Here is a 70,438-nt window from a genome sequence, read left to right on the forward strand (position 1 = left end):
CCTACTCAAACTCTTTATATATATATATATATATATATATATATATATATATATATATATATATATATTTTAATTAGATGTGAATTTTAAAAATCTAACAGTTGGATTGCATGTTATTATTATATCCTTCATGCTTACAAAATTTCAAGAAAATCAAAGATTAATAGTGTAGGGCCCTTGGGCCCAGAAGTTCATTATTTATCCATATACTGGACCTGTAGCCCAAGCCGAGAATAAGGATCTGCCCGAGGAGGAGAAGTCTCCAACAGAGGAGATTGCGCTGATAAATAAAATGTGGGTTTTGGTCATAATAGCTCCGGAAAGTGTGTCGAGGATGAAAACCTCCTCGGCCAGACTTGGCCAAGGTCCTAGAAGATGGTTTGACAGCAAGGATGACAACCCCGAAAATTCAGTTGGGGCGGACAAGTATTGCAGAGATATAAAATAAGGAAGAGCCCCAAAATATCTGGGGAGAAAACTGCTACCTCCGCATTAAATGCACTGCAGCTAACTCCCTGACCGCATTAATGTAAAAGTGATACCTGAACAGTGTATTTCAACCTTACAACTACTACATGAAGGCTGATGGGAAGTATTAGCCTTAATCATCTAGCATACAGGTGGAAGGTGGAGATGAAAAGGAGGGAGGGGAGGAAACAAGATTAGGAGATCAAAAAAGGACGGGAAGAAAAAGAGAGAAACAATATAGCATTCCAGAATAAAACTTGTAATCAGACTTGTAAGGACACGATTCATGGCGGACCGTAACAGTGTCGGGTTCGCACGTAAAAAGGGCCCAAACAATATCATTTGTAGAGTGTGGGTTTGAAAGGCTAGGCCTTAGTCACCAGGCGGTGGGTTTTTCGGGGTGTTCGTATATAGTTATGTTTCCTTCACCCCTAGAGTCTTTCTCCTGGAGGTGGGCTGGGAGGCTCTGGATTTTGGCCATTTTTCCCAACCCCTTGGTTGGTGCACCTTCCTTTTTATTATATAGTCCATCTTGGTTGATCCTGACCCTCCACTTGTAGGTCAGGCAGGAGCTTATTTCTATATCCATCCCATCAACCGTCCCGTCTAACTTTCTATTAGTTGCATGGATCGAAGTTTACACCGTCCAAACGTCTTTTCTCATTAATCAGTTCTGGGTATTGGCAGGTGCATTTACTGAAGAGGGGACGCATTTTCCTTGGTCCAATTTCACACCCTGCTTCCCTATGGGCCCCATTCCGTTCACATCCCCTTGAGGGGGCTGTTTGGGGATTGCCTTCACCATGATGTTGGTCTTCCCATTGAAACTCTGGAATGCCGAGGACAGGGTAAGTTCTCAGCCGTTCCCCTTACTACCCCGGCCATTAATCATTCGTCCTCGGCAAGATACCTCCTCGACACGGGCCTTGGGCCCAGATAGAGTTTGGGCCGGATTGCAGACCTCTCGGACCCACAATAGCCCCTCAAAATCCTGCTATCCGTCTCCTCAGACGGATAGGAAGGTTTTGATGACATCAGAGATCTGCCAATGCCTATCAATCCTTGTCATCTATCGATTCCCGAGGTTTTTCACCTGCCCAAGGCACGTTCCTAGTGCCCCTGGAAGGCGAAACGTGGCCTTATTAAATACGGGCGGCTCTGTGCTTCCCACGTTCAACGGTGTGATGGAAATCGAACGGTGGTTATCTCCTGGCCTCTTTGGGCGGGAAAAGGGCGTGCAGTTACCCTAGAAAGTATAAAAGATTTTTTGGAGATGGATCCGTCTCTTCAGTTTTGCACTTAAGAGTTTTAGTGCATGTATCCTGGGTTCATCTGAACTTCCGCCCTAATTCAAGTCTCTCTCAAGCACATAAAGCCTATCCGAAGCGTAATTATTCTTTTATGTAAGTTTCCTACCTCCATTAACTCGTGCTTTTTCTTTTCTGAGTTTATTTCTCTTTGGTTCCCTTTCTTTCCCGTCGCGGGTTTAGGTTTGTTTTAGTAAATGACAAAGACGACTAAATTGAGATTGAGGAAGTTGGTCGATACTGAAGAGGCGATGAATAAGTTCATTATTGATTATAGGATTCCCCCCAACGTAAGCTTGGAGCACTGTAAGATGGGGGAATGACACTATAAGAGGGGAACAGGCGCGGTGGTAATTCCCGTCCTTGCCTTTGTTGAGGGAGGCATGAGAATCCCTATGGGGCCAGTGACGAGGAGTTATCTCAGACATTTCCGTTTAGCCCCCACCCAATGTGCCGGCAACATTTTTAGGATTCTGGGGTGCGTGGACGCTTTAAATGAGAAGATGGGGTTAAGACTGACCCATCATGACGTGAACTAGTGCTATAACCTTCAAAAATTGAAAGGGAAAACCTACTACATGAGGTCGAGGGACGACAGGGTTCGGTTGATCCAGTGCCTCCCTGACTCCAATAAGGGACTGAACAAGGACTTCCTTATCGTCTCTGGGAAATGGCACGATGGCGATCCATGCCCCGTAGTAAAAGGAGAACCAGGTGGGGTACCGGGAATGGAAGGGGGATAACCCTTTACGCCATTCTAATCTAATGTTGTTCGATAACTAACCATGCATATGTGTTTGCTTTTGTTTTGTTTGTTTTTTTTGCAGATGAACACGCCTACACACGGCATTTTCACTTAGTCAATAGGGCAGATTTGGAGATCGTTTTACAAGCGGCGGTTTTTGTGAATGACAGTGATGGCCAAGTCCGAGCAGCTCACAAAATACTAGGGTACCCTTCTGTTCAAAAGTCATTTGGGGACGCAAAGCACGTGATCAGTGCCCGCCGTCCTTGGCTTCCCAAAATTACCGTAGTTGAGAAGGGATTTATAATCTCTCAGGAGCCAGCTGTCCCCGAGAACGTTCCCCAAGTGGGCCCCTCCTCGTCTCATCAAGCAGCAGAGGACGAAGGTGAGCCAGATCAACCAGAGGAAGGGTTCGGGGTATTTGACTTAGTCTACCAATCCGAGGACCCTCCTGGTGACATAGGTGACCCAGCCTTGTCCGAGGCGGAATTGTCGTTAATAGGCGCCTCTTCTCAAGTCGAGATGGGAGTCAAGCGAATACCTTTGACCCCCCTTCTCCAACTCCTCGAGGACTAACCAGGGAAGGATACCCAAGAGACACCACAACCCAATGCTCCTCCTCCACCACCTCGGCCCCTTACAATCCAAACCAGGTCATCCTCCACCAAGTCCCAGCCACAATCCACCCGCCCCGAACCTCCCACTTCCTCCCAACCAGTTCGGCCTCCTCGACCTGAAGGTGCTGATTCCAAGAGAAAGAGGAGCCCCAAGGGCAAGGACATTGTGGATGAGGGAAAATCCCAACCTCCTAAGGAGAAGGATGAGACTCCGCGCACAAAACAACTGAAGATCGGACCCCAAGGCAAGGGCAAAGGAACCGAAGTTCAAACTTCTCAAGGCAAGGGAAAAGGAATTGATTCCCAGTCCCTATCGAGCGCCTGGCTTCCTGCCTCAATGCTTCACGGGGGTCCATTACTGGAGACGGCCTCTCTGAGGGACCTTGGAGACGGCGAGGGTGGCTACGTGGCGGATGCATTAGGGAGAACCATGTTACTCCCTAATGACATGGATGAGCTGAGGAGAATGAGATGCAGGAGGTTTTTCTCAGTACTAAGAGATACTTGGGCATGGTAAGATTTCTTGAAACCTAACACTTTATTAACTCTTGTCACCGGTTTGTCACTCACTACACGCTCATCTTTCTTGACAGGCTCTCCAGGCAACCTATAGGATGGAGGAAGAAGTGCATGACAAGAGTAAGGCAGCCGAGAACGAACGCAAGAAGCGCATAACGGCCTCAATGACTCTCGAAACTTCTGAAAAGGAACTTGCCAAAGTCAAGGATGACTTAACAATAACTACCCGCGAGAGGGATAACGTCTCGGCGGGCCTTGCTAGTGCCCAAAAACAAGCCAAGGACCAAACAAAGCGTGCACTTGAAGCCGAGGACCAGTTACGAATAGCCAAAGACCTGATCGAGGATTTAAACAAGCAGCTGGCCGCGGTTGTGCATGAAAAGGGAGTGGCAAAATATGCCCGAGATGAAGCCCAAAGGGCAAAGCAGGAGGCCGAGTTTGCCAGGAATGAGGCAGAGGCTGCCAAGAAAACGGCCGAAGATGACGGTTACAACATGGGAGTCGCCGAGACCCAAGCCACCCTTAAGGCGCAGATTCCTGGAGTGTGTAGGTTTTATTGCTCCCAGGTTTGGGAAGAAGCATTGAAGCAAGCTGGAGTGGATGCTTCATCTGATTTGTGGAAGGTGGAGAGCATATTCTACCCGGCGGCCATCCGTGAGGCCACTTCTACCAACTCCGCGGCTACGTGTGATCAATCCGAGGAAGAGATCACCCCATCGGATGACTTACAGGCCAGCGGTTCCTCTAGCAAGGCGCCCAAAGAAGGAGAACTTCAGGGTGCGATAATGATATCTCAGCATACGGGTCCTGAGGCACCTAAAGAGGATACTAAGCCCGTGGTTGGCGTTCAGGTGTCTAGTATAGAGGAGCCAGCCACACTTGCACAGCCGCCACAAGCCATTCCCATTGCTGTGGTCCCTCAGAGTACCAACGCTGGTCCTGTTCAGCCTTCCCCAGAAGGGACCGTCATTCCGGGCATCAAAGTTGATCATGTTCCTATCTCCCAAGATGTGACTGACAAAAAAGCAGAAAAGTAAAAGTCTAGGCTAGGCTTTTGTATTCGTGTCTATTTTAACGATTAACTTGTTTCCTTTTATTTCGAAAACTTCCTAATTTAGTGATGATGTGCAAACATTTGAGCATGTATATATGAAATCTTACTTTTCTTTTTTCCTTCTAGTTACATCGTTAGCTACCCTCGTTGATACGCACTTTTGTTTACAAATTCTGTGCTGATTCATTTTTAACACGTGCGAATATCTATGTATGCAATACATTTATCATCATGTTTCCCACACCTTAGTTTATTTGCATCCGTAGAGGCTTTAGAATCATTTTTAACCATCGTTTAACGGAGATATAGGAACCATTTTCGACGTCGCGTATGGTAGCTAGGTCTTGTTTAGTGCCCAATTTTCTCATCCAAGTAGTTGGTTTCCCCATAGGCTTGAGTCCGAGGACTATGCAATGCCTTGGTTCTGTCCAAAACCTAGTTTTGCACATCCAGGTAGTTGGTTTCCCCATAGGCTTGAGTCCGAGGACTATGCAATGCCTTGGTTCTGTCCAAAACCTAGTTTTCCACATCCAGGTAGTTGGTTTCCCCATAGGCTTGAGTCCGAGGACTATGCAATGCCTTGGTTCTGTCCAAAACCTAGTTTTCCACATCCAGGTAGTTGGTTTCCCCATAGGCTTGAGTCCGAGGACTATGCAATGCCTTGTTCTGTCCAAAACCTAGTTTTCCACATCCAGGTAGTTGGTTTCCCCATAGGCTTGAGTCCGAGACTATGCAATGCCTTGGTTCTGTCCAAAACCTAGTTTTCATCCAGGTAGTTGGTTTCCCCATAGGCTTGAGTCCGAAGACTATGCAATGCCTTGGTTCTGTCCAAAACCTAGTTTTCCACATCCAGGTAGGTCCATAAGCTTGAGTCCGAGGACTATGCAATGCCTTGGTTCTGTCCAAAACCTAGATCCAGGTAGTTGGTTTCCCCATAGGCTTGAGTCCGAGGACCATGCAATGCCTTGGTTCTGTCCAAAACCTAGTTTTCCTCATCCAGGTAGTTGGTTTCCCCATAGGCTTGAGTCCGAGGACTATGCAATGCCTTGGTTCTGTCCAAAACCTAGTTTTCCTCATCCAGGTAGTTGGTTTCCCCATAGGCTTGAGTCCGAGGACTATGCAATGCCTTGGTTCTGTCCAAAACCTAGTTTTCCTCATCCAGGTAGTTGGTTTCCCCATAGGCTTGAGTCCGAGGACTATGCAATGCCTTGGTTCTGTCCAAAACCTAGTTTTCCACATCCAGGTAGTTGGTTTCCCCATAGGCTTGAGTCCGAGGACTATGCAATGCCTTGGTTCTGTCCAAAACCTAGTTTTCCTCATCCAGGTAGTTGGTTTCCCCATAGGCTTGAGTCCGAGGACTATGCAATGCCTTGGTTCTGTCCAAAACCTAGTTTTCCTCATCCAGGTAGTTGGTTTCCCCATAGGCTTGAGTCCGAGGACTATGCAATGCCTTGGTTCTGTCCAAAACCTAGTTTTCTCTTTGTGTGGGATCTTAGCTTTAGGGGAGTTAGCTCCTCAGCCAAGCCCCTAGTCAAGAAACGTAGCCCCTAGCAGAACTTTATACTAGAACTCTATAACCAACGGTTAGAAATAACAAAGAAACTCTATCGACCCACCTCCTATACCAACACACAAGCCTTTCCCACAGACGGCACCAATTGTAAGGACACGATTCGTGGCGGACCGTAACAGTGTCGAGTTCGCACGTAAAAAGGGCCCAAACAATATCATTTGTAGAGCGTGGGTTTGAAAGGCTAGGCCTTAGTCACCAAGCGGTGGGTTTTTCGGGGTATTCGTATATAGTTATGTTTCCTTCACCCCTGGAGTCTTTCTCCTGGAGGTGGGCTGGGAGGCTATGGATTTTGGCCATTTTTCCCAGCCCCTTGGTTGGTGCACCTTCCTTTTTATTATATAGTCCATCTTGGTTGATCCTGACCCTCCACTTGTAGGTCAGGCAAGAGCTTATTTCTGTATCCATCCCATCAACCGTCCCGTCTAACTTTCTATTAGTTGCATGGATCGAAATTTACATCGTCCAAACGTCTTTTCTCATTAATCAGTTCTGGGTATTGGCAGGTGCATTTACTGAAGAGGGGACGCATTTTCCTTGGTCCAATTTCACACCCTGCTTCCCTATGGGCCCCATTCCGTTCACATCCCCTTGAGGGGGCTGTTTGGGGATTGCCTCCACCATGATGTTGGTCTTCCCATTGAAACTCTGGAATGCCGAGGACAGGGTAAGTTCTCAGCCGTTCCCCTTGCTACCCCGGCCATTAATCATTCGTCCTCGGCAAGATACCTCCTCGGCACGGGCCCTGGGCCCAGATAGAGTTTGGGCCGGATTGCAGACCTCTCGGACCCACAAGACTTATGAGTAATATAAAATAACAGACCTCCTCGGACTTTGCCAAGGACGATATTTTCAACACAACCTTTTTTTCTTTTCATTCTTTTATCATCTAAATCCTTTCCAGTGTTCATTTGATTAACTAAAACCCAATTTTTCAACCCACACTCTACAAATTCATTATTGTTGGGCTTCTTGGGCGAAAGTCTATCTACATAGTGGGCTAGGAACCCACTGGTCCTTACAGATAGTTATGTTTTTAATCAAATGTTCAAATTTCATGTTTTGTGGTCTAAAATTATGCATAAAAAATAAGTTCATTGATCTAATTGTAAATACATTCGATTTGAATGAAATTTGACATGCGTGTTAAAACATGCAATTCAACAATTATATTTTCAAAATTCACATCTTATAAAAGCTAGAAATTCACATCTTGTTCTCGTTGTTTCTAAAAGCTAGAAAGCTTTACATCCACGTTTTTCATCTCTGATTATTCTGAGTATTGAATTAATTAATTGACAATCATTTTAACTCTTTACTGATTATAGAATGATTATACTAATGTATATCCTGAAGACATATATTAGTAAACTATTTGAAAAAAAAAAATTATGAAAAAGTGAAAAAAAATTTAACAATTTTTTCAAATTCCCATAAAATATTTTTTAAAATAAATAATTAATATATTTCCTTAGATTATACATTAACCGAAACCATTACAAAAATAAAACATCAGCGTTTAACCAACACAACCACAAGAAATTCTCCCAGTCAACCAATCAACGCCTTCTTATTCTTATAAGGTACATAGATTCCCACTCACCCATTTGACCCACCCGCGCTTTCTTATCGGTCTCTAGTCTCTACTATTCAACATTTATATTTCAAACTATTCTACACTCTTAAGGTACTTCCAGTTGGTTCCAAGGCAAAAATGTCTAAGTGCTTCAGCTTCACCGAATCAAAGAACTGGTGCTATCGATCCTCTTTCATCAAATCGGGGCTCCGATCCACCATCACCGACCTCAAAGACGGCACCGTAATGCACTGCTGGGTCCCAAAGACCCACAAAGAGTCCGAGCCCAACCTGCTGCTCATCCACGGCCTAGGAGCCAACGCATTGTGGCAATGGGCTGACGTCATCCGACACGTCACCCCTTACTTCAACGTGTACGTCCCCGACCTCGTGTTCTTCGGCGACTCGTTCACGACTCGGCCTGAGCGGAGCGAGTCGTTCCAGGCCCAGTGCGTGATGCGAGTCATGGAGGCCAACTCGGTGAGGAAGCTGAGCCTGGTGGGCCTCAGTTACGGCGGGTTTGTCGGGTACAGCATGGCGGCGCAGTTTAAGGAGGCGGTGGAGAGGGTGGTGCTATGCTGCGCCGGGGTGTGCATGGAAGAGAAGGACCTGAGGAATGGTGTTTTCAGGGTCTCGGATTTGGAAGAGGCGGTTAGGATATTGGTGCCTCAGACGCCTGAGAAGCTCAAGGAGTTGATGGGCTACACTCTGTTCAGGCCTCATCCTTTTGGATTCATGCCCTCTTGCTTGCTCACTGATTTCATTGATGTAAGTAATTAGCTCCCTCAGACTCAGACTAGCACTCTTATCTTGTCCACCCATTCACACTCACATACAGACATACAATTGCAGACACTTGTATATTTGTAACACTACTCACTAGCAACCAATAATTAGATAGCACATGCTCTATCTTCCATTCAAAATAAAAACAAAAAATTTGATAGCACATGGTTATAGTGATTTAATTTGATTAACAAAATGAATTGAGGACCCATCTATTATATATATATATATATATATATATATATTAATGCTGAGATGGCGAAAGCTGGAAAAGGTTGGTGTTTTACCCACACAAAAAAAAAAAAAAAAAATTACGTAGGTTTTTTTTTTTAATAATAAATGTACATATTCGTTGGCTGTATGGGCAGGCAATGTGCGCCGAATATGTAGAGGAGAAGAGGGACTTGGTCCGAGCTATTCCCAAAGACCGGAAACTTGTAAACCTTCCTAAAATATCTCAGGTTCAGAACTGTTTTTCTTTTTCTTGTTTTTCTCTTATTTCTCCCACACAGCTAATGAGTTGAATGCAAAAGTGGAAAGATAATTCAATTTTCTCACATCTTCTCATGCAGCCTACGCTGATAATATGGGGAGACCATGATCAAATATTCCCATTGGAACTGGGTCACAGATTAAAAACGTATAAACCCTGACTTTTTACCCTTCACTATTTAGTACTAATATTGATTAGTTTGAGTGCTTGATGCAGTGTATTATTAACTTTTTTTATGTACTGGGGACTTGTTGAAATACAGGCATCTGGGGGATAATGCTCAACTAGTAGTCATCAAGAATGTAGGGCACGCCTTCAGTGTAGAGAAGCCCAAAGAGTTCTACAAGCACTTGAAATCCTTTCTGGTTGATTTGCAATTCCCACTAAGTCCAACGAGTCCACCTCCCAAGGATCAAAATAAAAAATGGAGTTCAGATGGGTGCTAGAACAAGAATACATTTTAAACCTTTTATTCCACTTTACAATTCTTAACAAGCTTTTTTCTTTTCTTTATTTCTTTTTTTTCATTTTTTCACTTTAACATGTCTTTTACCAGGGAAATAATGTAACTTTTTCACCGACTTATACCCCATTTTCAGCAGTATAAGAATTTATAGTTCCACAAATATTAGTCATTACTTAGTTTCACCAATATGCTTCTTTCTTTTTTTCTTCTTTTTTTTTGTTGCTAAATAAAGCTCTTAAATACTTATTCCTGTACATCTGCGTGCTTGCACTTAAAAAAAAATATATATATATATATATATATATATACATATATCAGTTTTATAAGATATGACAATTAGATATCAGAGGGCCTCGTTGTAATGCGACTGCATCAAGTTTATACAGCCTACGTCAGCTCCATTTGTTTTGAATCATCTGTGACTAAACGACAAGGGTTTTGTATACTTTTCACCGGTATACAAAACATCTGTAACAGCTTACATGTAAAGCAATACCACGAGGGATTCAAGTGTTACATTCAAAACTTCATGAGGGTTCTGTGTTTTATTGATATTCCACAATGAGGTTGTATATTTTTTTTCCAGAAAATAATATTATTCATCTCTCTTTACCAAGTATAAGTTCAGGACAGATGTTTCATATTAGGTTGCAACTGATAGATGATAAGGCTAAGTGATCAACCTAACAGCCTGCAAATAAAGTTAAAAAAAGGCAACTTAAACAAGGTAGATCACATTGACATAAATGTCCATCACAATCATAAATGTAGCAGATAAGGTAAAGTTTAAAGTAGCAGATAACAGTACAAGCCAATAGTCACAAATCCTTGTTCCACTACTAGTAAGCAAATAAGCCCTGCGCACACCCTACCATTCCTCCCTCAACGAACGAAGGTTCAAAGAATAACTCTTTCCTATCCCAACTAACTCTGCAAAATCGAACACTAGTGAGTAATTTATCCAAAAGGAATGGGAATGTGAAGGGGAAAAAATTGTAAAGTAAACAAAATTACAAAATCAATCTGAAAGAGGAACTAACAAGAGTCGATGTTTTAGACCAGTCAAAATTCACATTCAACCCAAAGGTAAACATTTGCGTTTTCTATTTCACTGCATAAATAATAAATAAATAAAACCTTACCTCTGCTGGAGCTTCATCAACTTTAGATTGCTCACCTGCGAGTTTCAATAAATCAAAATAAACGACTCATCAACTGTCGAATGTAAAATTCCTACTTCAGCATAAGTCTACAGCATAAGTCCAAGAAATTGTATTTCCCAGGTGGCCACACAAATTCTTATAGCACAAAAACATAGTAAAAAACATAAGACTGAGAAATTGTATTTCCCAAGGGACCACAAACAGTACATAAAATAAGCAAAAAGCTAGCTTATAATCAAATGCCAAACACATATGTATACTAATAGCTGATTATCTAAGATTTGTCCTAGGTACCATGGTTGGCAGAATAACAATTATAGATTTCAAACTTTATGACGAGTCATCTGTGCCTTATCTGAAACACTCGAAGCTGACCAATCACTGGGTTTGATAAAGTCAAGGTGCAGTAAATGAAGTCACTGAAATGTCCTTTTCAAACGTTTAAATATTTAAATAAAGCTTCAAACGAGTTACACAAAAACAAATTCTAGTAAAAATTTAGTTGCAAACAACTGGCATCTGAACATGTTGTAAGGTCATCAAACCAATTTTCCACCACAATTAAAAAAATAATGAAACTACATTGACATTTTAGATGTATCTAACTGTCAATTATTTGATACCAGTCCCCTCTCCTTTGTTAGGAACTTCCGGATAAGAAGTAGATGCCACCCAAGTTTATCTCATACAAAAAGCATATATCATGAAATCCAGTCTTATGGGCTGCAGACCAAGGTGCAAAGTTGGAAATGGTTTCAAGGCTGATATCAAATATATGCCTCACACCCCATATAGCTATGACAAAAACAGTACAAATTTGATCATATAGGAATTGTCATATATTATGCAATGAAAACCAACCCTATAATTCATGTGTGTTCATTGCAAAGATTAACCTCAATGAAATACATTAAGATCCCACGTAGACTATATTTTATTTCTCAAAACAAGTTAATATGAATTCAAAAGCATCACATCCACCCAAATCAGCATGCATCCAGTCTCCTTGACACCATATTCTCTAATACCATCCAAGTTCAATTAAAAGCAGAAATTTATTCTAAGTTTAGTTTCTCCTTTACCAGATTTAATCATAAACGATAAGGCCATATACATCAAAACTATTCACTAGGGCTTGAAATTTGAACTTAATATAAAAAGAGAAAATGTTGCATTACAAACTTGGGAAATCTCTCTATCCTGTGAGCCTAGAATTTACAGACCAACTTTAACCGGTTGCAGCAATGATAGAAACACTATATTACACAAGTCAAAGGACAAGGGCATTGAGATCTACATATCTGCTTCACCTCTCACCCCACCCCTGAGAAAAAGTCCAATAGCTAAACCTAGCTGAAAATCTATTCCAAAGAACTCTCATCCAACAGTTATAACCTGATTATTACAAGTAAAAGCTTGCTCAAACAATTTGAAATCAAATCAGGACAGTCTGATGTCTTTAGTCACAACTTCAAAAAGATCTTTTGCACCAAATGTAAATTTATCCCCGATTCTTTTTTTTTCTATTTTAGATAAGCAACAAAATTTATTAATAAAATAGATTACTTCATGCTCACAATGGCAAGCACTTCATAACCTAAAAGAATCATTTTCACTTTAAACCATTGGTTTTCAGAATGTAATTGCAACCTCATTAGCATTAGCCCCAAAATAAACAAGATTTCATGTTAATCAACCTATCAGAAAAACAATGTATAACTCATTGCAAGGGGATCCAAAGAATATTACCACCAAATGTAAGTAAATTAGAAAATGGCCTATATTTAATTTAACAACAAATGCTAGAAACCTTTTTTTTCTCTGAAACTTATATGCACCAAACCTTAAACTCCTCAGCAACAGAAACTACAACTAGAAGAATCGATATAATTTGAAAACATAAATAAGTCAACAGAAGTCTCAAAATCCCCAGAGTGAGCCAGAGATAGAGATTAGTGACAATTATTACCTCCCTCTTCTGGCAGATCTGAGGTCCATAATGTGAGATTATCCCTAAGTAGCTGCATGATAAGGGTACTGTCCTTGTAAGATTCTTCATTAAGACTATCAAGTTCAGCAATAGCTTCATCAAAAGCTTGCTTGGCAAGGTGGCAGGCCCTGCACAATGCAGACATGGTTAAACAAACCACTACTACTTCTAGTTAAAGAGTACAGACTTATAGAGAGAGAGATGCATATCAACCTCTCAGGGGAGTTCAAGATCTCATAGTAAAAAACAGAGAAGTTCAGAGCAAGGCCAAGTCTGATTGGATGAGTTGGGGCCAAATCAGAAGCAGCGGTACTAGTAGCAGCCTGCAGCATAAGAGCAAATCCAGATAGCAATTTAGTTCAGTGTATAATAATATGAGGAAAACATAAAAGGGGGCAGGGGAATTTAGTAACAGAGGCAAAAGGAGATTCAGCAAGAGAAACCAAGTAAAACATACCTCATAGGCCTTAAGAGACTGATCAGCAGCTTCTTTACGGTCTTCAGCGGATTTGAACTCAGCTAAATATCGATAGTAATCTCCTTTCCTGTGACACAGAAATATGGATCACAGTCCAAATATAATCAACACAAACACATAAAAGTACCATAAGAAAACCGACACTACATACTCAAATAATCTGTGAAAGAAAGGAATATACACAACCAAAGAAAGCACCCCCCAAACAAATATAGAGAAATATCACTAAGAAATAAGACACTTGGTAGCTGATCGTAGCACACAAAACAAGGGACCGAGAAGACTGGTAGTTAAAATCCCCTCCAATATAGATTACTAACCAACAAAATTGCAAGTAAAGTTCACTCATCATTGGCCTAGAATCAAACCAGTTTTTTTTTTTTAATAAATTTGGCTACATGAATTAATGTTAAATGGTTCAACCCAACCCAATTAAACCCACAGCCAAAACTGCAATTATTTCATACACAAGTTCATAATTTCAAAGTAAGTTGAGTTAAGTCTGGTAGAAGAAAAACAGTAAAAGAAGTCTCACATCTTATAGTAAAAAACAGTTGATTCCCCAGATGAGGAAGATGGAAGGAGATGATTATCAATGACTGACAAAATGTCATTGCAGATCTTAGCGAGCTCGTCTTCAACCCTCTGCCTGTACTCCTTAATCCGTTTGACATTTTGTTCATTCCCTTTGGCCTCCTCCTTCTGTTCAATGGAAGACAAGATCCGCCACGATGCCCTTCTTGCCCCAATAACATTCTTATACCCAACAGATACCAGATTCCTCTCCTCCACTGTCAACTCCACGTCCAGTTTAGCAACTTTCTTCATTGCTTCAACCATCTCTGGAACAAGAAAATGTGACAAAATAATGACTTAAAAAGTCAAATAATTACTAAAAGTCCACTATTGCTCTGCAAGGATAATGAAAGGCAAACTACACCTTTGGATCTGAATTCATTTCCGTAGATGTAATCGCAGGAAAAATAAATAAATAATCAGCGCGGAAAATTCGCTAAATTTGCACATCATTATGCCTAATTTTCATAAAATCACTCTAAACAAATTTTGGTAGAAGTGTAGAACGAACTCTAAACAAATTGTGAACACCCACATGAACTCTTTACCGATGTCAAATGATAAGTAAACCCCAAATCATGATCATTAAGGCTTTTTTTGGTTCTGGAAAAGCATAAGACAAGGAAAACACTCACTGATGAACAATATCTCAATTAGGCATTTTTTCAACATTAATTAATTAATTAATTAAAACCTAGATGATATCGTTAAGCTCACTTTACCAAAGAGTTTTTTCTTTTCTCTAATCTCTAACTCATTGTTTTACAATAACATTTGCTTAAAAATTTTATCAGATTTCACCAAATAACTTTGTTTTAAATTTAGTATATGCTCCATTTTGTAGTAAAAAAAAAAATCCAAAAGGCGAAACAACTCAGCACTATTTACATGAGTAAAAACAAGTAAACAACACAAATCAAACAAACCGTAACGATCAAAATGAATAGAATATCATACACCTACAAATCAATACAGCAACAAAAAAAAAAAAAAACACGAATAATATAAATATATATATATATATAATCAAAATTTTGCTGAAATAGAAAGGAAAAAAAAAAAAAAGATCCATAGAAATAAAAAAGATACCATCGTATCGCTCAGCTTGCTCAGCAAGTCTAGCCAAGTAAACCAGATGTTCTCTCTCTTTCTCCATAGCTTCGTTTCTCTGCTCCCTGTGTGTGTGTGTGTGTCTCTCTCTCTCTCTCTCTTTTGGAAGCCTTATGTTATGATTTCACCAACTGCTTTCTGTGATATGCGGTACGAGGCGATCGGGCCGTTGGATGTGATATATTGTACTACTGTATAGTCAATATTGTATAGGAAAGGAATCGCGGTTGGAAATGGGGGCTTTGCTTTGGATTTTGCGAAACCCTTTTGGATCCTCGAGAGGTGAGATCTCAGCCGTTCGATGATATGGTTTGTAGGAGATATGGGCCGTTGGATGAGAATTAGGTGTTTGTGATAGTCACATGGTGTGTGATGTTGACTGGGACGAGCACTGACGGCTGTGTGATAGTCGTAAAAAAAAAGAAAGATTGATAAAATCAGTGTGCTTGTGTGCGTATGTGGTGATGATTATGCGGTGGGCTCCACTTTTTTGTCTAATTTGTCAACTTTATTGTATTTTTGAAAAGTATTCTCATTCATTATTATATAGACGGAAAGATCCTTCTCAAAAAAAAATATATAGACGGAAAGATAGCGATGTACGGTTATGTATTTATCGCTCCAACCGTCCCAACCCCAATTTCCAAAGGGAGGAATTCCTAGCGAACTTCGCGGCAACTGCCTTAGCCCACATTTCCTTTTTTACAATGCGTAGGTTCCGATTTCAAAGTTCAAACAAAAATACATATTTTAGTTTTACCCAGAAGAACATTGTATTCAAAATATTCCTTTTTTTAACTTCTTTATTTTTTTTAGTTTTACCCAGAAGAACCTGGTATTCAAAATATTCCTATTTTTAACTTCTTTATTTTTTCTTAAGGAAGGTAGTGGTTTTTTACTTTTTTTATAAGTAAGGAAAGGCAGTGCTTTTTATTGAAATAATTAAATTTGGAGTAGCTCATCATTTTTTTTTGGTAAATTACATATTTAGTTCATATTCTTTACACTATATTTTAATTTGGCTTAAAGTCTGTACTGTGTATACAAGAGTTAGATCAATTTAAATATACAGCACTATGCGTACCCAAAATATATGGCTATTGGACTTAACCTCTACTTGGGTTCACAATCTATTTGTTTTGTAGGCTTTTGGGTTTCCTACTATAAGTGGTCCTATGCTCAGCAGACCCAAATATACTTCTATTTCCTTACGCCTTTTTCTCTTCCTAACAGAATCACTCATTTGGTCTCTCTAAGCGTTTACTTTCTTTTCCTAGTATTCTTCCCATAATTGCCAACCCCTTTTCCTTACTCTCTCCTCCTATTTATAGGCTAGGATGAGTGGAGGAGTTATGATTGCTTCTCCCTCTTAATGCAAATGGAGGTCCAATTTCATCATCTCAAAGTGGATGTTTAATCGGAATTGTGGGAGTGGCATTGGAACTGATTCCCACTTCCTACGTTTGATCAGTAGTGACGTTGTTAAATGCATGGCCGGGCAGCTAGGCATGGTGCGCCTCCGGGTAAGAACTCTCCCGTCCAGGTCATAAATGATTGGGGGGGTTTGCTTGAGGTGTTCACTGTGGTCTTATTTCGGGTACCCGACTCAAATTGTGCTCAAAGGAATCTGGGCCAAGGCTTAAGGTCCAAGTACGAGGACGATTGTATGACGTGTTCTGGGGCTTGGGCCCAAGGAACACGAGTTCAAGGGTTTAAGCCCTGTATCGAGGGCCCAATTTCCGTACAACCACTATAAGTTTCTTTAAGACATTATTCCCTCTTTCCATGTGTGTGCGTTAAAAATATTTAGAATTCTCAAAAAAAAAAAAAAAAAAGTTTTTAATTTGACTCCTAACATTTTAGTGTCGTATTAGTTTAGTTTCTACTGTTATCTTTTTTGTGAAAATTGCTGACGTAACAAATTATTAAAATAAAAAGTTTGTTTATTGCCACATCAACAAAAACTTTTTTTTAAAAAAAATTTTGGTCATTTGCCATATTAGCAATTTTCATCCAAGAAATAATGGCAGAAACTAAATTAACACAGTATTGAAATGTTAAGAACCAAATTAACACAATTTAAAAATCTTAAACCAAATTGAAATATAATTGTGCGCATCAGAAGTGAGACTGTTAGGCCTAACCTCACTTGGGCTCACAACTTACTTGTAATGTGGGCTGAGGATTTCCTACTTTAGGTCGTTCTCGGCACAAAAACTTAACGTAGTTGTTCCCTTCTCTCTCTCTCTTTTTCTATACTCTTTATTTTCTTGAGAACCCTTCAACAAACATTTCCCTTTCCATCTTCTCATATTTATAGCTCTGGATTAGTGGAGAGACCATGATTACTATAATAATTAGTGCAATTGGGGGTCCAATATCATTAGTTGTAAGTGGGTGGTTAGGTGGGAGTGGAATGTGGCGAATGTGGCCTTGGAACTTAGTTCCAACTAGTATGAATGCTAGGTAGTGATGTTTCCTGGGAACTGCCGGGCATGCTATGGTGTGTTCGGACGTTAGTCTTTCTTTATTATTCGGGAACAATTTGTTGAGCAAGGGTCAGGTGATGAAACTTAGGCTTGTAGTTTGTGCAGGTTAGGTAGAAAGAGATTGGGGATGTGGGCCACGCTGCTGGGTCTGAATCCAATGCCCAAATGGATATGGGTACCACGGTGCCGTACAATAATATAAAATTATCTTAATGTTTTGCCTAATGTCATATGCAGTGGGGTAAACATTGGGTCTTATTATAACAGGATAAATGTTTGGCCCATTTCAAGCATTGACCTAAACACAAAAAACAAATCCAACATAGATTGGCCCATTCTAATAACAAGTACAGAACCTTGGACTATTGATCAAGCCTAGTCTTCTTCCTAGCCTAGTTCTGAGGTAGTGTATGAACTACCGAGGTAAGTCCCAGAGAAGATCAACTTCACCGAGGAAGCTGTATGAGATTTCCAGCTGATTCCACAACAACCCCCACATTAATGAAGGTCACCTGCCTAGCATCACCGCATTTAATGTAGATGGAAAAGCCTGAACACTAAAAAAGACCCCAGAAGTCTTTATTCATAATGAATAACCAAAAAATGAAAGCCCGATAAGATCGTAAGTTATCCAGGTGGATTCCTAAACAGTAAGAAGAAGCTCTAGAAAGCATCATTCATGATGAAAAACCAAGAAAGAAGAGTCCGATAAGATCAAAAGTTATCCAAGTGGACAAAGACAAAACATGAAAAAGAAGGAGATAACTCATATAAAAATGAAGAAAGAAGAAAGAGAAAGGGGAAACACAAAATACAAAGAGAGAAACACATAGAGTGATAATTGTAACAAATAAATATCGTACGAATACAAGCTTTTTTACATACTTTTACAAGATTGAAACAGTCTTTGGTTTCTTATTCAAATTTCCCATTGCAAATTGATTTTAGCTCCTAATCTAAATCAATTGTGTTCTTAAACAAGTAATTAAACAATAGTTTATTTATTGCATCCACATCATACACTATCCAGCCTTAACACTATTTGTTCTTATTTTCCCCCAAATCAAATTCAATTTAACCATAGTGCATATCTACAATGATAATTGTAAGGACACAGTTCTCTGGAGGCCCAATAAGGATGTTAGGCTCGCGCATAAAAGATCCCTCACAATATGATTTGTAGAGAGTGGGCTTGAAAAGCTAGCCGCTGGTCACGGGGCGGTGCCCGGTCCTGGTTTTAGAGGAAATCGTGTAGAAAAAAGGAGTTGGGTTTGAACATTTAAACCCTAAGGCGTCGCACCCTATGGGATGGGACTCCTCGGAGTTGATCCAAGGACCATTGAGGCCTTATCCCGGTTATCCAACGACGGACTTTCTTCAGTGAAGTCCGTCGTTGGATAACCGGGATAAGGCCTCAATGGTCCTGAAGTCCGTCGTTGGATAACCGGGATAAGGCCTCAATGGTCCTCGGATCAACTCCGAGGAGTCCCATCCCATAGGGTGCGACGCCTTAGGGCTTAAATGTTCAAGCCCAACTCCTTTTTTCTACACGAATTCCTCTAAAACCAGGACCGGGCACCGCCCCGTGACCAGCGGCTAGCTTTTCAAGCCCACTCTCTACAAATCATATTGTGAGGGATCTTTCATGCGCGAGCCCAACATCCTTATTGGGCCGCCAGAGAACTGTGTCCTTACAATTGGCGCCGTCTGTGGGAAAGTTTGCGCGTTGGCGCAGGTGGCGGTGGAATCAACTCATTGGCAAGCATAAATTTCTAGGATCTCCTTCGTCTCCGGCGACATATAGTTGTCGCTCCGACGAAAACTTCTGCTAGGGGCTACGCCTCGCAGTACTAAGGGCGCGGGCATCTCTAGGGGCTTCCAGCCTCGAGCCAACTTTCCCCGCCCTGGTGTAGGGGCTTATGGTCGAAAAAATAAATCAAGTAAAAAAAAAAAAAATCTCATAAGTTTTGGACAGAACTAAGGCCTTGCATGGTCCTCGGACTCAAGCCTATGGGGAAACCAAGTACAAAAAAGAAAATCTCATAAGTTTTGGACAGAACCAAGGCCTTGCATGGTCCTCGGACTCAAGCCTATGGGGAAACCAAGTACAAAAAAGAAAATCTCATAAGTTTTGGACAGAACCAAGGCCTTGCATGGTCCTCGGACTCAAGCCTATGGGGAAACCAAGTACAAAAAAGAAAATCTCATAAGTTTTGGACAGAACCAAGGCCTTGCATGGTCCTCGGACTCAAGCCTATGGGGAAACCAAGTACAAAAAAGAAAATCTCATAAGTTTTGGACAGAACCAAGGCCTTGCATGGTCCTCGGACTCAAGCCTATGGGGAAACCAAGTACAAAAAAGAAAATCTTATAAGTTTTGGACAGAACCAAGGCCTTGCATGGTCCTCGGACTCAAGCCTATGGGGAAACCAAGTACAAAAAAGAAAATCTCATAAGTTTTGGACAGAACCAAGGCCTTGCATGGTCCTCGGACTCAAGCCTATGGGGAAACCAAGTACAAAAAAGAAAATCTTATAAGTTTTGGACGAAACCAAGGCCTTGCATGGTCCTCGGACTCAAGCCTACGGGGAAACCAAGTACAAAAAAGAAAATCTCATAAGTTTTGGACAGAACCAAGGCCTTGCATGGTCCTCGGACTCAAGCCTATGGGGAAAACAAGTGCAAAAAATAAAATCTCATAAGTTTTGGACAGAACCAAGACCTTGCATGGTCCTCGGACTCAAGCCTATGGGGAAACCAAGTACAAAAAAGAAAATCTCATAAGTTTTGGACAGAACCAAGGCCTTGCATGGTCCTCGGACTCAAGCCTATGGGGAAACCAAGTACTAGGGCACGTAAACCTCAAGATCCATCCGAAGAGAACTTCTCGTTAACGGTTGGGTCAATCCCTTAATTGCACGGGTTCCCCGGTCTACCCTCGGATCCCCCGTACCAAAGGGAATGATGCGCTACGGTACAGCATATTACCCGAAAGCACAAAGTCCTTCGCTACTCGACTATCATCTCAGACGAATTGTTTAGAGTTTATCATTCTCGGGAATTGGTCTAGCGTGCATCGCGCAGCGCTCAACAGCTATCTCGGTTAGTTCCATGAATTTAATCTATTGAAGATTACCATTGTTATACTTGATAATATTTGCGAGTTTAAACTAATAAGGGTTTGTGCTAAAGTGTTCTTCTGCCCAGAATACTGTTAAGGGCAGGCTTAGACTTAATATTCAGACCCAAAGTGGTCGTTGCAAAAAAAAAAAAGTATGTATAAAGAAATGAACGCATCTTTTATTAAGACAAAAGAACAGTACAGTGTACAATAAAAGCTGAAACAAGCTTACATTAGAGTCAACTGCGTAAGCAAAAGAAAAGTACAAAAGAGTGAAGATGATGCCGAGGAGATAGGTCAGAGGAGAGATTGACTACTGTTCCAAGATGTTGTCTAAGGAAACTATTCCTCGACGCTTCTACATGCCCATAACTCAGGCAGCCAAAGAACCTGACCTCAGGCTAACACCATCTACAGAAAAGGTGCAGGGAGCCGGAAGTGGGGAAGCCCCCACAAAAATTTGCCTGCTACAAGGCAGACGGCGCTGATGGCGGAAATTCTTTCTTCGGACATACCAAACATCTGGCATGACCAGAGCCTGCTTCGGATTTTGACTAAAAGAGGGAGGAACCCCATTTTTCTCCTGTCAAAACGGAGGACTGGCCCAAATCTGTGCCATCCTTGTCCATACCGTATCCCCTTGAGGATTCGGTGCCTCTGAAGCACGCAGAGACCTTTCACCCCCATCCACGCCTCAAACATCTTGCTTTAAGGCAGTGGCACTAGAAAGAGAGATCGCGGATATGGAAGAAATATGGTTCTGAGGGGAGCAGGAGAGTTCATGTGCAAGTGAAGTGATCTCCTATCCTATTTATACCCAGAGTTAACCGGTGGCATTTGATTCGTGCAAGTTTCCAAGGAACGCTACGGACGAAGCAGACTTGGCTTAATTTCCAACTTCATCCTCAGCCGTAGGATTTGAAGATCCTCGAGAAGGCGCACCTCGAACACTGGGACGCCAAAAAGTACCGCGTGACCAAAGACTACGAAAATGCCTCTAAATCTGTGGGCCTGGTAAATTCGCGGCCCAGGCCCATTCTGCATGGAAGCTCACGGACTATGGCCCACACCAAGGAATAACCGTTGCCGAGGACAACTTCCTGCTCGGCAGCTTATGAGACACCTGAGGAAAGACAAGTGAAAAAAAAAAGGGGAGAGCATAAAGTTTTGGACAGAACCAAGGCCTTGTATGGTCCTCGGACTCAAGCCTATGGGGAAACCAAGTACAAAAAATTATTATTATTACAAGTTTTGGACAGAACTAAGGCCTTGTATGGTCCTCGGACTCAAGCCTATGGGGAAACCAAGTACAAAAAATTATTATTATTACAAGTTTTGGACAGAACCAAGGCCTTGTATGGTCCTCGGACTCAAGCCTATGGGGAAACCAAGTACAAAAAATTATTATTATTACAAGTTTTGGACAGAACCAAGACCTTGTATGGTCCTCGGACTCAAGCTTATGGGGAAACCAAGTACAAAAATTATTATTATTACAAGTTTTGGACAGAACCAAGGCCTCAATGGTCCTCGGATCAACTCCGAGGAGTCCCATCCCATAGGGTGCGACGCCTTAGGGCTTAAATGTTCAAGCCCAACTCCTTTTTTCTACACGAATTCCTCTAAAACCAGGACCGGGCACCGCCCCGTGACCAGCGGCTAGCTTTTCAAGCCCACTCTCTACAAATCATATTGTGAGGGATCTTTCATGCGCGAGCCCAACATCCTTATTGGACCGCCAGAGAACTGTGTCCTTACAATAATATTATGGGAATTAATGCATAGTGAAGTGTCCTGGTAGTAAATAGTAGATACAACAACCAGAAATATAGAATGCAACTGAAACTAAGCTCGTAAATGTTGTTGAAATATTCTTTAGAGGATTGCAAACATTTTTTTTTTTTTGAGATAGAGTTTCACCGTATGACTTCCGCTCTTGATGATAACTCTTTATCATCAGACAAAAACACCAATCAGTTTTTAGTATAGGCGATGATTAAACCCTAGATCTCTTATTTAACCATCAGAAACTTTACCAGTTGAGCTAATCGGAACCCACGAATTGCGAACATTTTTAAATACGTTGGGTGTTTGATATTAACCAAAATCTCAATTGTAGTTTTTATATTTTACTCTTTTTTTAAGTACCTTAGGTGCATTAAATTAAAAATATAGTTGCATTGAAATTAGCTATCCTCAAGAGAGAAAATAAGGTTTGGGGTTCATTGGTTAATTTAACTGCCTCTTGGGATTTAGTAGGGACCTAATGGACCTTACCATAGGTATGTATTTGTAAATTGCACACAAGCTTTGTGTTATTATTATTTATTTATTTTTGATTTTTTTGGACTAAAAATTAACATTAAAGAAGAACAAGAGAACAACAAATAAACTACAATTAACTTTGTGGACCATCTCCATCTCGTTTTGCCTTTTCTTTTTAAGACATAAGACCATCGCCATCTAAACTTCAAATACCCAAGACAAAAGTTTAGGACAGTGGCGTTTTTCTTTTCTTTTTCTTTTTAAGACATAAGACCATCTCGATCTAAACTTCAAATGCCCATGACAAAAGTTCAGAACAGAGGATATGGGGATAAATCCCACAACGTTACACAAATCCTGCATAATGGTGACGTGGCAGCATATTAGAATGACACCTGTCAAGACTTTCCTAATCAAAATTTCCGTTCCGTTAACCTAAGGTTACTGTTTCTCTCTCCTGTCTCTTTCTCTCACACGCAGCAGGGGCAGAAGAACCAAATCAAAAAGAAAAATCACCACCACCACCTTTTAGCCGCCAAGAACCACCGCTCCAACCCCTTCTTTTGATAGAAATCTCTGTGGCGAAGATGAAGACTACAACTCAGAATTTTTCTAGGTTTGTTACCTAACAGACCTCCAAATCCGTCTATTATTTTTGAGGGTTTTAGGGTTTGCTGTGGGTAAATTATACAATTTCTTCTATTTTGGGAGATTCGGTTAATTAAAACTTTTGCTTACACTGACAACTAATCGTAAATTGATATAATTCATTGTAACTTTTGTGTGGGTAACTAACACATTTCCTTACATTTGTTTTTAGAATTTTGATTTTGTTATTTTTATTTTTAAAGCTTGGATAATTGAGTTTGGCCTGATCTTGGTTGAGTTATGTAGCGTAGAGTGCAGCTGGAATTGTGTTTAATAGCCGACGGTTTTTGGTGGTTCTGGTTGGGTAGTGATTACTGGTGGTAGGTGTTGATTTGTTGTACTAGTTTGGTTGTTTAGTAGTTGATTTGTTGTAGAGGTTAGTAGCTGATTTGTTGTATCCGTATTTAGTTTACAGCTTATGGGTCTGATCAATTTTATATCAAAATTTGTCTAACTTTTGTTGTTTCAAAGTATGAAATCTACGTGAAGTATCATAGGAAAACACATAACTGATTTGAATGCCTAATGTAAGTTTGGTAGACATCAGGATCATGGTTGCAACTTGAAATAAGCTTTCATGCATGATTGCTTGTTAATTTATTGCTTGATCGCTAGAGAGTCATGGTCTTTTTGTGATAAAGTGATTGAGGTGAAAGGTCTCGTTAGAACTTGGAAGTGATTAAAATAGTCATGACAGGTGTCATTATAATACGCTGCCACATCACCATTGTGTAGGATTTGCTGCAACCAAGTTTGCTTTACTAATTAAGATTATTCCACATCACCATTAAGATTGTTGAACAAAAGCTTTACTAATTTTTGTAGAATGGTCCTGATGAAGCAGCAGGTAATGCCACAGTTGCTTGGGAAAGCATTTGTGTTTCTAAGGAGGGTGAGTTAGGCTTGAAGGGGATTGAGGAGTGGAATAAGCTGGCTTGTTTGAAACACATCTGGAACCTCTTTGCTCAAACAAGTTCAATTTGGGTGGCATGGGTTCATATAAAACGTATTGAAGGGGAAGACTTTTGGTGTGTCAAGGCACCCAAGACAGTACATGGGGTTGGAGAAAATTACTGAAGTTAAGAGGATTGGCAGAAATATCTAAAATTTTCTATTGGAGATGATCCCAAATTTCCTTTGGCATTATTCGTGGCACCCAGATGGAATTTTATATGAATTTTTTTTTTTTTTTTTTTTTACCTAGGGTCATTTATGATGCTGCTAGTAGTATGGATACAAAGCTGGCTAGCATGTCAAGGAATGGGGATTGGAGATGAAAACCTGAGAGATCATATGAGTTTTGTAGCCATTCAAAGAAAATTTTGCTTGGTTGTGAATGGAGATAAAGACTAGCCTATGTGGCTAACCCCAAAGAAAGGTTAATTCAATTGTGCCATGACTTGGTGTGCAGTTAGAGTGAAAAGGCAACAATTCCATGGTGGAAATTAATTTGGTTTCTCAGAGCTATATTGAAGCATGCTTTCATGGATGGCTTGTGTTTAAAAGTAGACTTCACACTTATATGATAGGTTCCTTCAATGGGGCAATAGTGGGTTTTTTTTAGAAGGGTCATGGAGAGTAGAGATCATTTATTCTTTGATTACATGATCATTTTCTAAAAGCATATGGAATGAAGTGATGGTATTCTGCCTTGTGGAAATCCTGCATATTGTTGGGATGCTGTGGTCAATTGGGGATTGCATAATTTAAGGGGCAATAATCTTAAGGAAGTGTTATGCATGCTGAGCTGGGAGGTAGTCATGTATCATTTTTGGATCCGGCGTAATGCCAGAATCCATGCTGGGAATCTAAAGAGTGAAGAGTCCATTATCTAGGACATAAAATGGGAAGTTAAAGATTAATGTCCAATCTGAATGAGGCTTCAAAAACACTATCTGCAACAAATTCCTATGCTGTAAATGGGAAATATCTTCCTCAGTTCTTAAATGTAGTTTAGGATTCTGTTAGCTGTGCTCCTGAATTGTAAGTCTTAATGAGATTATTTCATTCCTGTTCTCAGTGTTTTTCTTGAATGAAATTCAGCTAATTTATTGGGAAAAAGAATAATAATAAACCAACCTAACAAGAGTAGAACCCAAAAACAGGTACAAGAAACCCATATATAGGTCATGTTCAAGTTACACCTAGTGTAACTCTTTGTGATGCTAAACAAGTAATTTGACAAATCAATCGGTGGATTATACAGTTGTACTATACTTGCAAAATATCAAGATTATTGGAGACCAATAAAGAAATGTATTTATATAAAGAAATAAGAAAATTCAGAGATAAATTGCCTAGAAATAAGAAAACTAGGAGTACAAATTGAAGTTGTGTTTGTTGTTTTCTCAGATCTTTGGGAGGACTCACCTGAGCGGGCAAGGGAGAGAGGCTCCAACTGAGAGATTTAGCTAGAGAGAGAAACAATGGGGGAGGGTTAGACAGTTTAGTGTAAAAGGAAAAGGTTATACATGTACATACATAGGAAAATTCGAGAAAGGAACAGAAAATCGATTTGACTTACAAATCTGGTTCGAATTGAAGAAGTGCAACAAAGAAGACCGAGTTGCTGAGGTAAAAGTTGCTAGAGTATTCTTTTCTTGTTGACTATGAGGTTCGATAGGTAGTTGCCGGAGTATTCTTTTCTTTCCGTCGTTGGAGCTATTGTTATTGTTATTGTAATGTGAGCTATTGATAAAGCCTCCCAGATTGTATAATCTTATGCCTTAGATGTAATTTAAAAGACTTGTAGTTTCTTGTTTGTATTTACCTTATGTGATTCAGTTACTACTTGGTTGAATTTTATTATTCCTTTGTTTTGTTTATTTTTAGTTCCCAAAGGAAAGGCACAAGCTTTACTACCTCTTTTTTAATAATTCTCAATTTATTGAATGATGTGTGATATTGCTTTGTTAACTGCATGTTTTGAAGTAGGGCGTTAAAATGTTTGATGTATGTAAGTTGCATTTTGGGGAACCTCCTTTAGTTGGGTTAGGATTTTCTTGAGTTGCATGAGTGTTTTAGGTTAAGAGTTATATGTTAATTTTCCTTAAATTAATGAACTAAGAATATTGAGCTTTAATCTTTGGATTAGGTGTTCCTAGTACCCTGGATTGTGCTCCTTCAAGTTTAGGCCTGTGTTTCTTCTGCTCTGAGGTAAGGGAAATTGTGTTTTTAAATATTTGGAAGGTCATGACATGATTTGAGAAGCTGATATGAAAATGATAAGTTTGAGAAGCAAGGATTGTTTTATGGTCAAGTTATATGGTATGTTCTGAACTTCTCCGGTAGGGATAACGATACGGGCTTTCCATGAAATATGACCTAGGCCAAATTGTGAGATGAATGAAGTAGCCTACCTTTATTTGGTCAAGACCAACTTGGGTGGATGCTGATCATCTCTATGATTGATGAAGGATCATCATGAGTGGCCAAGGCCATTTGTGATTGATGATATGAGCATGTATGTACTTGGGAATACCCGACATGGTGGGAACTATTGAATGCCTTGCCCAAGAGGGTTGGATGCTTCATGCTTTACATGCTTACTTGACAGATTTACCAAAGTTGCATTATAAGTAATTATGTTTTATGTTATGGTAAAGGAAATTATTAATTATTTACTTGTCAACAATTATGTTTTAAAGTGATCAGGAAACATCTTATATGATGTTAAATCATGAACTATGATTGTGACGTTAATAAGTTTTGTTTCTTTTGAAGTAAGAGTTTTCCTCATCAGGTCTTAAAAAGTTTTCTCATGAGAAATTACTTATCAAAAAAAAAAAAAAAATCTTCTAAGGAAAAATGGTTGCTTTATATAATAAGATATAATTTTCTAAGAAAAGTATTTTCTTCATGTGAAGAGATTTATTTTTTAAAGAAAGTATGCAAGTTATTTTTCAAAGTTATGTAAAAGATTTTTTAATAAATTTTATGAAAAATTATTTGTGCATGTTCAAAGAATTTTATCTTGAAGCATATCCACATATTAAGAAAAGCCTTTGATATACATGCACTCATGTTTTCTTTCTAAATTTTCATGCTCCCTAACCCCCCTTACTAAGTCTTTTAGCGCTCAGCCCAAGCATGTTCTATGCAATGGAGGAGCAGCGAGAGCCTTAGTTGTGTTTTGCCTGTGTCCGTTTTAGGTTTATGTAGTACTTGCTTTCTATTTTAGGTATTTTTATGCTTATTTCTGTAGAGATTTTGTACCTTAAATCAAAATCAATTGTTTAGAGTTGGAACCTTTGATGTGATTGGAGATTTTATGTTGTGAACATGTGATATTTTAAATAATTAATGGCTTTGTTATCCATTGGAGAAAAAAGGTTAAGGTTAGATGCTCTGACTAGCAAGTAGTAAGAAGTAAAAAAAAAAATGCATACAAGTTTAGTGTATCAAGTTTAGGCTTGATATTAACATGCCACTAATGGTTTCAAATCCGGAATTCGGGTTTGGGTCATGACATGAGCTTTAATGGAATGTTTCTATAACATGCCACTCATGGTTTACTTTATATAAATGTAAAAGTTAATTTTCATTAATGGAATATTTCTATTTTTTAAAAAGATTCCTATTAATTTATACATCCCTAAGGGGCAGTATCAGTTATCCACAAACTTCAAGGGAGGGGAGTGTCATTTTGTGCATTGTCTGGGTAAGAATCTGTTTTAAAAATGGAATATCCTGTTAATAAAAATAACAGTTTGTGAGGTTATGAACTTAACTGTTGCAATTATACAAACCTTAAAGGAGGGGGGAGTTTCATTTCATGAAACGTTCCCCGGTAGTGTATTCGTAAAACCTCAAGGGAGGGTGCTGTAATTTTCCCTTTAATAAATGATGGTATTTTAAAATAATTATTAAATCACTAATTGAGTCAACTTTGTTCTCTTAAAATTCTTTTGCTTCCCAGGTACAAGCTCCTAGCTGTATTTGCTGGAACTTTGTTTGATTGGTCATGTTGCATGGCGATTTACTTCTAGGGAATCCATTCTGTTGTACATATTTTCTTTGCCTACTTCATTTCTTCAATGGACTAATTTCCTCTAAATATAATTTTTCTTACCTATGGAAAAAAAAAAAAAAAAATTTGCTTCCTAAATAATGGAAAATTGGATGAGAGGACTGGATAAAAATCCATTTGAGACAGCTTCTTTTTTTTTTTTTTTTGCGTATATATTCAGGCATGTTCATTATTTTTTGATATCTACAGAAAGATATCGTTTAACAATTAATTGTCTACTTTTAATTTCTTTATATTCATGTTGTACATTCTTTATTTCTTTGCAACAGATATATTTCAAAAGTCTTAGTGAGGTTTTTGAAGTAAAATACAACAATGGATTCATCACAGAGTGCTGTAACAGCAGGGACTGGTGGTGGTGGCAATGGGATGATGATCTCTCAAACCAATGATATGGCAGCTACACCTGCTGTGGACGATCCAAAGCAGAACCTGAACCATGTCATCAACTCTATTCAGAAAACTCTGGGCCTTCTTCACCAGCTCTACCTTACTGTCTCTTCCTTCAATGCTGCCTCTCAGCTTCCTCTTCTCCATCGCCTGTATGTTTCTTTTGTCTTATCTATTGCAATTAGTTCTTTTTATTTTGTAATTCCTTTTCTAAGACATAAACCACTGTGGGTTTGGTTTTGCAGCAATTCTCTTGTCACGGAGCTTGACAACATGGTTAAATTGGCTGAGAAGTGCAACATTCAAATTCCTATGGAAGTGCTAAAGTGAGTCTTTTCCCATGATTAGCCGTTTTTGTTTCAACTACAAATGGTCTTTTAGAACCTAATTCAGGTTTTCTTTACTTGTGATTGCTGATATTTTATTTTCTCTTTTAGTTTGATTGATGATGGAAAGAATCCAGACGAATTCACAAGGGATGTCATAAACAGCTGTATTGCCAAGAATCAGATCACCAAAGGCAAAACTGATGCCTTTAAGGTTGCATTTGCTCCTGATATGACATATTTATATAATTATTTATTTTCACTTCTATTTCTTCATATAAATTTGAGATTTAATATTGGATTTTGTGTTTATTTGTGGTTTTATTTTGACCTTACATATTTTTTCAGGGTTTACGCAAGCATCTTATGGAAGAACTTGAACAAACATTTCCTGATGAAGTTGAATCTTATAGAGAGATACGTGCAGCCTCTGCTGCTGTAAGTTATGTTTGCATTGATGCACTAATTTCATAGAATGGTTCTCTGTATACGTCACTCCATAAATTTTCTTAAATTCAACATTTATTATTATTTTTTCCATTATTACATGAAGAACCTCCTTCCAACCTGCTCTCCCCCAATTCCCTTTAATGCCATGTATAAGATCAAAACCACTCCATTTGTAAAAGGTTACCTCTTGCCCATGAGCTATAGTTCAACTGACACTTCCTCCTACAATAATATTGAGATGGAGGGTGAGGTCATGGGTTCAAAAACCACCGAGTGCTTGTGTAACTTATTAATCAAGAAAAAAAAATTGTCAAGGGTACCTCTTTATTTGTTAGTTCTGTATTATTATTTCTGCTGTTGCATAAAATGTGAAGAATTTGTCTTAGAAGATTCTGGATGTGCATCTCATTCCTCAAGCGATTGTGTTACTTGAGTTATGTTACTCAATGAAGAATGAAATGCTAAAAAAAGTTATGTGCATAATCTTGAATGGAGACTGGTAACTGAATGTATGGCATGAGAATTTCAAACACCAACGTTGAAGTCAATTCTTGATTCAAGTAATTAATCAGCTTTTCCTTTAAAAGTAAACCAAGCTGGAGCCTATCTGAGAGAAAAGTCTTGTGTATCTTCTTTTTTGTGTTTTGTGTTTACCATATTAAGCTTTTTTGCCTTTTATATCTAATGCAGGAATCAAAGCGGCTTGCACAAGCACAAAGCATGTTACCAAATGGAGATATGAAGGTCAAATCCGAGCTTTAGGTGTTTATGTAAGTATTGCTTTGGTTGTTAATATCCATCTCTCAGCATATCTGTAATTTTGTGATTGTTGTTAAAATTCTAGATGGATACATTGATTTATTATAGCAAAGTTATTTTTCTTTACTTCCTTTTCAATACATGCTGATAAAAAAGTTGGACATGTGCGTACTTTTAATTTTTTCTAATGATCTTTGTAGACCATTCGTTGTATTTGTATACCTTGAAACTTTTCCTTTCACTTCAATGTATTTTACAAAGGTATACATCTCATCCAATTGTGTCTGCTTGGCCTTTATTTTATTTTAATGGTTTGTTTCAGATACATTACACTAAGGAACTATGGGACCAAGTATGTTGTTATGGGACATACTAATATTTGGTCCTCAACTTTCGACTGTTATTTCAAAATCGTCCTTATACTTTAAAATGTTTCACTTTAGTCCCTATACTTTCATAATTGTGTGAAAAATGTTCTAATTGTCATTTGTTGGATGAAAAATGTTGATGTGGCCAACAGAATTCATGCAACGTCATTAAAGTGACCTCAGTTTTATAAATTTCGTTTGTTGAACTTTCCATCTTTTAGATGATGGTAAGGGCCTTTTTGAAATATTCTAAAATATAAGGACAATTTTGAAACAAAGGTCAAAGGTTGAGGACCAAATATGCAATTTAGCCTTTAAAGAAATACTGATTGCAATTTAGTGTGGCCATCATAAAAATTTTGTTCTTCAAGGCTCTTAACTTCCTCATTATCAGTCAAATTCAGTTGTTCTTCATGGGACCTGAATTTTATTGCATATATTTCTGAGATTATTTGATAATTTGAACTTTCCACCAGATTCTAATGAATTTGTGTTTGTTTCAGCTTCAGTACTATTAAAGACTAATGCATATTCAGGAAATAAATAAATCAAAACATGTGCATGGAAGCGCACATCTGCTGATATTCCTTTGTTTTTTTGGGGCTGAATGTCTGCTGAAATTCCTGTTTCTTCCTACTGCTATCTTTGCGTAACAATTTGATTTTATATATACATATGGGTGTATTTGTGTGCACTTGCATGAATAGAAGCTAGCTGGCTGAAGTAATTCTATTTGCTGAGTAAGAAATTCTCTTTACAATAAGTCTTGGGACGCAAATTGTGCAAAGTTGTCGATATGGCATGTTGTATAATAAAGTATTGTCAATAGTGGGTTGATATGAAAGTGATGTCACTCCAATTTCTAATCATAATTTACCATCCAAATAAGTTGTGAGAAAAAAGAAGTGAAAATAGCTGTGTTCCTAACATTTCCCTTCTCTTTAACCTGTAGTACACTGAGATATGCTACATGTGCATAAGGTGGAGAATCTAAACTTATAGAACTGACGACTATAGAGGTCCTGGAATTAGTTATTCTTTAGATGGTCATTTTTAAATTGTGGATTCACTTTGTGGAATCTGGAGTCAGTTAAATACTTAAATCCTTATTATTTATTTGAGAAGGTCTTTGGAATTCTTATATTTGAGTAGACTACTTCTTCCATTTTTGTTAACCAACTCGAAAGTGAGTGAAGTGACCAATGGGTATTGGGCATGCTTGTACAAAAGTGAACAGTGTGTTAATGCAATGCTGATCATATTACCTTACTCTCTAGGAAAATTATTTTCATACATATTCTTGCTACTGTAATTGTAGGGGTTGTGCAATTGCTCAAAACTATTACTCCCACCATTGTGAATTACCACTTGACTGGTCAAGAAAACTGCACCAATCTTCTGATGATGTTGAGGAATCATCTATTGGTTCTGCTATGTTCAGCATGCCAGTTTCTTTCTCAGTACACTCAGCATCTTCACAATTAGCATCACCTATAAACATGTTGATGTTATGGTTGACACTTTCTGATAGAATGCTGGGCTTCTCTTTTGATTCAGAAGTAGAATCTCCTTTCACTGAGTTGCTGTCACTACTCATTCCATTTTTTCCATGTTGCTTATCCAGCGTATCTTTCAGTTTCTGCAACTGTTTGTGTACCACAGAATACTTATCAGAACTGCTTGTAGTTAACTGTTCTTAACATGTTAAAAACCTCGTAACTCAATGAAAACATCAAATTCACTCTATAGGGAGAACCTGGATTCAAATTCCCCACACCCACTTATTCTAATAAAAAACTGTTCTTAATAATTGTTAGCAACTAAAATAATGGTACCTGAAGGAGTAATAACTGATTCTCTCTTTTTAGTGACTCGAACTTGGAATCTGGAGTGTCATAACTAGCTTTTAATGAGCTGTACTCTCGTTCAGTCTGCTTAATCTTCAATCTGGCCCTTCTATTTTGGAACCAAGTAGCAACCTGGCGAGGGTGTAGTCCAACCTCATTAGCTAGCTTCTGTTTTATCCGAGACTCTGGCCTTGACTCTTCCTCGAACATAATTTCCAGCAACTTGATTTGTTCATCATTGAATCTTTGCATGTTCTTGTTCTTCCTCTTACTTGCCATGGTGTGTGAACTTTCTATTGCTATCAATGCACACCTTTTTTTTTTTTTTTGTTGATAATAACGCACACTTTTTCTTTAGCCAACATTTACTAGTTATAAAAGTATAGTAATAGATTTGAGACTTCGCTTGTAGGAGTGTGAACTGAAAGAAATGTAGTGAGGGTAGTGGTGTAAAGAATATCTAAACCGTGGGCCTGAGGCTGGTCTTGATAGGAGCATTTTTTTAATATACTAGATAAAAGAAACATCCCACTAGCTGTTCCATCCGGACGCTTGTCAAGTAAAGGGGTTGGGATGTCCCTTTCTGCTTCCATGTTCTCTGTATCTAATAAAGTTCACGGAATTTCTTACGTAGACGCAGCAAGTACACTTCATTTACAAGCATAGTACAGGATACAAAATTTTCATTTAAAAAAATATATATTTTGCCGCAATTATTGACGTGAGAAGTTTTATTGCCGCAATTAGAGCAATGTTACTTTTATATGCTATCAACAACATTTTTATTTAAATTAATTATAATATGCCACTTCAATAGTTGTCATTTAGTGGTTTGTGAAATTTTTTTGTTAATAAATATTTCTTTTTTAAAGAAAAAAAAAAGTTTACCCCCAGATCGGTTTAATAAAACTATTCACGTATGGTTCATCAAAAAAAAAAAAAAACTATTCACGTATGTATATATATTTTTTCGCATAACTTATTTAATGATCAAACCTATTCGCGTATGTATATATATTTTTCACATAACTTATTTAATTTGTTGCTTTTGCAAGAAAGCTTTTGAAGTATAGACTTTTAAAATTTTTATTTTTTAGGTACATGTTTTTCAAATTACTTAATTATTTTTTAAAAGTTGAGGAATAAGAAATTTGAAATAGGAAAATTCTTTATCATCATGCAATGCTTGGTTGCCACGTTTTTGAAATGTCGCTATGCATATAAGAGCACCAGATGATTGTGTTAGGACAAAGCCAAAGTGTGATGGTACCTAGCAGCCAATGACAATCCACCACCCCAATTTATGGTCTTACCTTTGGGTCTGCCCTTGTGGTTTTATTTCGATGTTTTATATGATGTCTCCGTCATAACGTGGCAACAACCTTGTGGTTTACCACTCTAGGTTACGAATTGTTTGGACACGTGAATTAAACAAAATACATTGGCTTTTGCGTTGGGACAGAGAAAAGGTTTAGGTAGGCCTTTGAAAACCAAAGTCCCATTTTGGACACAAATGACAAATCAAAACATGGGAGAATAAAAAATGATTCTTGAAGATTCGATGTTTACCAAAGGTAATTGCAGCAAATCATACATAATGGTGACATGACAGCGTATTAGAATGACACATATACTCTCCACAGTGCACAACCAAATCATGCCGATTAATTTGGGCAAAAAATTATATTTATTTAAGTATAACAAATCCATTTTTTTTTAATATTTTACATCATCATTTTTTTAACAATAATCACATTAGAATATTTATTCTATAATATATTTTATTTAAATAGTCAATTTTCATTTTTTTATTATCTTCATATATATATATATATATAGGCAAAATTTGTCAAATAGTATAATATTGGGAAAATTTTAGGTGAATAGCATGCATTCAAAGTTTATTAATTAGTTGGACTGTTTTTTGAAAATCGAGTACGGCAAAATCGACTTCCAGCCAAAATCGAGTTTACTATACTCAACTTACTTTTTTATCCATCTCAGAGCAAATTCTCGATAGCAAGTCAAGTATATTAAACTCGATTTTGGCGATTTTGGCTAGAAGTCGATTTTGCTATATTCGATTTCCAAAAAACAGTCTAACTAACTAATAAATTTTGAATACATGCCATCTGCCTAAATTTTTTTCAAATTCATACTATTTGGAAAATTTTGCCTATATATATATATATATAAAGAGAGAGAGAGAGAGAGAGAGAGAGAGAGAGTCTAATGAGACATGAGAGCAAAAGGAGGGAGAAAATAAAATAAAATGTGAACAATGCTCATATATATATATATATCCATAATTATTGTAACAATTATGTATTTTTACATAAATTGACATGATATGAAATGGGTGAATTTTGAGTTTAATTAACTAAAATGTGATCCTTATTTTATTATATAAGCATTGATGTGAGTGTTTTTTTTTATTTTTTTATTTTGAGCTTATAAAAACTCATTTTTGGACCATATGATATACCCTTCTCAATGATAAAATTGAAATCTAAAATCAGATTCCTTAAAAAGTGTTATTTATAGACCATTCAGTTAATGAGTTTAAAATTTAGTGTAGTTATGTCGATGATATTTTATATAGATCATTGGGAAAAGCTAGAGCTTTTTGAGAGGGGGTGGCAACATTCACCGTGTGTTTGATACTGGATTATAAGTTATTTTTTTCCTTTTTTTTAAATGTAAAAATATACTTATATAGATTTAATATTGGATTGTATAAGTTTCTAAATAAATTCATAATATATCAAATTAATATTTATAATTTACTAATAATATATAGTCTATTGTATACAAATTTCAACAAAATTAAGTTGGTGAATCTAATTTTTATAAGCACATGAACAAAAAATCATTTATTCTAATCTATATATACTATAAAATCAAAGCCTCTGATCAATATTTGACTTTTTTTTTTAAAGCTCCCACATTTTTACAAATCAGCATTATTAAAATAATAAATAAATAAATAAAACTCAAAACTCAAAACGCAAAAACTATTTTGTCCCTGACATTTCTCTTCTCTACCCCTCTCCTTCCCCAAAACGTAAAATCAAAACCCAGCTCTAAAAATCAATGCCAAATCATAAGAAAATTTTGTAAAGGACTACTGTAAGTCTACATGTTTGTGAGATAGATGAAGATCAAAAGTAAAAGAGGTGGCATAAATCTTTATTCTACATAGCCATTAATGCTTAATGGTTCATTGTGTACATTTTTAGACCCTTAAAATACAAGTTGCTTAACCTAGTTATTTAGCCAAGTAATTATTTAAGTAAATTATTTAAATTTAGGTTAACACAAGTAAATCATATCAAATAAACAATGCGGAAAATAAAGAATACAACAATATGATAACCTAGGAAAACCAAACTGGTAAAAAATCTGAGGAGGATTTAACCTAGCTATCCTCAAGGTAAAACAAATCCACTATGAAATAATTGAAATTTTACAATAGCGACTTAGATCACTAATATCCTATTGCTACCTCGAGTAGAAAACTTATTACCACGACCATATTATAGTTCTAAGGCCACGAACTACTTTTTTGGATTTACAGCAACCACAAGTGCTCCCACTTGTGTTTTACTTTAAGCTCTTTATGCAGCAACTGAAGCGATCACTAAGCTCTCGACATCAATCTTGATTTTGATAACCCTAAATGTATATAAAGGCAAATACCTCTAGATTTCATAAGAGATTCACACACACAGCATAATCAATAACATTAAAACGTGGCTAAGGTTTTTCTTTTTATACTTAAGGCAAAACATAAAACCCCACACATCATATGGGCTTGAGCTGAGTTGGAAAATTCTGCAGAAAAACATTCTGCAGGAATTTCGATTAATTGAGTCTAATTTTCGATTGATCAAGCCTTACAGAAAGTGAACAGTAATTTTCTGCACTTACTTGATTTCAACTTCACAATAAACATACTTTGAGCAATCTAAATCTAAACTCTAAGTTTTGATCATGGTTTATCAACATTACATATTGAAATTCTAATACATTTAGATCCTAACAAACTCTCCCTTTGATAATCCGTGACAAAACACATAACAAAACAAAATACTTAAATTTACAAAAACAACCCATTACAATAAAATTGTCCAACCAAAAACAATTCAACCTAACTTCTATTTATCAGTTGCAAGTGTAGACAACAGCACGACTAAATTAACCTGTATATTTTTGAAACACTTCAACAAACACATAAACGTATGTGTTGGAAATTCAAGTAAAACAAAATAAATTCTTGATTTCACAAAATATAATATAAAAGACATATATCATGAATAACCTCATAATATAAACCTATAGCCAATGTGGCACAATGTGAAACAAGAAACAGAAATAAAAAAAATATAATGTCTCCCCTTAACATGTACATCACATAAAAATAAATATATCAAGATAAATACATCATGAGCCAAAAAAATAAATACATCATGAAGCACCTAGATACAATCTAAAGATCCAAAGCTCCAAAAACTCAAAATCTCCCTTTATCTCCATCCATATGTACTCCCCCTTTTTATGATGAATTGCCAAAAGGCAATCAAAACTCATCATCAAAAGAAGGTGGTGGAGGTGTCCCCCTAATGCTCGCCAAATCCGCACGCAGGGCTTGAAGCTCTGTGAGTACATCCACCAAAAGCTAACCATGAGCAGCCTGAACGATTATGACAGTGTCCAACATACTCCAAATGCTAGAATCACTCGAAGTAGAAGGTGGAGGATCAACAGCAACCGTTGGATCAACATACTCCTCAACTGTGGGATCACCTGAAGAAGGAGGAGGAGGAGTTTCAACACCCGAAGAAGAATCTACACAAGGGCGTTTAGACCTAGCTCTCATCTGAGTAGCTCTTTACCAAAGAAAAGTGGCACCTATGGGAGCTATAATGTGTACGGGCTCAGGTGCATGAAACTCATCTAATCCTAGATGTAACAAAATCTGATGAATAAAAACAGGGAAGAAAAGACCATGTGCAGTAGAACAACTCCTATGAACCTCAACCAAGGATTGAATGAAAAGAGTAGGAAAACTCATTGGAGCATCTGTCACAAGGGCATACAAAAATGCACATCTCTCAATAGGAATGGTGTTCAAGTGAGAGATGAGAAAGATGGAACAACAAGAAATCCTAAAAAACAAGTAATGAATCTCAATCAACTCATGAAAGGTAATTCGAGGATCGATACCCCACTGAATGAAAGTACTGGTGAGATATGACATAATGTCATATAGAGAAAGGGTCTCATCATAAGGGTACACAGGCTGCTATACCTTAGGCACCCCAAGAGCAAAGGCCACTACCAAAGGAGTAATGACTTACTCTTCACCTCGTATCCAACTCTTCACAAACTGAGTGTTAGAATCATTGGAGTGGATGGAGAGGTTTGAGTAGAACTCTCTAATCAAGATAGCCATAGAAGAATGATTTATATCCAACAAAGGTAACCAGCCCCTATGCTCAAAGTTCCTCCTAATGTTCAGATTTAGCTCATCTAACACTACATTCCTCTCAATCCAAACAGATCTAAAGATGTTCAGCTTTTCATAGGTTTCTTGGTTTTTCTTAGTTTGAAACCTATCACTGTCAAAGGTTGGAGAAGAAGAGGAGGTGGTTTTCTTATGGGCTCTAGTCTTTCTAACCATGATGCTAAGGGTTGGAAATGATAAACAGAAAAGAAACTAAAGAAAGAAAACTAAGGGCAGACTGCATCAAACAAGGTTGGAGAGAAAACAACAATTGAAAATATCACTCTGTATGATGCATGAACAGAATAAACACATGATGCATGCTCTAATGCATTGAGAACAGTCCAATTATACTTTAGAAACCAAGAATTGACTTGAACATAGAGTTATAACAAAAACCGCAAATTTTGAAAACCCACTTAAAAAAATTTAACTAAATTGAGTAATTAATCATTACACTAGATAGAAATCATCATATAATGACACAATCAATTAATTTCACAAGTCAATTCTACCAAATTAAGCCCAATTGAACAAAATCTCCAAATTCGAGTAGTTACAAGCCCTAGAATTTCAAATTGTTCTCAAATCACATAATTGATAAAATTAAAGCATGGTAAACATGTTTACATCATCTTAGAACAAAAACCCATTGATCAATTTGGACAGAAACCAACTCAAAAATCAAAAACCCCAAATTCCTATAGGTCCAAAAATTTCCCTAAAAATGCATGAAAAAGGTGAATAAACTAAAAAAAAAAGGGTATAAAGGTCTTACTAGCACTAGAAGACAAAAACTTTGAGAAAAATTTGGGAAGAAAACAACAAAAAGTTTACTTGAATCTAGATTGGTCGAAAAGAGAGAGAGAGAGAGAGAGAGAGAGAGAGAGAGAGAGAGAGAGAGAGAGAGAGAGAGAGAGAGAGAGAGAGAGAGAGAGAGAAAGCTTTTTGAAAAATTTGAAATAGTGAAGAACACGTGAAAAAACTTGTTTTTAAAAACTCTCTGAACAATTTTCAATCTGTCGAAAATTAGATTCGATCGATCGAAAATCACATTTGATTGATCCAGCATCAATTAAGTAGCGATCGAGCCAGGCAGATTCAAACCAAGTTTTTAATCGCAATTTCATTCGATCGAGCAACAGGTTTGATCGATTGAAAATCTAGAAAAATCAATTTTTTGAAAAACAGAGCATTTTAATGCAGAAACCCCTCAAAACACAATGTTTTATGAATAGAATCCATGAATATGAGATGAAAAGTTTTTCAAAAACCCTTGAATTAACCCAAATCTTCCAAAAACAAGATTTTCAATCAATTTGTCCTCAAATCTCAAATTTAAACACATTTTGCATTAAAATAAAGGAACTTTTAATCTTGGATGACCACAACAAGATCACACACAATATATTGTACTAAGTTTAGCAAAGAATAACTTGTGTAGTGTTTGCAACTAGAATAGCTTGAGATACATGTGAGGTGATAAGTAAATAGTGATTAATCACAATTTCTACAAAATTCATCACATAAGTTTGAAAGTGACTATCACCTAAAGAGTTACATTATATAACTCTCACATCTCCTAGAATAAAAGCTTGCAATTATGTAAGTTTCTTGTTTTGCCTCATAGTGTACACAACAATTTTATTTGATTTGAAATTTATTATATCCCAATAATGTACACACAAATTTTATTATTATAAGCCGAGGCTACACCTTATATTCTTTTTGTGCATGTCTACACTTTCTTGAGCATAAAATCTTATGATAACCCAAGAAAATCAAATCGGTAAAAAACCTGGGGAGTAGGAGTGTAATCGGTTAGGTTCGATTCGGTCGGTTTTTTTAGTTTTGGCCAACCAAAACCAAAATTTTTGGTTTGTGAAATTCCCAACCGAAACTGACCGAAATAATTGGAAATCAATCGGTTTCGATTGTATTTCGGTTTCAGCTGGTTTTCGATTTTAGTTAACATCACAGATTCACAGTCGCAAAAAGAAAAAAATAACTTAACATCACATGGGGTTATCAACTTTTCAATAAGAAAATAACAACTCAAAATCACAATCACAGATTCACTAAAAATAGCGTTGATTCAGTATTAAACAAAACCCAAAATACAAAAAAGAGAGAGGGTTATTGAGAAATGTTACTGTGAGAAACTGAGAATGAACAGATCAAGCCATCATAGGGAGGCCGGCGTGTGGAGGTGGCGACAGAGGCTAATTTGTGTGGAGGTGGTGGCAGAGGTAGATCGAGGCGGCAGCGGCAAAGGCAGATTCATGTGGAGGCCGACGTGTGAAGGCGACGGTAGAGGCAGATCGAGGCAGCAGTAGAGATAGATTCGTGTGGAGGCTAGCGTGTGAAAGCGACGCAAAGGCAGATTTGCATGGAAGCTGGCGTGGAATGGAGGCTGTGAAAGGAGACTGTGAAAGCTGAGAGGGACTAGAGTGGAGGCTGAGAACTGAGAACGTGTGGGTCTATAGGGTTTTTTTATTTTTTTATTTTTTTATAGTTTAATTATATTAAGTTTAATTAGATATATAATTAGTAATTAGTTTAATTATAGTTCCTTAATCTAATGAAAAATGAAAACATGAAATGTAAACGCCGGATCATATTTAAAAAAGAAAGGCCCAAAATTTTTTAAACAAAATGAAAAGCCCAACTATGTATAGGAGGCCCAAATATTTATATAATTTATAGTATATATAAAATATATTATAATATGATTCAGTTTGGTTCGGTCAGTTCGGTGCATTCAAACCTGCCATCGAAAACCAAACCGAATATTTTCGGTTTTAAAAATTCAAAACTGAAACCAAACCGAAAATTTCGCAACGGTTCGGTTGGTTTCGGCCACTTTGTTTGATTCGTCGGTTTTTTGCACACCCCTACTAGGGAGGATTTAATTTAGCTATTCTCAAGGTAAAACATATCCACTATGAAAGAATTGAAATTTTATAATAGCGACTAAGACCACTAACATCCTATTGCAACCTCGAGTAGAAAACTTACTACCACAACCACATGACAGCTCCGAGTTCACGGACTACTTCTTTCTTGGATTCATAGCAACCACAAGTACTCCTACTTGTGTTTTTCTTTAAGCTCTTTATGCAGCAACTGAAGCAATTACCAAACTCTCGACATCAATCTTGATCTTGATAACCCTAAATGTGTATGAAGACAGATACCTCTAAATCTTACAAGAGATTCACACACATGACATAATCAACAACATAAAAATGTGGCTAGGGTTTTTCCTTTTATAATTAAGGCAAAACATAAAACCCTACACATCATATGGGCTTAGGCTGAGTTGGAAAATTCTGCAAAAAAACATTTTGCACAAACTTCGATCAATTAAGCCTTACAGAAAGTGAACAATAATTTTCTGTACTTACTTGATTCCAACTTCACAATAAACATACTTTGAGCAGCTTAAATCTAGACTCTAAGTTTTGATCATGGTTTGCCAACATTATATATTGAAGTTCTAATACATTTAGATCCTAAATCCTTAGAACCTAACACATTGATTTGCAGACAAAACTCTTAGTCGAAAGTTGAAACGGTGAAGGAATGAAGGAGGAGAAGCCAAAGTACAAAGGAAAGAGTAAAGTTAAAAAGGAGGAAGATGAAGAAGAAATTAGAAGGTGGGGGAAGGTGGGATTAGAGAATGGGAATAGTAGGATTAGAGTGTCTGGTGAATTTCTATAAGCCTAAAGAGCATTTGGCAGGTGCGTCGCCCATCCTCCCGTATACTTTTGGCTCATTTTACTGATAAATTTTATGAGAGTCTTGTTTGTTGTTTCTGCTTGCCCATTCCCTTGAGGATAATAAGGCGATGACCAGTGGTATTTGACTTGGTAGAACTCTAGCATTTTTCTTACATCACTGTTAACAAATGGTGTGCCATTGTCACTGATAATCTTGTGGGGCACCCCAAACCTTACAATTATATTCTCCTTGATGAAGTTTGCCACTACTCCTCCTGTGGCTTTACAGAGTGGTACTGCCCCTGCTTGGTAAAATATTCTGTAGCCACTAGTATCCATATGTATCCACGCGATGGCGAGTTAACTGGTTCCACTAAGTCAAGCCTCTAAGTGGAAGGGCCATGGGGTGACCATGCTATGTAAATTATGCGGATGGGTGTGAATCAAGTTGACTTGTACTTGGCAACTGTGGCACTCTTTCACAAATTTTGCCGTATATCTTTTCATGGTAGGCCAATAATAGCCCATCTGTAGCAGGCATCTATAGAGCTTTTTCTTCCCTTGGTGTTCCCCACGCTTTCCTGAATGTACCTCTTTTATCATTTCTTTTACTTCTTCAGGGCCCAAACACCTCAAGAGGTCCCCATCGTACCCTTTTTTGAAAATGACCATGTTATGCAAAAAGTAACGTGTTGCCAACCTCTTAAACTTGTATCTTTCATTGTGCTTTTGTGGCAGGATGCCTTCTGTTAAGTACTGTATGAATGGGCTTCTCCAGTCCTCGCTGATAAATACAGCGTAACTTTCCTCTCTATTTGCCACGAGCTGGCAAGTCCCACACTGGGTTTGGACTTGATCTGCATCTTTACCCATACTTGGCCAGTAGAAGCTTGCCCTTTGAAGTCTATGGTAAAGGCTGACCTCCCCATAGGATCCGCAAGTTTTGTCATGTACTTCTTTCAATTTTATCTAGGCCTCCTCTTGCCCCACGCATTTGGACAAGACCTTACCTGGCATCTTGCGGTACAATTCCTCTCTTACCAAGGTGTAGTCTTTTAGTATTTTTAATTCCGCATTGTCTTCTCCCTCATCAAGACTTCCCTTATGGGGATCCACCAATCCCCTTCGCACTATTCCTCTCAGAACCTTTCCTTAACACCTTAATGATGGATTCTTCCCTTTTGTTACTTCTATCCTAGTGTTATCCCCTTTGAAAATTATTTGTGACCCCAGTGCAGCTAATGTGTCCGCAAACCGGTTTTCGTTCCTTGGAGCATGCTTTATTTCGAGGGTTGAAAATTTTTCTTCCATCCTCTGGGCCATTGCTTTGTGTGGGGCTAGGTTGGGCTCTTTTAAGGAAAAGCTTCCCTTGGTCTGGTAGACGACTAGGTTCGAATCTCCTAATACTTTTAAATGTTTGACTCCCATTTCGAGAGTCGTGGCTAGCTCGATTAGGTAGGCTTCATATTTTGCTGTGTTGTTTGAACATGAGAATTCTAGTTTAAACAATAGCGCCACTGCCTTGTCTTCTCCATTATACAAAACTACTCCCACCCCTCCAAATTGGGTAGTAGAAGATCCATCAAATTTCATTAACCATTGTTCTCTGACATCTTCTGCCATGACTACTTCCCTTGGAACTTCATCATCCAGCGGAAATTCTTCCTCTCCCGGAAACTATGTCAATAGATCAGCTATAACCTCGCTTTTCACTGCCCTAGGTGTCCCTATTCTTAAGTCGTACTGTGACAATTGTAACAACCACTGCGATATTTTGCCAGAGAGGATCGGTTGCTATAACAAAGCTTTGATAGCATAGGACTTGGTCATCGGCCATACTTCGTAGGCCAAGAAATAATGACACAACCTCTGCGAAGTATACACAATAGCCAGGCATGCCCTTTCTGCCCTTGGATAACGAGTTTCTACATCTTTTAAGGCGTGACTGATGTAATACACTGGCTGCTCAACGCCACCTCCATCCTCTTGGGCGACCAATGCACCAATGGCATACGAGTTGGTGGCCAGGTAAAGTAGCAATGGTTTTTTGTGGATAGGGGCTTGCACTGTAGGGAGATTCATCATTATCTGCTATAGCCTCTTGAAGGCCGTCTGCTGCACTTCCCCCCACTCAAAACTTTGCCCCTTCTTAAGTAGCTTGGTGAAAGCAGAAGTGATTGATGCCAACCTAGGGATGAATTTCCGGATATATGAGACTTTTCCTAAGAAACTCTTTAACTTTTTTACTGTGATCAGAGGTCTCATAGTTGCTATGGCTGTGGCTTTGGCCAGGTCCACATCTATCCCCCTGCTATGAACCAAGAAACCCAAGAATTTCCTAGAGGACACCCCAAATGCGCACTTAAGGGGGGTTCATTCTTAACTTAAAGGCTCTGCATCTTTCGAATACCCTTTTCAACACGTAGAAGTGTTATTCTCTCCTCTTTGATTTAACCACTATGTCATCCACATAGTCCTTTAGTTCCTGATGCATCATGTCTTGAAAATATGGCTGTAATTGCTCGTTGATAAGTTGCACCTACGTTTTTTAACCCCGAAGGCATCACATTGTGGTAGAAATTGCCCATAGGTATTCTGAAAGCAATTTTCTCCACATCCTTTAGGGCCATCCTGATCTGATTGTATCTGTTGAACCCATCCATGAACAAAAACATGGCGCTTTCTGCCGCAGAATCTATTAGTAAATCCATGTTTGGCAATGGAAACTTGTCCTTTGGACAGGCTTTGTTGAGATTTCAAAAATTTACATAACATCTTATCTGGCCATTCTTCTTCTTTACTGGTACTATGTTGGATAGCCAGCGATGGTGTTGAATAGACTTGATGAATCCTGCGGCCAGTAATTCCTGTACTTTTTTGACTATCTGTCCTTCTATTTTTGTGTGAAATATCCTAGCAGGCTAGGCCACTGGCTTGGCTTATAGGTCTACATTCAATGTATGTGCAACTAGTCCAGGGTCCAATCCTGGCATTTTACTGTAGTCCCACGCGAAGGCATCTTTGAATTCTTTCAACAATAGTATCAGCTCTGATTTTTTCTTTTCTGCCAGACTTGCATTAATTGAGATAGGCCTTGATTCTTGTGAACCAAACCCTAAGTCAACTTCTTCTAATTCTTCTTCTGCCACAACCTGTGCATCTTTTTTTGCCACAAACCCTAAGTCAACTTCTTCTAATTCTTCTTCTGCCACAACCTGTGCATCTTTTTTTGCCGCAACTTCCTCATCCTTCTCTTCCTCTTTTCCTAAAATTTCTCGAGCGACACAACATGTCAAATTCCCGTGCTGCCATTCTTGGGTGGGGCCCACTTGTATCTCACTTATGGGCCCCACGCGCCTTCATAATTGGTACACAATCTTGTCATCAGGGCCTCGGACACTTGATGGGGATTTGATTTATAGATGCTGCCAAATAGAGGGGCCTCCTGTGATCTGGGTATCCCACCTCCATATCTTCATTGCTAAAAGTGATCTCGGTTGATTCCTATAAGAGGGCTTTGTCATCTGGGATTTCTGTTGATAGACACTCTACTCCCGCCCCGGAGGTGATGCTCACCAAAGCCTTTGTGGCTATCTTTCTTTCCTTTGCTGTGTGCTCCAATTGGTCGACCAAATTTTTGAATTTGGCGCTTTGCTATAGGGTGGTAATTGCTACGGCAAGTAGGGCCAGGTTCTCCTCCTCGTCCTCCCCAGGGTCCGCGCATATTACCACTGCTGCTACACCCTTTCCCTTGTGATTCGGGAGTGGGTTTCTTTGGGCCTCCTGCTGAGTCAACTCCAGAGTCCCTTCTTTAATCCTGCGGTGCACCAATTTGCGGAGTGCCCAGCATTCTGTAGTGGGATGTTGTACATAGTTATGCAGGCGGTAGAAGCGAGGGTCTCTTCTCTCTTCCTTCGTGGGCTCTCTCGAAACCTGGTTGGGTTTAAAGATTCCGTCTGCTATCCTTTTATCCAGCAGCACATCCAGTTCCTTCGAGGTACATGGTATGGGCGGGGGCATATAATATTCCCTCCCTTCGATCTTCCTTCTCCGCTTTCCAATGGACACCACCATAGCCTGCGGGGCATTTCTTTTGTCTGAGCTTGGTTTTACGAACTGGGCTGTCTTCCTAGCTTTCTGCAACAGCTATGCGGATTGGGAAATTTCTAGATTTTCCAGGATTGCTCTGTATTCCCGGATCATGTTAGTCATACACATTTCTACTAAAGTTCTTTCTTCACAATGGTCATAGCAATCAAGTGTATTGTTCTAGAACCTCTTGATGTATTTCATCAAATCTTCATCATTCCTTTGCTTGGTCGCCTGTAGGGTTGCAAGCATTACTGTTTCTTTTCCGTGGAAGTACTTAGTGCAAAATACATCCACCATGTCATCCCAAGTTGGGATCGATCCTAGTTTTGGGTCGATGTACCAAGTGTATGTTCGGTCACATAATGACTTTGAAAATTCTCGAAGACATAAGTCCTCGTCTGCGGCGTAAGAACCAAGGGTGTCAATAAACTTGCTCATGTGCTCATCTGTACTTCCCTACTTGTCATTGTATTGCGCAAAAGCCCTTGGCTCATACCTCTCGGGGTATGGTTTGATGAGCACCTTTAGTGGGTAAAGAGGTCTTCGGGTGTAAAACCTCTCTTTAGGTGTTCTGGCTCTCTCTTGTTCTAAGAGAGCTGCTACTTTAGCCATAGTAATGAAACGTTGTTCTGCATTCCGTGGGACACCTCCTGCTAGTGTTTCCTCTCTGTCCGCTGCATGCTCTGGGTCATGCTGGCTTCCTTTCTCTTTCGTCTTGTCCACTTTTAGTTGATGGATTTCTTCCATCATTTGTTGCTGGGAGTGCTGTAGTGACTACAATACTTCAATGAAAGTATTGACATTGTTCGTGGGAATTCTTAGCTGTGGTTGAGGATCAGCCCTCATTCTGTTGGCACCTTCTGTTTGGTTAGGCTGCTGTTGGTGAGGTGTTGTTGGCCTGGACTCTACTTACGAGGGCATGACACTCATATTTCGTGTCGTTCTGGACTTTGGTGGCATTGTTTGTGAGCGGTTTTTTTTTTTTTTTACCCCTACTGCTTCCCAACTTCCCAATGGAGTTGCCAATTGTAAGGTGGTGGGTTGTGCTAGTAGTGTTAGGTAGTTTTCTGCTGCACTAGGCCCAAATTTTATAGATAAGAGAGTTGAGACCGGTCCAACTGCAACTCAATTTAGTCCGACTTGTGTGCAAACTATGTCTGATTTGCCAGGAATGTGCTTGCGGCAGACAGAGCTATTTCAGATAAGTTGTGGCAAATAGACATAATAACAAAAAAAAGAAAAAAGAAAAAAAATCTGGCTACTTAGTAGGAAATGACCAAATGATCCCAAGCATAATCACAATAATAATAATCACTTTTACAAAAAGAAAGAACAAAAGGGAGCAAATAGTAATGTATATGGGTTAATCAGGAGATAAAGAAATCAGTTTAAATTTGGTTCGCCAAGAAAAACTAGAGAGGAAAAAACGTTTCTTCTCAACGCAATTAATCTCTCAGGAAAGTCCTGCCATGGAAATTAACTACTTTGAAGGAAACGGACCTGAATGGTTGATGTACAAGGGCTCCTTTTGGTTTTGACAAAGAACAGAATTTCGTGAGGGAGAGAGGGAATCAATCTACTGGTGCATGCCTGCCATTCTCACTCTCTATCTCTTTTTTTTTTTTTTTTTTTTTTGTTGGGTTTTTCTCTTCTCTCCTTCTTTCCCTTCCACTCGTTTCCTTCTATTTCCTAGTCTATATTTTCAGGTCCCCTATCCCTTAGTTATGGTTCTTGTCATTGTTATTCTCCCTCCCCCTCACTGTTCAAAGCAAGGGTCTCTTTTTATAGTGCCTGCCATGACCGGATTTTATTGTTTTAGTCCTTAACCACCTTTGTCTTGTCTGGGAGTATTTGCCGACCACTACTGGTCTATTTGTGTGCTACTCTCCCATCACCAGACAAATAAGGGTATTTTGTTTATTTGTCTACCGTGGCACCCTTTCCTGCCACGGTCTGAGTTCTTTCTCTCTCTTTATCCCTCATGGCATACACCTAGTGGTTCCAACTCAGCTTGCTTCTTTTGGGTAGTGTGTTATCCCAGCAAGACACTTCCCTCGAAAGAGCTTCAGTAGGAACCTCAAAAATAGATTTTTTTCCCTCTCCCCACCACCAAACCATGCCCTCTTACCTCTGACTCATGGCTTCACTATGTCCTGTTTTGGCTGGGTACAGGCTAGTGGTGCCTCCATTCCATATGTGTCCAAAATCTGTTTGCTACTCATTCATCTGCTGTGATCTGAAAGCTTGTCTGCATAGCTTGCCGTCCGTTTTCTTTGACATTTTATGTGAGCTGCTTTTTGATTTCCCACTCATCTTAGGAGTTGGGCTTTATTTGATACTGGGCCTTACATTTCTTTTGGCCCATTTCTTGATTGCCCTCATTTCCTGCCATATTATTCAGTCATTCCTGCTGTAATGACTCAATCCTGCTGGGCCTCTTTTAAGCTAGCCGTTTACTTTTTCCCCAGTGGTTTGGCATGACCATTGGTTCTTCTACTTATGGGCTCTTGTGTCCCTTTTGTCTTTCTCTTGGGCATCCTTAGCCCTTTTACTAACTCTACATTCCCATGGGTTTTTTCTAACTTCATTGGGTTTCACTGGCCCAATTACCTTATTCTCATCTTTGGGGTTTATGAGTCTGCCATTAACCCCTTACTTTCTTTGTTTGTATTACTTTGGGCCTGCAGTGGCTTATTCTCACTTTTCTATATCATATACTGCCCATGGGTATGCTATTTCTCTCTTTCCGGGCTTCTTCAAGCCCATTTTCCTCCTCAAGGCCCATTTGTTTATTTCATGGGCCTGTAATCCATTGTTCTTGCCACTTGGGCCTAATGGTTTTGCTATCTGTTTGCCAAACCTTTGTTGCCCTTGTTGCTGGGCTTTCTTCTTGGATTCTCAAAAATGACCCTTAACACCAGTCAAAACATAAACGTTCTTGCTCCCTTGGACTGGAACATGTGGGGTAATTAAAAAAAAAAAAAAAAAAAAAAAAAAAAAAAAAAAAAAACCTAAGACTTAGAGAGAATAAGTGGATGAGAATAAAATAAGGTAAAAAAAATGTTGGTAGGATAGTTAGTGTAAAAAATATAAATGATGGTAAAGATACAATAAATTTCACCTCCTAACCTCTAAAATTAATGTCACCAGTCATAATTTTTTTTTTTTTGGATATTTTTATTATTATTTATACTATGTTATTGCGATTTACTAATCACAATTATTATCACATCAATTTACAAAATGTTATGTTATAAAATTTGTAATATCTTTAGCATTTTGTAGAACATTTAGTTTAGTATATATAAGACGATATTTTCGAAATGTTACAATGGTGTTAATTGGTATCGAAATATATCATTTCCTTAACCAAACCAAAATGGTCTCTGGTACAAAATTAACTACTTGCACTATGCCACATGTTTGACAAAATACGTTGCTTATGCATTAGTTTAAGTTAACTTCGTGGTTTTTTTTTTTTTTTAATTTTTTATGTATTTGGCATACTGGGTCATGAACATAATTGGTATTTTTAGTACGTTAGAAGTTTTATCATAAAAACCCAAATTGCAACATTAGAATAGTATTCTTCTTCTATCCGAACAGAAATAGTAATCTTCTTACAATGGAATTTTTTTTTTTTTAATGAATTATATGTTTTGTATTAATGTGCGTTTGCAAAGACAAATCAAACCATGGAGAAAATTATAAAGTTTGTAACATTTAAATATTAAGGGATGCAACCATTATTAAGCGAGAGATAGATGGAAAGAATTATTTGGAAAATACTAGTACTATTTTAAAAAATCTTTTAAGTAGTTTTTTAGTGCTTTGCATGGTTAGCGACTAGTTAACTTAAATTATATAATGTTAACTGTAGGGTGTAAATGATTTATGGGCCAAGCCGAGGAGGATTATGGCCCAAGTTCAACGAAATAGACTTTGGGTACCGCCGAGGGTAGTTCAGTCCTCGGCAGACCCAAAGTTCCCCCTCGTAAAGAAGGGTAAAAATGGTATAAAACTGAAACTCGGAAAAAAGATCTAAAATATCCAGGGAAAGCTGCCCTTACTGCCATTCAATGCTCTGAACCTGACAAAGCCGCATTCTTTGGCTTTTACAACCACCCCCAACGACTTTGAATATGGGCTGATGGGACAAGTATCAATCTAGGAAAGGTTGATCCAATACGTGAACGAAGGACAATGAACGCAGGCAAATATAAAAGGAAAAATAAGTAACCTAAAAAGGGGGTTGGGAAAAATGGCCAGAAACCTGAGCCTCCCAGCCCACCTCCAGGAGAAAGACTCCAGGGGTGTAGGAAAACTTAAACTGGTACGAACACCGTGAAAAACCCACCGCCTATCAACCAAGGCCTAGCTTTCCAAACCCACGCTCTACAAATGATATTGTTAGGGGTCTTTTCACGTGCGAACCCGACACTGTTACGGTCCGCCACGAAACGCGTCCTTACATTAACTATAATTTAGTTATTAATTATTAGTAAAAATTTGTGAATATAACATAGCTTGCTAATGAATTTAGACTCAGTTAGTAGTCGAAATAAAATTAAATGGACAAATTTAATTTAATAAGGAGGTAATGTAAAATCATTCATTTATATTTTTCAATTAACTCAATTAGTAAAGTTTTTAATGGTTGAATAAGAGATATGAGGTTCAATTTCGGCCTACACCAAAAACTGATTGGTGTCTTGGTTTGATGATAAAGCTATTACGAGGAGCGGACACCATTGGTTGAAACTATCTAAAAAAAATCTCCAATCTAATGCCACATAAGATATTTTAAAGTTTAGTAATATACATCTTCACACACAATTATATCCAAAAAAAAAAAAAAAAAAAAACTACATTAGGAAATTTTTAAAAAAGAAAAGAAAAAGGACAACCCTCTTGATCTAATCACCCACCACCACCACTTCGCTCATTCTCACCAAATTGAAAAGACCCAAAATTTAATAGGTGCGCTGATGCTCTTGCTTGTATGGGAGGAAGTCTAGCTACTGATTTTGTTTTCCTTGCTTGTCCGCCTGTGGACTTAGTCAAGTTTTTAGATTTTGATGATCTTGGGTTGTATTTGATCAGGCGCTGTTCTGAGCCGTTGTGCTCCTCTTAGTTTTGTTAATGAATTCCTTTTACACCAAAAAAAAAAAAGACCCAAAATTAGGGTGAGAACTAGTGATGAGAGTGCAGTGCACGTTGAATTTGCTGTAAAAAATGAAGTTAAAGTTCGAGGTTTCAAAATTGGACTTGTCGGTGTGTTTGGTGGGTCGAAACTCAAAGGATTGTAGTCAGGGACGGACCCACTAAGGGGTTGAGGGGGGCCATGCCCCTCCCCCTCCCCCCCAATTTTTTTGAAAAATTTAAATAGTATATAGGATGAACAAAAAAAATCCCCAATTCACCAATATCATAATTCAATAATTCATAACCAAAAAAATCTCATAGAAAAAAAAATTCCCTTATGGGGGGTTACAACAATTTATATGGCTTTTTTAATTGATTTATAAACTATGAGAAAGTGAATTACAATATTTATATTTTTTTCAAAAGAAAAAATCCAAAATTTTTTTAGAAGCCAATATTGATGACGTAGCATTGCCAACTCTTAATATTGATATCTCAATTTTTTAAAATCCTCAAATAAAGTTTTGAAAAACTTCATTAGTGTGATTTTCAGTTGCATCCAAAAGTATGAGATTATCTTTTGGTTCATATTATATCCTTTTTGACTTAAATATTTAGGTAATAAAGTGCAATTTTTTATCTACCATGATTTTTTTTTTTTAATAAACCATGTCACATTAAATTTTTTTGGTTCATGCTTTGCCCCCCCGGGCAAAAATGGGTAACTAACCATAATTTTCCAACTATATAGTTAGTAGTTCCGGTTTCCAAACTATATTATTTACTAGCATCTCGAGTTTAAAATACTTGATTTTGGTCTATAAATCGAGTCTTTAAGACTTGATTTCCATGGTCTGATGTGGCATTTTTGTCCTACCTGGAAATCGAGTCTCTAAGGCTTGATTTATAAACCAAAAAAATTTTAAGTCTCAAGTCTCTTGTCGAAATACACAAAAAAAATTTAAGAAATCCAGAAACACAACAATTAGATTAGAGGGAGAAAGAATCTAGAGACTTAGATCAGATAGGAGAGGCAGCCTGGGTTGCGCGTCACCTGGATCGGTTGTGCACAGCTAGGTTGCGTGCTGCCTAGATTGGTCATGCGTTGCCTAGCTGGGTTGCGCGCGGCCCAGGTCACACACGGTGTGCGGCCTGAGTTCTTCTCTCTTTCTGTTTTTTTTTTCCTCTGATATGTTCTGGGCGGCCCAGGTTGCACGCTGCCTAGCCTGGGTTGCACACAGTGTGCGGTGCACAATCTAGGTTCTTCTCTGATGTTCTGGGTTCTTCTTTCTTTCTTTCTGTTTTTTTTTTTTTTTTTTTTTTGGGTTCTTCTCTGATATGTTCTGGGTTGTTCTCTGATATTTATAAGGGTTATAAATCAAGTCTTAGAGACTCGATTTTCATGTGGTCGCTACGTGGAAAAATATGCCATATTGGAAGTGATTAGACCATAAAAATCGACTATCTGAAACTCGATTTTTAAGCCAAAATCGAGTCTTATAGACTCGAGATACTAGTAAATAATATAGTTTGGGAACCGGAACTACTAACTATATAATTGGAAAATTATGGTTAGTTACTCATTTTGGCCTCCTAGGTTCAAACTCTGGGTCTGTACTTGTAGTCAAATTTTAATTTTTGTTCTGTTGGATAGAATTGTGTGTGAAGAGGTCTATTATTGCTTAACTTTAAAAATATCTGACGTGGCATAATATGATGAGAAGGATGTAAACATATGCTTCTTTTTCCCGCCATATGATCCGCGCCGGAGATTAGGGTTTCAGACAGAGAACTCAGATAATTTGAATTCCTTCTTTATTCATTTCACTTATCAAAACCAAAACACGCAAAAACTACAGGGCTTCATTTGCTCAGGCTAAAAAGGTTCTGTCAACTCTCTCTGGTTTGTCTAACGATCAGGTAAAATCTCTAGTCTCAATCGTTATAATTGATTTATAACGATTATAAAGTAATTAATTATTGTTGTTTTGTTTGATTTATTTTTTCATTGTTAGTTTAGAGGAGTGTAATTTCTCTATCTATGCCAAACAATGAAATTTGCAATTGTTTGGGTTTTAAATGATGGATTATTGTAAACCCCTTCATTTTTAGATTTTCCTATGGAAAAAATCAATTACTACATCCAAACACAATGTTAATAAAGAACATTGTGTTTTTATATCTTGGTTGGCAATAAAGAACAATTTGTTTACAAAAGAGAGATTAGTGAGCAGAGGACTAGCAGTTGATTTGCTTTGCGTTAGTAGAATTTAGAAGAGGGTTAATTATTGGTGCTACCAAGAATCCATAGGGGATGATTGGGTTGTTGACTGGGCAGAGAAACAGTGGAAAGGAAAATCCTTGAAATCTGTATGTAGTAAACTGGGGCTTAGTGCAGCTGTTTACCGCATTTGGAGTCATAGAAATGCAATGGTTTTTCAAGGATTGATTTAAAAAGAAGATCAGACTGTGGGGCTTATCAGAATGCAAGTCAAAGATTCGAGTTGAAGGGGGTAGCATGTTCCCTACTGCCGATTTTATTCAGAAACTCTGCTGTGTAGGTTTGGATTCACAGATTCTGTTCTTCAGAGAAACCCTATTTCGCTTAAGGATGCTGCCTAGGCCTCCCTTTAGCTTTATGAAGTTGTTTGTTGTTTGCTTTGTTGGCTATCTGCCGTTGAGTGTTGCTTGTATTTTGTTTTGGTAGTGCTTTTGTTAGTTGGGTTTTTCTTTTTTTCTTTTTTGGTGTTGTAGTTCTGTTATGGTTCTGCAGGTTTGATGGTTGTGTTGCTTTGTCTGGCTGGGGCTTATTTGAGGTTCCTTTTGGTTTGTTGTTGTTGGTCTCCCTTTTAAGAGCCTTGTCTGTATTGTTGCTGTTTTGGGCTGTGTGGTTCTGTTTTGTTGCTGGTTCTCCAGCTTTTTCAATAAAGATTCTTGATTATCAAAAAAAAAAAAAAAAAAACACACAATGTTAATAGATTAGGAGGAGGGTCTGTTAAATTTGTGCTTTGATGTGTGTGTTTATATTTTTTATAATTTTTTTTTATAAGTATGTGTTTATATTTTATAAATATTTAACATTCTTTGTGGAAGCTATTAAAATACATGATAATCAAATGCTGGTGGCTCTGTAAGAAACTGATCTTTCGGAAGTTCTCAATAAGGAAATACTGATAAGGTTCATGCCACTGAATTGTTTTGCAGTTCCTGTTGAATTTGATGTTATAATAATTGATATTGTATAAAAGCACTGACCACACAATCAGAATCTTGATTCTCACACTGGGATTTCACCAGTTCATTCATTTGCTACAATCGTAGTACTCCTGTCAATACTATTCTCATCAAATGAACTTTTAGCATCCTGCATTTTAAGCTCATCAACAGCAACACTCCCTGCCGAAGTATCACAATAACTTCTTGATAAATTTAATGATGGCACCGTACTTCAAGGTTGAAAGTTACATCCGAAACCAAATTGGTGGTGTGCTCTTGTGCTTTTCTACCTTCTCAGACCAAAACGAATAACTGGTCGTAAGACTTGCTTTACAAGTTTTTTCTTCGAGTGATAGCAAGCATCTCAAGCCATGCATATCCTTTTTACAATGGCCTAGATATGAGGATTGGGGATCTCAACCTGGATTCTACTTAATTAGTTTTTCCTTCGATGCAGCATGAATAGGACAATGGTTTAAAATTTGAGGCCTATTTGCAGTTGGGCAGTGCTTATCAGTTAGTCTGCTTGTTTAGGTTGCTATGTTTTATATTGTGCATGTATAAAACATGAGCTGGATTTGAAACCAATCATGGATTTGTCATGGCATTTGCTCTTAAAATTAATAATGGCAAAAAATTTTCAAATAGGGTATTGTTTTTTACGTTTTACCCCATTTATACTCTAATATGGCATCTCTTCTTGTGTACTTGTTTTGGTGCTTTGATGTAATTCTTGCCTACTCGTTTTTCTTTCTGTAGGATGGCCAGTGCTAGGGAAGATTTCTCTCAATTTGATATTTCAAAAGAGGTGTAGTTTTGCATTTCACTTCCATTTAATGATTGTCATATCTTTAAATTAGAAAATACATCTGATCTAATGTGTAAACAATATTCTTCCCAGGAAACGGACAAACTTGTTGCAGAAGTAATCCGCTATGTCCTTTTCAAAACCCACCAAAATTCTGGGTGCCCAATTAAGAGGGATGAGCTTACTCAACTCGTTACTAAAAACTATCGTCAGCGTGCTCTTCCTGCTGTTGTGATTAATGAGGCTAAAGAAAGGCTCTCAAGCATTTTTGGCTATGAGATGAGGGAGCTTCAAAGATCTCGTCCTTCATCAACAAACCAAGGGCGCTCTTCCCAGCAAAGTGAGAAACTATCACCTTAAAATTTATGATAAAGCATATTATTTTCTGGAGTGTGCACAAGGTGTAAGGCTCCAGTTTGCACTACATATACACGTTTGTTTCACATTGATCACAAGTCACTTGACTTACTAATTTCTATAACAGAAGTAGTGATCACATGTTTGCCATGTTTTGCCATGAGTACAAGCCCATGGTTACCTGTTACAGCGGCACCTTTTTTTTTTTTGGGGGGGGGGGGGGGGTGGGGGGGGGGGATGGAGGATAGTTAAGTTACACATGCACTCAGTTGGTCTTGAACTTATAACCTCACCCTCCACCTAGTACTTGCTAGGGAGGGAGGTGCCAGTTAAACTAGAGCTTGCTGGCCAGGTTATATTAACTTTTTAAAAGTATTAATGTTTTGTCAAGACACCTATCAATAAAAAATTAATATTTTGTCAAGACTACCACTGGATTTTATTCTCCTGACTTGATACACATTCATGCATGCTGAATTTAATGTCAATATGATGTTTTATGCTAATGTAAAATTTATTTATTCAGTATGTTTTTAAAATATAAAAAACCCATAATTCTAAACAATTTTTAGATGTTCCTAATCTTCGATTATGTTGGTATTTCGCAAGCATGATATACATGCAAAGGTCATATAATCCAATGATTGGTTTAGTGAAATATTGATCCTAGAGGAGTTACTAAGTGATGTGACATGGTAAAACTGTTACACTAGTTGTAATTTGAACTTAATATATATATTAACAGACACACATATATGTGCATGTATATATGGATGTATAACAGTATTTGAGTTTTGACTTCTTGGATAAGAGAAAGTGCAGTTTGATCCATTATTTTAAGCCAAGTTACACAAAGTTAGATTATCAGATCATAATTTTTTCTATTGTAGATTTCACCAATAAGTTGTTCGGCTGACAATACACTGATCTGTCATTTCTATTTCTTATTTATTAATTGTTTTAAGAATTGCCACCTTTGGCTACCCTTTAATAGGCATTTGCCATAAGAGGTTTCAATTTCCTTTCCACCCCCATGTTCATTTCCAACACCTTGAGTGACCTGCCTACAACCGAAATGGAAACCAAGCATTTTGAGGGAGTGATAGTGAAATTTAGTTATAGCAATGTTCTCTCATACCCAGTGCACAAAACTCCCACTTTTTGCGGGGTCTGAGAGGAGTCATGGTAGGTAGCCTTACCCTCAATTTGTTTTGGAGAGGCTGGTTCTAGGACTTGAACCTGCGACTTGTTGCTTTTGATGAAAGGCACTTGTCATTGCACCAAGGCCCAACCTCTACTAAGAGAATCCTAAACTACTTTAAGAACTGAGGAAGATATTCCCTATTTACAGCATAGGATCTTGCTACATATAGTTTTTTTGAAGCCTCCTTTAGATTGGACCTGAGCCCTAACTTCCCATTTTATTGCCTGGATAATGGACTTTCCAGTCTTGAGATTCTAAGCATGGATTCTGGCATTACGCTGGATCCAAACATGATACGTGACTGCCTCCCAGCCTAGCTGGCATAACATTATCTTAAGATTATTGCGCTTCAAATTCTGCAATCCCCAGTTGATCACAGCATCCCAATAACACTAAGGATTTCTAAGAAGGTAGCACCTCATCACCTCTCTCCATATCAGCAAGCATTCAAAAAAAAAAAAAAATGATCTCTACTTACCAAGACCTTTCTACAGAAAACACAATCTGAATTCCCATGTAGCCCCATTGAAGGAGCCTATCATGAGGGGGACGTATTTTTTCTAAACACAACCCATCCAATGAAATCATGCTTTGATGTAGCTATAGGAAACCAAATCAGTTTTCTCCAAGAAATTTCTGGCTTTTTCAATCTAACTTCACACCAGGTCATGGAAAAATTGAATTTACCTGTCTTTGAGAGCAGCCACATGGGTTGATTTTTACCACCAATCTCAACCAAGTGGAGTTTGGTTTGAATGGCTACAATCTCATTTGATCTTTCAGGTTTCCATCTCTAATCTCCATTATTCCTCAGCACATTAGACAGCTTTGCGTCCATACCTAGTAGCATCATTGTAAATTACTCTATAGCCATATTTTTCATATAGAATCCCATCTGGGTGCCACCAATCACGCGCCAAGGAAGATATGGGAAGTTGGGAACCATCTCCAACAACAAATTTCAGATATTGTGGTGCCAAACCCCTAACTTAATTAATCTTCTCCATCCCCTGGTACCATCTTGGGATGCTTTGACACGCTGAATCCTTCAATATGTTGTTATGAACCCATGCCACCCAAATTGAACCTGCTTGAGCAAAAAGTTCTAGATGTGTTTCAAACAAGCCACCTTATTCCACTTCTCTCCTTCAAGCCTAACCCACCCTCCTTAAGAACACAAATATATTTTCCAAGGAATGTTGGCATTATTTGCTGCTTTATCAGGACCATTCCACAAAAATTTGTTGAACTTTTGTTCAGCAGTTGTAATGACCTTTTTAGGTGGTGTAATCTTCCTGCAAAGGACAACTTTTTTGACATCCAAGAGCTCATTCTAGCTGTAATTCTATCAATTAGAGGTCGAAAATCTTGATAAAGAGGTACCTTCATGGAAGTGGAGAGAACTAAAAATTTGCTGTTTAAGGCTATTCATTAGCTTACAACTCAGACAGCCTTAAATTCATCCGGCACTTTTCTGACCAATTGGACATATGACAAATCAGCAAATGTAAATTCATTAGGTTGTCAGCAAAGCAAATATTGATAAGCTGTAGCCTGCCACATTAAGGGTGAAGCTTGAAGCTTTGAGATTTCAACTCTCTTATCCATGGTGGTCTAGTAAATGCCTCCATTGCTAGCACAAACAAGTAAGGAGACAAAGGATTCCCTCGTTTAAGACCTTTACTTCCTTTGAAGTAGCCAGCCAAGCCTCCAAAAATAGCCACAGAAAATTTAGGTGTTGAAATACATTTTTCAACCGATGCAGCATATCTCTTGGGAAAGCCAACAAGACAGTGACAAAGCAAACTAAACTTCCACTCTACTGAGTCATAGGCATTTTTCAGATCTACCTTAATAGTACACTTGCCAAGACCCTTTCTATGGTAAGTCTTGACTATTTCTTGTGCTAACAACACATTCTCAGCTATACTTCTACGTGGTACAAATGCAGTTTGGTTAGGGCTGATTAATTAACTCTAGCATGCCTTAGGTTATTTGCTAATATTTTTGTGATGCATTTGTAAATGATGTTGCGGCATGAATTAGGCCTAAAATCACCCATATTTGATGGATTGCATGCTTTAGGTACTAAGATAAGGATAGTGGCATTCATTTTCTCCAAGCAACTTACCTGAAGCAAAGAAGGGCTGGATAGCTTTCACCACATCAACTTGAATAATAGACCATGCCTTGAAAAACTAGGTTTTGAAGTCATCAGGGCTGGATCCTTCTCATTATCCATAGAAAACAAGGTCTGCTGAATTTCCATATCCGAATCATCCTTTAGCAAATTCTCCTCACGCCTAGATACAATCTGGAAGTCCATCACTATCTGGTTTTTACTAATTACCTCTTGTGGCTGCTGTCCTTTAGAAACACCAAGTAGGTTTTGATAGAATTCTACTGCCATCTTTTTTACTTGCTGAGGATCCACTGTCTTTTCGCCTTCATTATCATACAAACACAGAATAGAGTTTCCAAAGCTTCTGATTTTCACAGCTCTATTAAAGAAAGCTGTATTATTGTCTCCCAAATTTAATCAATATTTCTTTATTTTTGGTTCATAAAAGCCTCCTCAGCCCCCCTTATAGACACATACTCATGCATGCATTTCCTTTCTTTAACAACTAGCTCATTCTGCCTAGGAAATTAACATTTTCGAACACTTTCAAGCCTTATTCTTGCACAAGCAACTCTGTGTGCCTCCATAAGCTTCCTTACTGATCCTCTTTAGAGCTTGCTTCACTTACTTTAGTTACAATACAACCTGAACATTGAGAACCCTTGAACCTCAATAGCCCATTCTTGTTTCACCCAATCTAAAAATTTATTGTTATAAGCCAAGAAATTGAAGAACTTGAAAGGTTTAGACCCATAATTCCTGTTCTCCCCAACGGAAATTAAAGCAGGAGAGTGATCTGAGATCCTTGGGGCTAAAATTTCCTCCACTGCCTGCCCAAATTCAGAAAACCAGTGCTCATTGCCCATAGCCTGATCCAGATTCCTCGCAAAAAAATGAACAAAGTTTCTCTCCAAACTAGTTTGGAGAGAAACCCTTTAAACTCCTTGTATATCTTTATATTGAGTGTGAATTTTGAAAATCTAACCGTTGGATTGCATGTTTTTATTATATCCTTCATGCTTATAAAATTTCAAGAAAATCAAAAATCAATTATTATGTCATAAAAAAAAATGTTAAAATTTTAAGTTTTTGTGTTCTAAAATTGTGTATAAAAAATAAGCGTATTGATTGAATAGTAAATATGATATGCATGTTAAAAATATAAGGAACATGAAATTCAATGGTTAGATTTTCAAAATTTACATCCATAAAAGAAATATATGAGAAGCTTGAAGAGTTTCTCTCCAAAGTAGTTTGGAGAGACTTTGTTCCAAAAAAAATATTACCCTCTTTTATAGCACGTTTTGTAAAAGCACCCAATAAAAGGACGATCCATGACTTCAATATTATACAAACACTGCCCAAATTGATGATCATGTAATGAAAGCTCTTTACCACCCATTCTTTCCTCATTATTCCTTACCACATGAAAATCACTCGCTAGAACCATGCCCCATTTACAATCTGAGCTTTAAACTCTCCAACTTCTTCCTTCCACAGCTTCCTTCTTTCTGTCACCCTTATTGGAACCATACATAAAGACCAAAAGATGCTATGATTTCCTTGACCAGTTTGATATATACAGTGTATAACCTGGTCTGAAGAGAAAATAACCTGCACTGAGCATTTATCGCACTTCCAACAAATCCAAATCCTCCCTAACCCATACTAAGCATAAAAACTCCATCCTGGAGTAATAATATCTTTGACTCTAGATACATTCTCCTCTTTAACTCTTATTTCCACGAGGCAAATAATAGGAATATGCAAAGTACTCAATTTAGCCTTCAACTCCCTTTGTTTGAAGGGGTCATTCTGTCCCCCCTTATTTTCCAGATTAACCAGTTCATTTAATATCTGGAGGGGTTGAATACTCCTCCCTTCCCTCTAATCCATCTGCTATAACTCCTCATTTCTTCTTTACCTTTCTCTCTTCTCTCACCACTACTTGAGCTGCTACCCAGAGTAGATTTATGATCTGTTGGATAGTCAACTTAGTAAAAACCAGTTTGTTTATTTTCAGAAATCTCACTTTCTTCTCTAGTTACAGTAATGTTGTTCATTCAGTCACTATCACCACCTTGCAGCCAGAAGCTGCAACAACCACTGAGGTAACCTTTGACTGCTGTCGCCTTACCCATATAGTTGAAATTATAATATTGTGAATATGGAGAATTTTTTTTTTTTTTTTGATAAGTAAGAAGAGAATATTATTAATAAAAAAGGAGCAAAAAATAACACAAAGGGTTCACGGCAGTGAACAAAGGAAAAAGAACTAAAAAGACAAGAGCAGCCCCTAATCTATTCTAATAGATGAAAGAAAATCCGAAAGGGTAGAACAATCCAAATAACCCCAACATCTAGACCAATCAAAGAGTGTCCGCTGGCAAAACTCTAATAACTGAACCACAATTTTCTCCTCATCCTCAAAAGACCGTCGATTCCGTTCAGCCCAAATAGTCCACATTAAACAACCTGGAACCAAATCCCAAATATCAGAGCTATGCTTCCCAAGCCAATAATACTAGCAAAATAATAAGTCCACAACTGAATCTGGCATGACCCATTCGATCCTAAACAATCGAAACATATACATCCACAAAGAATGAGCTATCGGACAGAACAGTAACAGGTGGTCCACAGATTCCGTGTTGCTACAACACAAACAACAATGAGTTGCCAAAGGGTGACCACGAAGCATAAGATTATCCAAAATTAGAATCTAAGCATGGGCTGTAGTCCACATAAAAAAAGCCACCCTTTTAGGAACCTTAACTTTCCAAATTCCTTTCCAAGGGAAGGTGGAAGGATCTGCATTTCGAATCTTATGATAAAAGGACTGAGTATCGAACTTCTCACTGCTATTAAGGTCCCAACAAAGTCTGTCACACCTTCCACCCCTAGGAAGTCGGGTTTGGATGAAATGAAGAAAGGAGTAGGAATCCGCCAACTCCCAATCATTGAATTCCCTTTGAAATCTTAAACTCTACACTCTGTCATTATCACCCACTGAAGGGCTTAACACCTCAGAGATACAAGTCTCCTTATTAGCTGAACACAAAAATAACCGAGGATAAAGAATTTTGAGAGAAACATCCCCAGTCCACTTATCATGCCAAAACAGAATACGAGCACCATCCCCCACCACGAAAGAGAAATGCTTTGCGAAAGTTTCCCACCCTTCACTAATGCTCTGCCATAACCCACAACCATGAGCCCCACTACAAGCTCTAGTGCACCAACCCCCTTTTCCTTCCCCATATTTCATGGCAATGACTCTAAGCCACAGATGCGAGGTTTCATGGCCATACCTCCAAAGTCATTTCCCTAATAGAGTTTGATTCAAAGGCACCAACTTCCGAATTCCTAAACCACCCAACTCACGCGGTAAGCAAACCTTTTCCCAAGCCACCAATGGATATTTAAAACACTCAATTGAAGAACCCCACAAGAAGTTCCTTTGAATGCATTCCAATCTAGTCGCCACAGCTTTAGGGATAGTAAAAAGGGAAAGGTAATAAGTCGGAAGGCTTGAAAGGGTACTCTTCAACAAGGTAAGTCTACCACTCTTTGACAAATAAAGCCGCTTCTAGCCTGAAAGCTTCTTTTCCATCCTCTCAAGGATCGGATTCCAAATAGAGGCTGTTTTGTACAAAGAACCCAATTGCATACCCAAGTAAATCATAGGCAAACTGCCCACCCTGCATCGAAGGATATTAGTCAAAGACTAAATGTTACGCACCTCCCCAATAGGGACAATTTCACTTTTCCCCACATTCACCTTCAAACCAGTAAAAGCTTGGAAACAAGTCAAAACCAGCCTAATGGAAAAAATTTGCTCTCTAAAGGCATCACAGAAAAGAATGGTATCATCAGCAAAAAGAAGGTGAGAAACACAGATACCAGTCGAATAACAAGTTATTTAGAGTTAGAGGTTCAATTGGTGAACATGCTTTTAGTGCCTCTTGCGAATGTGGAGAAAATATTTGCAAGAGGCACTAAAAGCATGTTCACCAATTGAACCTCTAACTCTAAATAACTTGTTTGTATGTTTCAATGAGGAAGAACAAAGAATCTTGCAGTTATCTCGACATGTTTTTCCCAACCATCTGAGATGGTGTGCAGTGCCAAGAGACCTAGCCCTTGGTTATTTTTTTAATTGTTTTTAAATATTTTCTATCTTTATGGGCTCTAATGTAGTTACATTAATTCCTTGTTCCAGGTGTTGCAGATGCAAAATCCTATATCCTTATAAGTCAGTTACCCGCTGATGTGTATAGCAAATATGTTGAAGATGTAAATACAACACATCTTACTGGTTTCACTTTCGTCATACTTGGTGTTGTACATCTAGCAGGAGGCAAAATTCCAGAAGGTATGGTCTCTGCTTAAATTGTTCTAAGATAATAAACCTAAGAAAGCACACCAAGAAGGAAGAATATTTCTGTTGGAAACAGCCTATCTTTCGAGAAAATTCATGGTTAAAACTTTCATCTTTTTGAGGATCTAGACCATCTGCTTGGTGGACTCTCACTTCATAGAAATTAAGTGGGATGCTTGTCTAATTATGACAGATCAGATTGTAAACATCGCCTCAAGAGGCTGTTGGCTTATGATTCTCACTTAGAAATTATGAGGGAAAAAGTTCCATCTAAATTTATCTTTTTTCTCATACTTTCCTAACATAATGGAAGCTCACTATTTGTGAAACATTGCAGAGAGTCTTTGGCATCATTTGAGACGGATGGGATTTTCTGATTGTGATGAAATCCATCCAGTTCTTGGAAACGTCAAACAGGCATTGGAGGCACTTGTCCAGCAAAGGTTAGAATTGTCTGATAGGGTTGAATTTTTAGTTATAATGTTTCTTTAACTGGTCATTTATGGTGCTCTTAAATGACAACAGACATACAGTTGTTTTTATCCCCATTCTTGTTTATCTTTGCAGATATTTGCAGAAGGACAAAGTTAATGGACCTGAAGGTAGTACTTTATTCTACGAACTTGCTGAGAGAGCTTTAGATGCACCAGTTAATGACAGGATTAAAGAATACATATCACAGGTATTGATTAACAATCAAGATTGTTCAATGAAGTCATGTTTATATAATAGAATCAGTTCTGTTTGAAATGCGTAAAATTCCTATTTTTTTAATCAGTCTACAAGAACTTGAATTACCTACATTTGTTGGTAAGCGGATGAATGTAGCTGTCAGTGAGGTTTTCCATGTCATCGATTCTCCATGGTCAACTCTTTAATAGGACATGGTTCTTACTGCCCATGTTCATCAGAAGTATGTGTGTGTAGAAATCTCCTCTCGAACCCATTTAATGGGCTTGTTGCTGCATATTTGCAATTTGCATGGCTTGAGGTTGAAGCGGATATAATGCATGGGGACTAATGATAAGTTTTATACAGTACATAGAGCCAAGGATTTTTCTGATGCTCTGGAAGACTTGATTGGACTGTCAACCAAAAAAGTCATGTAATTTATTGGTGATATGGTTTATAAGTTTATGACAATTATGTTATAATTTACTACTTGTTTAAACTTGGTAAGAGCCGATGAAATGTTAGGAGTTACATGTTTGTGAAGCTGGCACATGACAAATTGATCATTCGTTAGTCACTGACAAGAAGAATAATACATACTCCTTTTGGGGGGAAAAATTTGATATGTTTTATGTTTTTCTGAACTATGGCTTTCTGAAGGTATTCTATGTGTTTGGCAGATTGTGAAGAAAGATGCTGCCACTGGGGATGTTGACTAGTGTCTGACTCTCTTAGCTAACCCAATTGAGGTAGAATCTAATTGCGCTTTCTTTTTTAAGTTACTTTTGACTAGTTTCTGAAGGAAAGCTTGATGCTCATGAAATGTCCTTTGCCTTGTCTATGCAGACGCGAGTTCGCGGTTTTGATGAGTTGACTATAAAATAGAAATATAGTGGAGTATGGAGTACCTGCTCAATGTATATTTTGCGTAGGAGATTAGGGTTAACAGCTGGCATGAGTAATCTCGCTTGGCCAATTCCTGTGATGGAGGTTGGCCACAATGCGTGTTGCTTGCCCATAGTTTTTTGCAATTTGCTCTAGGTCATTAGTTGAACCTAGAAAGTGATATGCTTGCTACTGTACCCAGATAATTCCTCCAAAAATCTGAATTTAGTTGGAGTAGCTATTTATTATAATTTTGTTCTTAAGGGAGAATTTTATGGAAACGTTTGATGTATTTATCTAATTATGAATTCCAATATAAATCAATTTTAGATCCATCCCCACCTCCCCAAGAAAATAAAGTACAAAAAAACAAAAGAAAAACCAGCAATAGAATGATTAAAGTTATAACATCCCCATTTTAAAGGGTTGAACCCCAAAACGCCATAGCTAATTTTTCCTAATATCAATCTTCGTACTCTGGTGATCCAGCCATAAACATTGGTTGCAACATTCCAATTCCATATTGTAAATAATTATGAACATTACAACTCAGTAAGAATAAAGACAGATGGACTATCACCAATAACTGATACAAAATTGGAAATTGAGTCTATTAATAATGAGCTATTCACAAATTGCGGTCTAAAATTTTAACCTTTTCAAGGATAAAGTGTACTCTAATCTTATAAACAAATGAGAAACAGACAACTACAACAACAAGATACAGTAACATATTTCAGCTTCATCACAAGGACATTCAACCCAACTGAGTATCAAGGGTGTCGTGATGATTATCTGAAATAAAAGAACTGGCAAATAGAATTTGAAGCCAAAAGCTTTCAAAAGAAAATTCAAGTCACCAATCCAATAATAATGAAAGGTCATCTACATTAACTTCCAGGAAAATCCCGGCTTGTGCTCGCATCACCGATAGAAACTGTGGCAAGGGACTTGGAAGCCCAAGCCCTGGCATTCATTGCACCCTCCTGCAAATTGCTTCTCTTGCAAGGCTCTTTTAGAGAATTGAATAAATGTATTGCACGCTTCAGATAGCCTGAAGGATGCTCCCATAAACTCCCTAATTTCACATTCTGAAAGTGTTTTCTCCAAGTATATTGAGCACAGAAAAGTAGAGTAGGAAAAATAAAATATAGCAATCTCAGAAGAACAAATGCGGTTGCCAAAGCCAAATATGTCTCCTGCCGAAACAATTTCTCCGGAGACCTTGCCCATGAGAATGGACAGCTTTCCTGCTCACTGTTATCATGCGTCTCATTGTTTGATGGACGCCCAACTTTGTCAAGAGATACTTGATCCAATGATACAGTCTTAATGCCTAAAACCATGAATTAAATTCAGTAAAAATCGCACAGAATAAACTTAAATAATATGTAAAAAAGAAAAGATGCATGGAGAGAATGGTAGATGTTCATTAAAAAATAATAGCAGAGGAAAAAGGATGCATTCTGCATGCTAATGCAGATCAATGGCATGGTTGATACCACATGTAATCTTAAAAACCCCCCTCCCCTGCCAACTCTCTCCATCTCCATGCATGTATACACATACAATTTTCAATAAAGCAAGTGGGGAAATAAATAAGGGGAGACATTTCAACTATTGGCCTACACAAAGAAATAACCCATGATTTCACTAACTAAAACTGGAAAAAAAAAAAAAAAAAATTCACAAATAACAATTCAAAAATCCCCAATTAAGTTCAAGGACATATAAGTAATAATTAATTTGCAAATGAGGAATTTAAAAAACCCTTCAATAACCAAACTTGGACCATTAAAAGGACCAAAAAAGGGAGAGGTTCAAGGTCTTAAGATTGGATTGGAGTTAAACCAGATGACGTCATAAGCAATTAAATAATATGCAAGTCCCACATTGAAAAACATGAATGAAAATGTTTTAAAAGGAAGTATTGCAACTCCTATATCGAAAGAACAAAGAAGATGCCATGATTCTTTCTCTATCAATATGGGGGATTTTTTTTTTTTTTTTGGCTCAATGGAGAGGTTTAACAAAAAGTTATAAGTCACACAAAGGAAAATAACAGAAGCTGTCATACCTTTTCCTTTATAAATGGCAAACTCCTTTAAGTATTTGAGCATTGAATGCATGGGGCCATGGGCTAACTTTTAATGGGCCTAGCATTCTTAAGTTAAATAAATAGCTTATTCCATTTGTTATTAGTTGAAAAAATGCATGTAATGCACCTTTTTGTTTTGTGTGGAAGTAATCTAAATTTTAAAGAAAAATGATCAAAACTGGTTCTAGTTCTCGTGTTTGGCCAGCTTCTGACTAAAATTTGAATAGGCCTATTTTTTGGTTGGACCCAGTGTAGGTAAAAGCATCAATCGCACTTAAGCATAAAGACCTTTGGAATTTGGAGCCTAGGCATAAAACACAAGTGCACACTTGATTGAAGTGAAAACACGTTCTTCAAATATAATGTATAATGACTTCTCATAAAAAGATTCATGACAAATAGTTGAAAAAAGTAAAGAAACTCAAAGTTGTAATATATTTTTCCTATCAACTCAAATGGATAGTGCAATAGCACTACATTTGTAAGAAGCTTGTAAATTCGAATGTAACATCAGTTATTTGAATTTCTTAAAATTTTTATATAGTAAATTTGGAAATTCAATGGAAAATATGATAATAATTTTACAAAACATCACATTTTAAGCATGTCTAAGCACAATTTTAACAACTTTGTAAAGGGTTCTAATCTACAACTAGATGTATTAATTCATTGTAGACAGAGACTGTTTGAGATGGGAATTCAAAACAGAAGGCCACAGCAAATAAGCAAAATTAAATGCCTTACCAGTCACGTCACTATAGAAAGCAACTAGAGAACCAAATGTCCGGGAGCCATGATAACGAACACGCATTGTGGAGTTCAAAAGAAAAAGGGTAGGAAACCCATGAACTCCATACTTCGAAAGGATGCTGCAGGAACTCAACCAATGTCATTGTCAACTTTCAATATGATAAAATCACAATAAGCAAACCTTAAGGAAAATTAGTGATATACAAACCTTGGCCTGACAGCTGATTCTTCAATTGCGAAATGGGGGATGGAGGGATACAAAGAAGACAGTATAGAAAAGCTTGGTCTAAATGTCCTGGAGAAAGGGCACCATGATGCATAGAACAGCACAGCTACATATTCATGACTGTTCATGTGAACTATATTTAGCGCCCTTTGAAGCGAAACCTCATCTCCCTTCACAATAGCAAAGTATAAAATATCCTTTAGAATTATACTAAAAGACTTACAAAAGCAAAGCAACTTCTCAATTTGATCAGGCACTGTTGTTAATCTTATAAACAAATATATAAAAGAAAGAAAAGATCATGTACTGTTGTTAGGATCCATATATTTACCATGTTAGCGGTGACATATAAAAAAAACATAACAACGATAAGCATTATCCCTATCGGGCATGTTGCCACCTTTAAAGTAATAATCGATTAATTATTGTTTATCCTTTTTTTTTTTTTTTTTTTTTTTATAGGTAATAGAAATTTTATTGATTAGAAAAGTACATGGTGTTTACGATAGTAAACCCACTGCACTTGAAATGAATACAAACAAATCAAAGCGAATAGCTAACAGAAATTAAGAAGTCAGACATGGAAGTACAATGTGTAAAACCCCAAATACGAGACCACTCAAAAAAGAGTCCCAACAAGCAAAGACTTCACAAGATCCACGGGTCTCTCAATATCTTCAAACATACGCAAATTATGTTCCCTCTAGATTAACCACATAAAACAAACCGGTATCATATTCCAAACATTTGAAGAAAAATTCCCCAAACAATTGCTCCATGCAAATGGAAGAGAAGCAACAGTGTTCGGCATCACCCATTGAACCCCAAACATCAGAAAAACTTCACTCCACAGAGCATGAGCAAACTTACAATGCAACAATTGTTATCCTTTCTATTGCCAGCAATAAAGTTGTTACACGACACAAGCCAATATCTACTCAGTCACCTATCCAATTTATTTAAGTTGCAATAATATTTAAGCCTTATGAAACTATATTCAACAATAACCACTGAAGAGCTGGTAAATTTATTCTTTCTGAAGCAATGTCTACAAAGTGCAAGATCAAATATTACAAATTTTCAACTCCCAATAGCACCATAAAATTCCCAGAATTTTCCAACACTCCTGGCTGAGCTGTTGACTTTAAAATCCCAAACTCTAGAAAGTGTTTAAAATTCAATTCCTAATATAAATTGTTACATAAGAATTTAACAACACACAAAGGATTTAAGCTTTGAAGACTTGTGATGTTATGAATTTGAAAATAACATCTTACATCTAATCATTCCAAATCCATATCCTAACAAAGTTATAATCTAATCATGAATTTCAACAAAATTACAACCTAAAAAAAAAAAAAAATTCCTACATAACACAAACAAAACACATCAGATGCTAAAAATTCACCAAACATTTCATTTCCTCCCCCAAACAAAATTAACCTAGGAGAAAATGAAATGGAAAAATTGCAGAAACACGTACCTCGGTGACAGCAACGGAACCAAGGGATCGAACATCAGCGTACAAGGGGCAATTGGAATCCCGAAACCCTAGGATCGAATCGGCAACGGACTCCTTAGCACAAAATAACAAAGCCCTAGAACTAGAACTAGAACTAGTACTGGAACTAGAAAAATCATCGGCGGCGCACGTTAGCCTTACCCACACGGCCAAAATCACCACGATCCTCGTTCCCAAACACAAACCCAATTTCCTCATCTCCATTGACGACGATTTTTATTATGATAACCCTAATGATAGATATTGTCAATCAAATCGTACGGACCCACAGACAAAAATTTATTTAAAAATCAATCTCTATTTTTAAACAAAAAAGAGAGAGAGAACTTTAAAGTCAAGTTCTGGAGCAGGAGAGAGAGAAGAGAAAAGCATTTTAAAGTTGTGGCCTTGTGAGGGTCTGAAAGAAAGAGAATCAATGTATCTTTTCTATTATTAAAAATATATATATTTTTTGAGAAAATGAAAATAGGTGGTGGGGTTGGTGTTTTTACTTTTTATATTAAATATGAAATTAAAAAGAAAAAAAAAAAAAAAAAGGGTTTTATGATATGGTTAGAGGATGTTGATTGAGTATCAAATTTAATTAGGCAATCAGATTCAGATTCAGAGGAGCTGAGCCTAAGGAGGAGGAGGAGGAGGCGGAGGATGAGAGGAAAATTGGTTAGGTTTGGGTGCAAGACGGTGGTGCTGGTCAGACCTGTGTGTGTGTTGGTGTTAACTTGGTTGTTAGCAACTTGTTTTGTATTTTGTAATTTGTATATTATATTCAACAAGCTGAGAAAGATCAGGATATTTTTTTTTTGGGGTGCTAAAGATCATCAGGTGGTTGGTTTTAGACGACGAAAGGAAACTGACATTTATAGATATTAATGGATCATGATGATCATGCCAGCAGTGATGCAAGTGGAACAGTGCACGTGTTATAGTGTTTTTTTTTTTTTAAAGGAAATGATAATGGTTCTTTGTCTTCGGCTTGGCTCTTTGGGCTGTGAAGGCCTCGGATGAGCCCATGCCCTTTTTTAGTCTTGAGCCCAGCCTATGATCGCACGGACAATGGCCCATGAGCCTCCACCAATTCTCAAAAGGGCAACTTATAAAGCTCTTTTTTGCCTGAATAATAAT

General features: G+C 37.8%; 6 protein-coding genes across 14 annotated transcripts; 3 read left to right on the forward strand and 3 right to left on the reverse strand.

The window, feature by feature from the left end:
• Window positions 1–7,741: 7,741 nt before the first annotated feature.
• Window positions 7,742–9,883, forward strand: LOC115971468 (uncharacterized hydrolase YugF). The gene is made up of 4 exons (XM_031091403.1): window positions 7,742–8,624; window positions 9,011–9,103; window positions 9,215–9,282; window positions 9,398–9,883. Exons 1-4 carry the CDS (start codon window positions 7,995–7,997, stop codon window positions 9,579–9,581), a joined length of 975 nt encoding a protein of 324 aa, XP_030947263.1. The 5' UTR covers window positions 7,742–7,994; the 3' UTR covers window positions 9,582–9,883.
• Window positions 9,884–10,304: 421 nt separating this feature from the next.
• Window positions 10,305–15,170, reverse strand: LOC115971469 (14-3-3 protein 7). Its single transcript, XM_031091404.1, has 7 exons — window positions 14,898–15,170; window positions 13,768–14,074; window positions 13,212–13,299; window positions 12,968–13,077; window positions 12,734–12,882; window positions 10,744–10,778; window positions 10,305–10,531 (listed from the first exon to the last, which is right to left on the reverse strand). The coding sequence occupies exons 1-7, from the start codon at window positions 14,962–14,964 to the stop codon at window positions 10,526–10,528; spliced, it is 762 nt and encodes a 253-aa protein (XP_030947264.1). The 5' UTR covers window positions 14,965–15,170; the 3' UTR covers window positions 10,305–10,525.
• A 7,847-nt stretch (window positions 15,171–23,017) lies between these two features.
• LOC115971472 (mediator of RNA polymerase II transcription subunit 10b-like) lies at window positions 23,018–32,509 on the forward strand. 8 transcript variants are annotated; one of them, XM_031091411.1, is made up of 9 exons: window positions 23,018–23,409; window positions 25,794–26,015; window positions 26,536–26,597; window positions 28,740–29,012; window positions 29,106–29,186; window positions 29,298–29,400; window positions 29,535–29,624; window positions 30,327–30,406; window positions 31,267–31,607. In XM_031091411.1, exons 4-8 carry the CDS (start codon window positions 28,786–28,788, stop codon window positions 30,396–30,398), a joined length of 573 nt encoding a protein of 190 aa, XP_030947271.1. In that variant the 5' UTR covers window positions 23,018–23,409; window positions 25,794–26,015; window positions 26,536–26,597; window positions 28,740–28,785; the 3' UTR covers window positions 30,399–30,406; window positions 31,267–31,607. The 8 variants fall into 8 exon arrangements, with proteins under 8 accessions (XP_030947271.1, XP_030947267.1, XP_030947268.1 ...); XM_031091414.1 differs by having other exon boundaries at window positions 23,020–23,409; window positions 28,817–29,012; XM_031091407.1 differs by lacking the exons at window positions 25,794–26,015; window positions 31,267–31,607 and adding an exon at window positions 32,082–32,509.
• Window positions 31,986–33,069, reverse strand: LOC115971470 (homeobox-leucine zipper protein ATHB-12-like). Its single transcript, XM_031091405.1, has 2 exons — window positions 32,599–33,069; window positions 31,986–32,408 (listed from the first exon to the last, which is right to left on the reverse strand). Exons 1-2 carry the CDS (start codon window positions 32,887–32,889, stop codon window positions 32,106–32,108), a joined length of 594 nt encoding a protein of 197 aa, XP_030947265.1. The 5' UTR covers window positions 32,890–33,069; the 3' UTR covers window positions 31,986–32,105.
• Window positions 33,070–52,786: 19,717 nt separating this feature from the next.
• LOC115972569 (non-structural maintenance of chromosomes element 3 homolog) lies at window positions 52,787–65,021 on the forward strand. Of its 2 annotated transcripts, none has more exons than XM_031092895.1 (8): window positions 52,787–52,995; window positions 55,051–55,099; window positions 55,193–55,439; window positions 63,005–63,157; window positions 63,501–63,606; window positions 63,731–63,845; window positions 64,516–64,560; window positions 64,680–65,021. In XM_031092895.1, exons 2-7 carry the CDS (start codon window positions 55,052–55,054, stop codon window positions 64,552–64,554), a joined length of 708 nt encoding a protein of 235 aa, XP_030948755.1. In that variant the 5' UTR covers window positions 52,787–52,995; window position 55,051; the 3' UTR covers window positions 64,555–64,560; window positions 64,680–65,021. The 2 variants fall into 2 exon arrangements, with proteins under 2 accessions (XP_030948755.1, XP_030948754.1); XM_031092894.1 differs by having other exon boundaries at window positions 52,788–52,995; window positions 64,516–64,584; window positions 64,682–65,021.
• Window positions 65,022–65,273: 252 nt separating this feature from the next.
• On the reverse strand, window positions 65,274–70,129 carry LOC115971503 (5'-adenylylsulfate reductase-like 4). Its single transcript, XM_031091468.1, has 4 exons — window positions 69,278–70,129; window positions 67,777–67,964; window positions 67,563–67,687; window positions 65,274–66,056 (listed from the first exon to the last, which is right to left on the reverse strand). The coding sequence occupies exons 1-4, from the start codon at window positions 69,518–69,520 to the stop codon at window positions 65,611–65,613; spliced, it is 1,002 nt and encodes a 333-aa protein (XP_030947328.1). The 5' UTR covers window positions 69,521–70,129; the 3' UTR covers window positions 65,274–65,610.
• Window positions 70,130–70,438: the final 309 nt, after the last annotated feature.

This window comes from Quercus lobata, chromosome 12 (genome assembly GCF_001633185.2).
Source record: "Quercus lobata isolate SW786 chromosome 12, ValleyOak3.0 Primary Assembly, whole genome shotgun sequence".
Classification (NCBI taxonomy): domain Eukaryota; kingdom Viridiplantae; phylum Streptophyta; class Magnoliopsida; order Fagales; family Fagaceae; genus Quercus; species Quercus lobata.

Bases quoted from the DNA above. Each gene is read 5' to 3' on its own strand.
- LOC115971503 (XM_031091468.1), bottom strand. From the start codon at position 69,520: ATGGAGATGAGGAAATTGGGTTTGTGTTTGGGAACGAGGATCGTGGTG. The intron at 67,688-67,776 runs GTTTGTATATCA...GAGTTCCTGCAG, and splicing joins GAATCAGCTGTCAGGCCAAG to CATCCTTTCGAAGTATGGAG. The intron at 66,057-67,562 runs GTAAGGCATTTA...TCATGGTTTTAG, and splicing joins TTTCTATAGTGACGTGACTG to GCATTAAGACTGTATCATTG.
- LOC115971468 (XM_031091403.1), top strand. From the start codon at position 7,995: ATGTCTAAGTGCTTCAGCTTCACCGAATCAAAGAACTGGTGCTATCGA. The intron at 8,625-9,010 runs GTAAGTAATTAG...CTGTATGGGCAG, and splicing joins TGCTCACTGATTTCATTGAT to GCAATGTGCGCCGAATATGT. The intron at 9,104-9,214 runs GTTCAGAACTGT...CTTCTCATGCAG, and splicing joins ACCTTCCTAAAATATCTCAG to CCTACGCTGATAATATGGGG.
- LOC115971470 (XM_031091405.1), bottom strand. From the start codon at position 32,889: ATGGCAAGTAAGAGGAAGAACAAGAACATGCAAAGATTCAATGATGAA. The intron at 32,409-32,598 runs GTACCATTATTT...GTACACAAACAG, and splicing joins ATCAGTTATTACTCCTTCAG to TTGCAGAAACTGAAAGATAC.
- LOC115971472 (XM_031091407.1), top strand. From the start codon at position 28,786: ATGGATTCATCACAGAGTGCTGTAACAGCAGGGACTGGTGGTGGTGGC. The intron at 29,187-29,297 runs GTGAGTCTTTTC...TTTCTCTTTTAG, and splicing joins ATTCCTATGGAAGTGCTAAA to TTTGATTGATGATGGAAAGA. The intron at 29,625-30,326 runs GTAAGTTATGTT...TATCTAATGCAG, and splicing joins TACGTGCAGCCTCTGCTGCT to GAATCAAAGCGGCTTGCACA.
- LOC115972569 (XM_031092895.1), top strand. From the start codon at position 55,052: ATGGCCAGTGCTAGGGAAGATTTCTCTCAATTTGATATTTCAAAAGAG. The intron at 55,100-55,192 runs GTGTAGTTTTGC...TATTCTTCCCAG, and splicing joins AATTTGATATTTCAAAAGAG to GAAACGGACAAACTTGTTGC. The intron at 63,158-63,500 runs GTATGGTCTCTG...GAAACATTGCAG, and splicing joins AGGAGGCAAAATTCCAGAAG to AGAGTCTTTGGCATCATTTG.
- LOC115971469 (XM_031091404.1), bottom strand. From the start codon at position 14,964: ATGGAGAAAGAGAGAGAACATCTGGTTTACTTGGCTAGACTTGCTGAG. The intron at 12,883-12,967 runs GTTGATATGCAT...TGCATTGTGCAG, and splicing joins ATCTTGAACTCCCCTGAGAG to GGCCTGCCACCTTGCCAAGC. The intron at 10,779-12,733 runs GTAATAATTGTC...TGAAACTCGCAG, and splicing joins AGATCTGCCAGAAGAGGGAG to GTGAGCAATCTAAAGTTGAT.